The following is a 63,393-nucleotide window of genomic DNA, read 5'->3' on the forward strand; positions in this document are numbered from 1 at the left end:
TTGATGATAAATAAGAAATGTTTTTATTAATGATGAAAATGAAATGTAAAATTTAAAACCAATTGAAAGTAAAACTATTTTCCTATTATTTCTCATTAAATCTCATTCCAAGGTATATTCTCTTATTAAATCCTATATTTAAGATATATTTTTCTCATCATTAAATTGTAGTAATTAAATCCATAACATTAATTTTAATAATATAAAAATAAATATTTTGAAAAATAATTTGAAAACAAAACCATTTTCTTCGCTCTCGGTGGTGGGTAAGCAATTCAACCATTTGGGGTCAAATCCGTTAATGATAATGCCATAATTAAATAATAAAAAAATTAAAATAAATAAAATATTTAATACAAAAAATAAAAAGAACTAGGCATGCCATTAATATTGTATATTCATTATACTGAACAAAAATAAGTATGAAATGTAAGAAGTATTTTTGAAAATGGAATGCCAAAATTAAAAGCAACTTAAAAAGTGAAATGATGTCATAGTCAAATAATAAAATTTTAAAAAATAGAAAATACAAAGAATCACAAAAATAAATATTATACATAAGATATAATGTTATATATTTATAAAAAATAAAATATTGGACACATATATAATATTATACATTCATTATATTGAACAAAAATAAATATTATACATAAGATATAATTTTATTAATAATGGAAATGTAATACAAAAGTTAATGTCAACCTAAAAATCAAACTATTTTTCTTTTTGGGTCGTGTGTTAGTGGTTTGGGTCAAATAGATTAATTGATGATATAATAGTTAAATAATAAATATTTAAAAATAATAAAAAAGTATAAGTGATCAAAAGAATATATAAAAAATTATATATTTATTATGTCAAACAAAAATTAAGTTTGAAAAGTAAAAATTCTGTATATAATGTAGATTAAATGTATAATTTAAAATTGATCTAAAAGAAAAGCTATTTTCTTATTTAAATGGTGTGTCAATGATTTAACTTTTCAAAGAAATTCATGATGTCATAATTGAATAATAAATATTTAAGAAAAGATAGAACACAAAAGATAAAAAAGTATAGTGTTTTGTCAAAGATATTTTGAAACTTTTCTAATGTTATATAATCATCATATTAAATAAAAATTATTTTTATTTAAGACAGAAATGGAATACAAAATTTAGTAGTAGTAGTAGTAGTAGTAGTAGTAATAACAATAATAATAATAATTGTTATTGTAATTTAAAATTTTTGCAGGTGCACATTTAGTATAAGTATTTAAGTTTATTTTAACCATATTGCTACTTTTACTAATTTTCAATTTTTATTCTAACCATGATATATCTAAAATTCAAGTAATTAATATGAAAAAAAATTCATACATGCAACGCACGTGCTTAGTTGTTATTGTAATTTAAAATTTTTGCAGGTGCACATTTAGTATAAGTATTTAAATTTATTTTAACCATATTGCTACTTTTACTAATTTTCAATTTTTATTCTAACCATGATATATCTAAAATTCAAGTAATTAATATGAAAAAAAAATTCATACATGCAACGCACGTGCTTAATTACTAGTATGTACAAATATGTATATATACACATTTGTTAATGAAATTTATACATATTTTCAATCCATTATACTTTTAAATTGGGCTATAAAGTCAAGAAATGAAGACTGCTCTAGAGGGGTGGGTGGGGTGGGTGTATAATTACAATAATGCCACTACATATATTGGACAAATTTCAATTTATATGTTATCTTGGTGGTTAAAGATGTTAGTTAAGTGCTACCCAATTTAGAGTAATGATCGTTTTTTTCTTTCTTTTAAGTAAACCTTTTTCCCAAAGCAAGATTTTAATTAAAAAAAAGAATTGAGGATTCAAGTCCCTTATTGAGAGGAGAACCTATCTCCATTAGGGGTCGAGGATGGAGGTTCATTTTTTTCCCCTAACAAGGATCGGTAGCTGCTTAGAAATCAGGGGTGGGAATTGGGAGTATGGTTCCCACCCGAAACTAACCCTGTTGTCATTCCTATATAAAGCCCAATAAAAGATGGTTGTACATAATAAATTCTTTCAAACCCAGTCAACTCATCCAAGACTAACTAAGCATGGCCTAACCTAACCTGAGGTCAAGCCCAACCTAAGTTGTGTTGTATTAACCTCGGGTGTGGCCCGTGTTGGCAAACTTGAGCTTGACCTCAAGTTAGGCTAGGTTCAAGCCCAAGGAAACCTAAGGTTGGGCCCTTACTGACCATCAACCCAACCCAACCGGCCCGAGTTGCACCCCTACACCTAGACAAGAAGGTGATTTCAAACTTTCAATTTCACATTGGTTTTAAATTTGTATTTCATTCATTTAACTAATAAAAATAATTCTTGTTTATCCCACTTTTTTCATTTAATACAATTAATATATTATATTGTAGATGTGCCAAAATCTTCTATTTTTCTTTTATACTTTCTATTTTTAAATTTTATTATTTAAATATGATCTCGTGGATTGACCCATTGATCAGTCACTCAAGTAGTAAAATGGTCACTATAAATTTGTATTCCATTTACATAATTAATAAAAATATTTCTTATCTATCATACTTATTTATATTTAATATGATGAATATATAATATTATACATATGTCCAAATTTTTCTAAAAAAAATGTAAGGGGACAAACATACAAAAAGTAATAGACCTACTTAACTCGTGAATCAAACCCAAATTGAGCTCTAAAGGTTCTAGAAGTTCATTAGTTAAAGAAGGAAAAGAAAAATAAAATTGTTTAGAAGTTAAGTTAGCATAAGTGGCTAGTTGTTATATACCTAGCAAATGACTGGCCTTTGCATTGGGTTGGCCCAACTTGGCTTGGGTTCATGTCAAGTCAATTGTGTTCATGGACTTTTATAAATCAACTTGGCTTGGGAAAAATTGAATTGACCAATTCTACAAATTAAATTTTCTAGATTCTATTTCTTGGATGCTTGATATCATGAAATTCAAGAAACCTAGGAAAAAAAACCCATGAATATAACATTCTATTAGAATTCGAAATTTCATTTGCACATATCCTTTCCACTTCCAAGATCCAAATGCATCCTTAGAATATATTACCACCATTGTAAGCACAAAAAATAAAGCTAGATTTTCAATTATTTATAACCAATCTATATTTAATTCAGGGCCAGAATAAATTTCGTCGGAAATAATTTTCAATTGAACTCTCTTCTTGATTGCAGTGCACAGTAACGTGGACGGCCTATTTTGTCAACCTCAGCTGTCACCTTTGTTTTTGACAACCACTCCATTCTTGTCTTATTATTGGGTAGGGGAACTATTTTAACCATTGAGTCCATTAATTATAGAAGCCCTACACCTTGACTAAATACATTAATTAGACAGTTAGACGTGCCTTGGATTAACTATAGCAAATTCCATTTGCCAAGGCCTTTATCGAAGTATAGTACATATTGTTTTTTTTTTTTTTTTGTTGTTATCGAAAGACCATTCTCAATTTTAAATAATAATAAATCTAAACTAATGTTAAATTAATCTATGGTTAAAGGAACTCAATCCTTTGAACCATGCATGCTTAGAGAGTTAGAAACATGTACTTTAGAATGATATTTGGGTATGGGGTTAAATGATCCCTCCCAAAATTTTTAATATGATTTATATTATAAATCAAGGTTTTTAAAATTGGATTGAACAGGATCCGTTTCGGGTCTGGTTTCTAGGTCGAACGGTTCGACTATCTGATTGGAATGGACAGCCCATTTTGACAAAAAATAAAAAAAATAAAAAATTTAAAGAAACCCAAAAAACGGCCAAAAACCATTCTTGGGTCAAATGGTTCAACAGTTCGATCACTCGGGTCAGTGGTTTGTTGACCAAATCATCGATTTTTGGCCAAATAGTGGTTTTGGGGTAAAATGGAACCGGTTAAGTGACTTGTTCCTAGTTTTTCCAGTCCGACCATCCAGTCCGGTCTGGTTTTGAAAACATTGTTACAAATTGCTTGAAACATGAACCAACATTAGTTTGTTAAAAAACAAAAATGTATAAAACTTGTTCTTGGTTATGCAGTTTTTTTTTTCAAAACTGAAAGCAGAAATGATTTTTTTTATTTTCTTTTTCTTTTTGTATTATTTCAATGACATGGGTTTCTTAGGAGACGGGTTCGGTTCAATTCAAATCTGACCCAAATCTGATTCATCCTACACAAAGTATGTTTATGCTCATTCAAGGTAAGGGTGAGCAAATGGATAGGTTCCACCCAGAACCGAATGGAATCGACCTTGAACCAGACTTGAATTAACTAATCCTATCCAATCTATTATAGGGTAGAGTTTGCTTCCAAGTTCTTGGAATGGACCGATGAACCTATGAAGATTTGAACCCAAGCACTTGCCTTGAAATAAACCCCAAAAGTATTGGGGGATGTGAAGATTTGAACCCAAGCACTCATGATTACAAAGGCCATGGTCTCACTTGACCATTGAGTTACGTGATTTGAACATTTATTTTCACTTTAATATTTGAATGTGTATAATAAGTAATGTAAAAGTTAATACTTACAAATTTTAAATTATAACGATAAGTTTTGAACCATATATTAATATATCATGATAATCTACATATTAAATTAGTCAATTTAATCAGTAAAGATAATATAAGTTTTAAACCATGTATTATATTTATTGAAAATCAAGTTTTTAAATAACATGTTTCATTTCTTTGAAGGGGGAGAGTAAAGAAAGAACAAGTGCCACAGGTAAACCCTAGAATCGACCTCAAAATTGCTAATGTCAGAATCGACCTTCACAAGATAGGTTCTGGTTCCAAAAACCTGCCATAAAACCAAATTGAAACAACCCATACTCACCCCTAATTTAAGGTTTTATGTACAAGAGTTTCAATTCTATAGTGTCAATAGGTCATGTTCAACAGAGGCTGCCCCCAATCCGGCTTATTACCCAATTAAAACCGACAAACCCTAACCTAGTGTTGGGTCATCAATATGGGTTTACCAATTAACCCAGTCGACTGATGTCCCTATTTTGAATAGTGCTTAAGAGCATGTTTTATATTATGGCCATTTAAACCCGAACTTGCCCCTTTATGATCCTTTGGCCATGATTAATGATTGAAATCCAAGAACCGATGATATCTCAACAAAAACAAGGAGATGCAATAGCTCAATGGCAACTATTTTCCCAAGATATTTGTTCCTTGTAGTAGTGAAAATTTTGGGTTTAAAGATTTTGCTTTTGGATCTTGTAACCATAGGATGGGTATTGGTTGGTGGCGATGGAGGTGGTGGTGATAATTAGGGGTGAGTAAGTGGGTAGGTTTTACCTGGAATCAGCCTTGAACCGACTCTACCTGATCTGTTACAGGGTAGGGTCTAGTTTCAAATTCTTAGAACCGATCCCCACCTAGGTCAGTTCCAGGGTCTAAGGGTTTATCTTACCCGAACTGACCCAATGAACCAGCTTTGGTTGGCCTTGGTGGAATTGGCTTTGGAACCGAACTTGCCTTAAAATAAACCTCAAAATATTATTAAGGATGTGAAGATGTGATCCCAAGCACTCATGGTTACAAGAGCCATGGTCTCACTTAACCATTGATTTACTTAAAGTGATTTGATCATTTGTTTTCATTTTAATATTTGCATGTGTATAATAAATAATGTAAAAGGTAATATTTACAAAATTTGAATTATAATGACAAAAGTTCAACCATATATTAATATATTATGATAATCTACATATTAAATTACTCAATTTAATCAATAAAGATAATATAAGTTTTAAGCTATATATTATCATTATTGAAAATCAAGTTTTTGAAGGACATGTTTATTTTTTTCTTGAAGGATGAGAGCAAAGAAAGAACAGGTTCCATGGGTGGACCCTGAAACCAACCCCGAAACCGCCAAGGCCAAACCCGAACTTTACAGGGCAGATTCCGGTTTCAAAAACCTAGAACTAACCCCTATAGGGTAAATTTCATGTTCTGTCATAAAACCAAACCAAACTAACCCATGCTCACCCTAGTGATAACTGATAATATAGGTGGTGGTGATGAAGGTGGCAACAATGGAGGTGATGTAGCATGTGGTTGTGAGGATGAAGAAGTGATGGAAGGAGAGGTAATGGGGAAGAGGGGGTGCCAGCTTGAAGAGGTGAATATGGTGGAGAGGGTTATGAAGAAAAAGTAGAAACTAACAGGAAAGACACCATGAGAGGTGGTCTTAGAGCAGTTGGGTCTGAAGAAGTGGTGGAAGGTGTACTAGGCATTTGAGACAGGGAAATCATTCTTTTGATCGAACTGAACATGACGGGAGTTATAATTACACCATGATTTCACAGAGTACTTCTACAGCGGAAGAAACCCGTGCGGCGTCCTGCCAAACATAGGCAAAGCTAAGCCTGTGTCAGACCGTAACAATGGGTCATAATCCGAACTTCTATAGCCTTTGAGGTTATCATGATAATCAATAAAAATTCACTGGTTGCCACAGTAATGAATAACTGACACACAAAAAAGAAAAAAATCAACATGCTATATTGTTTTGTAGAGAATTTACCATGGAGATTTGATACCAAGAGAAGGTGATGGAAGTTTGTTGGAAGGAAACACAACTGTGTGAAAGGCTTCCCATCGGTATGTAGGTTGCCAATAAAGTTGAGACCAGTTTCAACAATCTGCTTGTGGCCCCGTTCAAATAAACTATTTTGCTCATTAGTGTGGGGATAGGAGAGCGTGTGGTGAATATCATGGTTTTCGAACCGCTGTAGATTCAGAACGGTTAGACCGTTCGGCATAGGAACCATCTAGGCAACTGGTTCCGTTTTACCCCAAATCTAGTTCACTGTCGACCCATCGACTCGTTTAATGTTTTTGGCTGTTTTTTTTAATTATTATTTTTTATTTTTTTAGCTTTTGTTGTTAGAACCGGCTATCCGTTCGAACTGGACGATCAAACTATCGACCCGCAAACCGGTGGCCATAACGGTTCCATTTTCAGGTCATTTTTTAAAACCGTGGTAAATACCATGCTGTTCAAGAAATTTTGAACATGTGGTATACTCTCTCCCACCATCAGATTGAAATGTCTTAATCTTGCAATCAAAGGCATTTTCAACATAATTTTTAAATTTGACAAAAATAGAGAGTGCCTCCGACTTAGGGTAGATCCACTTAAATTTGGAGAATGCATCAACAAAAAATATATAACAACAAAATCCATTGACCTGGGTTGGTCCCCAAATATCTTAAAACACAAGTTGTAAAGGTGACTCATAAATAGTATTATTATTATCAAAAGGTAGCAAGTCCCTTATTTGAAGACAATGGTAAATTATATACAAGAGGAAGAGGTAGAGGAAGAAGAAGAGGTCGACAGTTTTGAAAAAAGGTTATTCTCTTACCTTTGGCTTTGGCTCTGGTACCATAAAACATTGAATTAAGGGAAGAATTCAATCTAGACAAATTGGTCTAGGTGTGTAAGTAGGGGTGCTTAAGGTTCGGTTAATCTAACCATGGGGCATTTTTTGGAACCGAATCTATACTATCAATTTTTGGAAAATCAGTAACCGGAACCGAATTGAAGTCGGTCAATTAATCGGTTGATCGGTTTGGTTAACTGTCGGTTTTTCAGTTTTTTAGTTTTTATAATATATATATTATAAAAATATAAAAATTATATAATAAAAATTCTAAATATATATATATATTTTTATATATAATACATATTTATTAATTTATAATATAAAAATATAATATATATAATATAATATAATATAATATACATATATATATATATATATATATAAAAATATATGTATACCGGTCGATTCTGTTAACTGCCAGTTTTTTATATTGGTTAACCAAAACCGAACCGATACATTCGATTTTTTAAAAACACCAAACTAAAACCAAAGTGACCAGTTCGATTAACCGAATTTTTGGTTCGGTTTTTTGGTTTTTTTTGCTCACCCCTATGTGTAAGCTTTATATAAAGAATAAAAAATTTACAAAGGTAGTAAGTTGCATAACAAGAATAGAAAGAAATATTTGTACAATAAATATACAAAAAGAGAAAAACAACTATTAGCTAGAATTAGCAATGGACTTCTGAGGAAAGATACTGACTTGATTGAGATTAGTTTTCTCAGTATTCCTGGTTCAGTAAAAAATATGGACGAAACACTTTCCTCAATATGCATGGTTGCCAACTTGGGCGTATCTTGAGCCATATCTCTAATAAACTGCTTTCTCTTAAGCTTTCACAGTGTTGTTGATGGGTCTTTGGGCTACTAGAGCCAAGGGGATTGCCTCGGTTTACATAAACAGTAACTCGATCTTTCCCTCATTCAGAGCTTGAAAGAGGATCAGGGATGTGTTGACAATGATATCTGGTTTTCTTTTCAGAAGATTAAGTTTGAAGTGAGTTGTTTAGATAGCCAGAGAAGTTGGGTGTTTGGTTTGAGTTGATGTCAAAGTGGTTGTCTAGTGTGCTGGCTAACTTTTATTACCCAAACTCTAATACTCTTTATTTTGACTTTTCCGATAGTGATTAACTTCGTTTTTTACAAAAATAAAACCTTTATCTTCTTTTTGTTGGCATGGTGTTTTACATAAAGAAGAAAGACAAAACATTCATACCGAAATGGGGCCCAAATTCTCTCCCCACCATATCATTGAGGCCCTATTCATTTTCTGGATTTTGAAGGAGGGAAATTGGTTAATGGGATTTTGGTTTTAATTGACCAAAATACCTATGTTTCTTTTTCAGATTCACATAGGGCCCATGGAAAAATTATTTTCCCTAGGTATTAGGTAAGTCATGCCCATCTTCCAAGTGGGTAAGTAACTTGCCCACTTAGGGGGAAAGTTGCCAATATATGGTAGATTGATGGTGTGCAATCCGGTCGGTCTTAGCTGTCAATGACCTTGCCTCTGACTGGAGCAACAGGGGGGCCTGAAACAGAGAAGAAAGTGGGGAATCTCCGGGGGGAACCCGATGAGATTGCTTCGAAGCTCAAGTTAGTATTATCTCAAAGGCAAGATAAAACCAGATGGCACAAAGTTCACATACCTTGTTCTTGGGGGGTAGGGAGCCTTTTATAACCACCTCGCGCACTCACTCCTAAGCTTCTGTCAGGTCGGGTATGATTATCTCTGCGCTCCTGCCAGTTCGGGTGTCATCACCTCTGCTGGGACAACTGCCACTGCTCTCTTTGCCGGAGCCGTCTCTACAACTGGAGATGGCGGTGGCAAGTGGCGGTGGCAGGTGGCAGGCCTGGTACGGTTTGTTCAGTTCAGCGTCCTGGAGGCGAAGTGCTGGAGTGGTGAGCGATGTGAAGTCTTGAGTTCAGATAGAGGAGTGTCCCAAACTGCCATGGGGCAGGCCAGTTTGGGTTGTTGCCCTTTGTGTTTCTAAGGCTCGGGGCCTAAGGGAGAGTTCGGGCTCCTTGCGGGGACTTCGAACTCCTTGTAGGGAGTTCGGGCTCCTTGTAGGGATTTCGGACCGCTGGTTCTTCCTTTCGGAGCTCGCGCCTTAGGCGCATTGTTGTACCGAGCTGTTGCCTTTGCCACGTGTTGAGTGATTACGTGGTCAGGCCAAATCTTCCTTCATCAATTGCCCCCCACTCCTTGCGCTAAGGGGCTTGCCCTGGCGGGGGGAGTTTGCAAGGTGGCGGGTGGATTTCTCCCGTACTTCAAACAGGTTTTGACTGATAGCGCGAAGTGTGCGCTCGTCAGCATTTTTCCAGGTTTCTCGAGCGCCAAAGAGACGGGAAACGCGCCAATTTGTCTATGAATGCTGACAGGCGTGATGGCGCACTTTTATTTCAAAATTCAAAACTCAAAAAGCGCGCTGCTAGGAGACGTGCGGTCAACGCGACTACGGGCCATCGGATTGTCTTTTGATATGAGTCATTGATTCTTGGTTACTGTGGGTATAAATAGTGGGGGACCCCAGTGACCGTCACTATCCTACATTTTGTTTCTTGAGCTCGTGTCTCAGTTTTAGTTCGCGTCCCAGCCTCTAGCTCGCGTTCACGTTCCCGTAGTCCATTTGCTTTTTTCCGGGTGAGTACTTTCCTATAATCCTTATTCTCCTTCCAATGTCTAGCTTGGATAGCTCAGACAGTTCTTCAAGGGAGTCAGATGCAGGTTCTACGAACCGAGTTGCAACCCTCGACAGTCCTAGTGAACCTGAGGTAGAACTCGAGGAAGAGTTCGAACCCGTAGGCCAAGTCGCCTCGGGTAGTTTGGCGTCCTCTTCTTGTCGAGGTCGGACGTTGGACAAGTTTGGGCCTTCGACCATGACGCTAGAGGGGCTTCATTCCCTTATCACACAGTTCAACTTGCCTAGGGAGTACACCTACTTCATACCTTCGGGCAGTTTCCCTTGGGAACACGGTCCTGATGAGATCGTGATATTCTGGGAGCAACTCGCTGTTGGGTTACGCCTTCCTTTCCACCCCCTCATTGTCGAGGTAATGAACCACTTTGGTGTTACAGTCGGCCAGCTTCACCCGAACTCCATTCGTAACTTGGTAGGGACAATCTCCCTATTTTGCGAATAGGTCTTGCCTTTAGACTTGGAGATCTTCTCCTCCATTTTAATGTTTAAGAAGCAAGCGGGTCCCCTTCCCGGGCGTAGGCGGGCGTATTACTTGTCTCCTTGCCCGGGTTTTAAGCTTCTACACGAACTTCCCAATAAGGTCCTGGCGTGGAAATGGGACTACTTCGGGGTGCGAAGTGAATTGGGGTGGCCGTTCCAAACCGGGTGGGGGATGGCTGCCCCTGATGCCGGTGTTACACTTGATAAGGAGACGGCGAAGGGCCTTTGGCAATGGGCATGACTTGGGCTAAAATGCCATCATTATCTGACGAAGGCCAAGCTCATTGCGGCTGGTCTGAGTTCGGGTAGGTTCCTTACTCGGAGGTTTTTTGTTCTGCTCCGTTCTTTCATTTTTTCTGATGCCGAGCTCTTTTCGCAAGTGTGATGGACTCAGAAAGGACTCGTGGTGGGCACCTGTTTCACGACAAGAAGAGGAGGAGCGAGTCGCCAAACGAACTCGTGTCAAGCTGCCCCGAGATGCAGAGCCCGAGGTACCAGACTACCCATTAGAGGATCCGCCCAGGGAGCCCGAGATGGCTCCTCCAATGCAAGAAGCGGTAGGGGCCCCTTATGTCGAGGCTACTTACACGGGGGCTCCCGCTTACTCTGGGTCTGCTTATACGCAAGCTGGGCCCTCAGGCTCGGGAGCCCAAGGGAAATTCAGGAGCGTGTTGTCGCCAAACCACGCTCTTCAGAAGAGTAGGGAGGCCATTTACCCCGAGGAGGTCGCGGCGTGGACCGATCTTTCTTTGAACCAGGTGGGTTGTCATGCTACCACTCATGCCATGGTGGTAAGTCAGATTTCTTGTCGGGCTCTTTGCTTTTATCTCCCTTACTGTCGTTCTTTTGATCACTTGTTCTTTCCTTTTGGTAGGTGAATTCTTCTATCCATGCCTTGGCGGCCCAGGTGGAAAGGAGCTCGAGGCAAGCGCGAGCTGCCGAAGAGGCTTTCCATGCTACTGAGGTGGTTGCTCGCGCTTCACAGACCAGGCAGGCGAGGTCTCAGAGAGATGCCGAGGCCATGGGAGTCGTAGTGAAGCACATGGCGGATCTGAAGCTGGATTTGCAGCATCAGGTCGAATACCTTCAGGAGGATATTAGGGAGAGGACGCAGATCTTTTCTCAAGGCATTGAAGATGCCAAGAAGAAGGCCGTCGATGAGTACATCACCTCGCCACGCTTTGATGACTTGATGGTGGACTCGTACAGAAGGGGTTTTAAACTAAGCCGGTGGATGATTCGGAATACGTACCCCGAGCTCGATATTAGTGCCATATCCACTTTCGCATTACTCAGGAGATGGCCAACTTCGCTGATGGTGAGCTGGATTTCGAGGGTGAGGCAGGACCTTCGGGTATCGTGGAAGTGCCTTCTGATGGTGAAGAAGTAGCTCCGGGCCTGTAAAATTTATTTATTATATATATATATATATTTTGAGATGCACACAGTATTTTGCAATGGAATGATTTTCTTTTGATCAAGTGTTGGTCTTTCTTTCCTCCAAACTGGCCGTATTGCTGAACTGACCATATGCCGATGCCCCTATTAGTTCGTTTGCTGGTACTTTGCCTGAGCTTTTAGTTTGCATCTTTTGCCTTTGCTTGCTCATGTCGAGGTCCCTGTTAGTTTGGCATCCTTGCCCCTTGGCTCTGGTAGTGACTTAGTCCACTCTGCTTGGTAATCTATAGGTAGTATCGTCTCAAGTTAACAACGTTCCAAGCTCGAGGCACTTGTTTGCCCTCAAAAGTTTCGAGCTTGTATGCCCCCCCGAGCGTTCTCTTAACTCGGTAGGGCCCTTCCCAATTCGGTCCAAGTTTGCCCACGCCGGTCTCGGGTGCCATGATCTTACAGAGAACCAGGTCGCCGATGCGGAAGTTCCGCTTTTTTACTCTGGTGTTGTAGTACCAAGCTACCTTTTGCTGGTAAGCAGCGGTCCGGATGTATGCGAGGTCTCTTACCTCGTCCAGTAGGTCGAGGTTGGTACGCAACTCATCTCCGTTTGTTTGATCGTCGTATGCTTCTAGTCGTAGTGTAGGTATTTCGATCTCCGCCGGGATTAGGGCTTTAGTGCCGTAGGTGAGGTTAAAGGGGGTTTCTCCTGTGGTGGTTTTTTCCATGGTTCGGTGAGCCCATAAAACACTTAGTAGCTCGTCCGCCCACAACCCTTTATCTCGATCTAGACGTGCTTTCAGTCCGCAGAGGATAGCTCTGTTCATTACTTCTGTCTGACCGTTTGCCTACGGGTGTGCGACTGATGTAAAGTTATGCCGAATTCCCATATCTTGGCACCATTCCTAAAACTTGATATCCTCGAACTGCTTGCCATTGTCGGAGATTAGTACCCAAGGTAACCCGAAGCGACATACTATGTTCTTCCAAAAGAAGTTCTGTACATTTCGGGCTGTAACTGTTGCCAGCGGTTCAACTTCTATCTACTTTGTGAAATAATCTACCGCCACCACTAGGAATTTCCTCCCATCTGTTGCTGGTGGGAATGGCCCCAGGAGGTCGATGCCCCATTGCACAAAGGGCCATGGACTGGTGAAGTACTTGAGGTCGGTGACAGGCTGATGGTGGATATTGGCATGCTTTTGACACTTGTCGCATTTTCTAACGAGCTCGACGGCCTCTGCCTTCATCGTTGGCCAGTAGTATCCTTGTCGAAGTGCCTTTTAGGCGAGGGCTCTGCCCCCCCGGTGTCCTCCGCACAGACCTTCATGAGTGTCGCGGAGTACGAGCTTGGCTTCGGCAGGTCGCAAGCAACGCAGATAGGGGAGCGTGTAGGACTGTCGGTACAGCCGTTCGTCTATTATGACGTATTTGGCTGCCTGGCGTTGCACCGTCCTGGCTGCATTGCGGTTCGCAGGGAGGGTTCCATCTAGCAAGAAGCTCGCGAGTGGGTCAATCCAGCTCGGCTCTGCTTCAAGGATGGGATCGACCTCCTCTGCCCCACTGTGAATGCTAGGCCGAGGTAAGTCCTCTATGTACACGGTTCTCATGGTGTTGTGACTCGTGCTGGCTAACCGGGATAGGGTGTCGGTCTCAGTGTTCTCTGACCTCAGGATTTTCCTGATGAAGTGTGACTGGAAGTTGAGCAAGGCCTCCTTTACTTTTGCCAAGTATGCGATCATAGTGAGCTCGCGTGCTTCGTATTCGCCCGTAACCTGGTTGACCACGAGCTGAGAATCGTTGCTGATAGCTATGTGCTTTGCTTTTACCTTTTGTGCTAGGTTCAGCCCGGCTATCAGTGCCACGTACTCCGCCTCGTTGTTGGATGCCGCGAACTCAAAGCGTAGTGCGTATTCCAATTTCGTGCCACCCGGGCCGCGCAGCACTATTCCAGCCCCGCTGCCCTGCTGGTTCGAGGGGCCATCTACGTGAAGGATCCAGGGCTCCTCATCCCAGTTCGCGTTTGGTCTAACCAGGAGAGATGCCACACTGGCTGCTACTTCACGGGGTTCAAACTCTATTGGCTTGGGAGCTTCAGTCTCACCCGAACTGGGGATCTCGGGCTCAACTAGCACAGGGACCTCGAGGCTGAATGTGCATTTGGCGATAAAATCTGCTAAGGCTTGGGCCTTAATAGCAATTCGTGACTTATACTGGAGGTCGTGCTCACTGAGCTCGATGGCCCACTTCGTCAGCTGACCGGAAACCTCGGGCTTAAGTAAGACTTGCCTCAGAGGTTTGTCAGTCAAGACGATGACAGTGTGGGCCTGGAAATATGTGCGGAGTTTCCGAGCTGCAATTACCAGTGCATATGCTAGCTTTTCTATCTGCGGGTATCTCATCTCTGCTCCCTACAGAATTTTACTAACATAATAGATGGGTCGCTGGACCCGACCTACTTCTTTTATTAGTACCGAACTGACCACCTCGTCGCTTGCCGAGAGGTACAGTTCTAAGACCTCGCCCTCCCCGGGTCTAGCTAAGATTGGCACACTAGCGAGGTAGCTTTTTAGCTCGTCGAACGCGAGCTGGCAGTCTCGGGTCCATTCGAACCCTTTGCCTTTGATTGCCTTAAAGAAAGGCAGATAGCGGTCTGCCGATTTGGACATGAAGCGGCTTAGAGCGGCTATGCGGCCGTTTAGCCTTTGAACCTCTTTTACTTTTCGGGGTGGTCTCATATCTAGGATGGCCTTTATCTTGTCTAGGTTGGCCTCAATGCCGCGCCGATTGACAATGTACCCTAGAAACTTACCCAAGGTGACACCGAAGACACATTTGTTTGGGTTCAGTTTCATGCTAAATTGACGCAGAATTTGGAAGACAGAATCTAAATCTTGTATTAATTCCTGTGAAAACTGCGTCTTGACGACCATGTCGTCTACATAACATTCTACTTTCGTGCCAATTAAGGGCTGAAACATCTTATTCACAAGTCTTTGGAAGGTCGCCCCAGCATTCTTTAGTCCGAAGGGCATGACCTTGTAGTAGTACAGGTCAAACTCGGTAATGAAGCTGGTTTTTTCCCCATCGGACTGGTCCATCCTGGTTTGGTTGTAACCGGAGTAGGCGTCCAAGAAGCTTAGCAGCTCATGTCCCGAGGTCGCGTCCACTAGCCGGTCAATTCTGGGGAGGGGAAACAGTCTTTTGGGCAAGATCGGTTCAGGTCGGTGTAGTCGACGCACATGCACCACTTGCCGTTTTCGTTTTTCACTAGCACTGGGTTGGCTACCCAGCTCGGGTAATGAACTTCCCTTATGAAGTCCGCTGCGATGAGCTTTTCGACCTCCTCGTCGACCGCCCTCCAACGCTCCGGGGCTAAGTTGCGTTTCTTTTGTCTAATGGGTCTAACTACAGGGTCAGTATTGAGTTTGTGAGTTATAAGGCTGGGGTCAATATCGAGCATATCGGCCGTGGACCATGCAAAAATATCTAAATTTTGAAGTAAGAAACTCACTAGTTCGGTTCGTAGAGGCTCCTTGATGGAAGCACCGATCTGTAGCGTTCGAGCCGGGTCCGTAGCCAAAGTGGGGATTGCGACCATTTCCTCCATGGGCAAAGCTCATTCCTTGCCCTGCTCCGTAGGCCGCTCCAGCTCGAGGTCATCGGCCGCCTTGGTTTTTTCCTTCAGGGCGGTAACATAACACTTGCGGGACTCAAGCTGGTCGCCCCGCGCTACCCCCACACCGAAGTCTGTAGGGAGCTTCATTTTCAAATAGTAGGTGGAGACCACTACTCGTAGGACATGCGTAATTGGCCGCCCTATTATGGCATTGTATGGGGAGGGGGTCGCGACCACCAGGAAATCGTGGTTGAGTCTCACCGCACAAGGCCATGTGCCGACTTTCACAGGTACTGTTATTTTCCCAAGGGGTCTGACTTCCTCTCCGTTGAAGCCCACCAGAGGAGTGTTTGCGGGCTTCAACTCGCTTCTCTGCAATTGAAGCTGGTCAAATGCCGACTTGAAGAGGATGTCCGCCGAGCTACCTGAATCCACAAGTACGCATCTGACTTCGAAGTCGCTGATCCTTAGTTTTATGACAAGTGCATCATCGTGAGGGTAGTGGACACCTCGCGCATCATCTTCCGTGAAGAAGATTGGTTCTTCCGTCTTCGGCCTCTTTGGAGGGTTCTGTTCTTCTCGGGCTGCTTCGCAAACTGACGTCCGGGCCTTCGCCGAAGTACAACCTGCTACCACCGAACCTCCCACTATTACGTGGATGGTTCCCCGAATTGGCCTCTCTTCCGGAGGCTGTCTTTGCGATGGTTCGACTGGCCTGCTGCTGGATTCGGGAGCATCCTTACTGTGCTCTCCTAGCTGGCCTGTCTTATTATTATTATTATTATTATTATTATTATTATTATTATTATTATTATTATGCTGTACAAAATTTCTCAAGTACTCGCGATGGATGAGTCCCTCTATCTCGTCCCGGAGATTATTACACTGTTCGGTACTATGACCGTGATCTCTATGGAAACTACAATACAATTTTTTATTTCTCTCGTTTGGGTTCCCCTTTAGGCGAGGTGGCCATTTTACATATGGGGCGTCTTTGATCGTCATCAAGATCTCAATCCGCCTTGTGTTTAAGGGTGTGTAGTCCGTCTGAGCTGCTAAGGGAGCTCGGAACGGCTGGCTTGGCTTCGCCTCTCGGGCCAGGTTTTTTCTGTCACCTGGGTTGGAGGGCTCGCCTTCTTTTTTCCTTTTCTCGACCCCACCTTCGGTCCTTTGGTTGATCTCTTCCTCTGTTCTCATGAACTTGTTTGCGAGCTTGAGGAATTCGGCCACGGACGCGGGCTGAATGGCTACCATGTGCCATTTGAACTCCTTGTGGGTTACTTATCTCTTGGCCGCCGTGAGCTGTACCGCGGGGTCCAGTCGCGGTATCTACAAACACGCGTCATTGAACCGCTTGATGTAGCCCCGAATGGACTCTCCTTCCCTTTGAACCACTTCGAAGATGCTTTCCTCGGTTCTGGGGCACCGCTTGTTGGTAACGAAGTGTGCGGTGAAGACCTGCACGAGTTGGGTCCATCTTCTTATTGACCCGGGGGCCAGGTTCCTGTACCAGGTGCGGGCCACCCCCCTGAAAGTGGTGGTGAAGGCAACGCACATGCACGACTCATTAGCCCTTGCCAGGTGCATTTGGGATTGGAAGGCATCGACGTGGTCGCTGGGGTCGAAGGACCCATCATAATTGTCTAAAGGGGGGAGTTTGAATTCTCTGGGCATGGAGACTGCAAGGTGTTCTGATGAGAGGGGGGAGGAACTGAGAGAATAGGGGCAGCTTTTACCTCGTCCGAGCTTGTCTCTTCTTTACCTCTGAGCTCGGGCAGGACACGGGTGGCAGTTCGACGACTTCGCCGGCGCCTTCGTTGTTGAGTGGGCCTGTTACTGGCGCTGCTGGCCTCTGTGTTGCCGAGCTCGATGGGCCCGGAATGTTGGTAGTCTGCTGCTAGGGTGCTGACTCGGTTCTCGGTGAGTTGGAATCAGGCTTGGAGCACCGAGGTGCTGACTTTGCGGGCGAGGTTCCCGACCCGCCTGCGAGCTGTGAGGCAGGGGTGATTTTTCTTTCCCTTCAGCCCAGGGATGAGGCCTGGCTGTTAGGGGGGTTCTGAAGTTGGGAGGCTTCTCCTCGGTGAGGGCGTCCACCCGAAGGGGAAGCCTTAATCGGCTTCGGAGCAGGGTGCCGAGGTGGAAGCAGTGATTGGTTCAAGGGTAGTTGGGGGAACTGCTGCTGATAGTGATGTTGAGAGAGGTGGTGCAGTACTTGGTGCTGCTGGAGTTGATGCTGCTGGAATTGTTGCATTTGGGCTTGCATTGCCCGCATGCATTGCATCAGGTCGTCAAACTAGTTATGGCTGGTCACCAGGGGGACAACAGTTGATTTAGTAAAGGTTGTTTCGATAGGGAGTGGAAAGGGGACATTCATGGCGGGAAGGTTTACGGGTGCCACTGTTCGCGGCGCGTTTAGGCTGGGGGTCCCATCCATCGGAAGGGGGATGGTGAACTGTCCGATGCACACTTCGGGGACTTGAAGTTGTTCCCTAGCGGTGTTCATCTCCGTGCCACGTCCGACGTTGTTGGAAGAAGCCATGAGTGTTGGGGTTTTCTGGAAAAAGGTGGTTATGAGAGTTTTAGAGGGAGGCTTTTAGAAGCTTTCCCACAGAAGGCGCCAATTGATGGTGCGCAATCCGGCCGGTCCTAACTATCAACGACCTTGCCTTTGACTGGAGCAACAGGGGGGCCTGAAACGGAGAAGAAAGTGGGGAATCTCCGGGGGGAACCCGGTGAAATTGCTCTGAAGCTCAAGTTAGTATTCTCTCAAAGGCAAGATAAAACCAGATGGCGCAAAGTTCACATACCTTGTTCTTGGGGGGTAGGGAGCCTTTTATAACCACCTCGCACACTCACTCCTAAGCTTCTACCAGGTCGGGTATGATTATCTCTGCGCTCTTGCCAGTTCGGGTGTCATCACCTCTGCTGGGACAACCGCCACTTCTCTCTTTGTCGGAGCTGTCTCTGCAACTAGAGATGGCGGTGGCAGGTGGCCGTTGAAGTGCGGCTGTCAAGCGTCAGATCCCAAGTCAGTCAGGTGCGCCGCCCTTGGATACGGACCTCCTCGATGTCAAGCCTGGTACGGTTTGTTCAGTTCAGCGTCCTGGAAGCGAATTGCTGGAGTGGTGAGCGAGGTGAAGTCTTGAGTTCTGATAGAGGAGTGTCCCGAACTACCATGGGGCAGGCCAGTTCGGGTTGTTGCCCTTTGTGTTTGTAAGGCTCGGGGCCTAAGGGAGAGTTTGGGCTCCTTGCGGGGACTTCGAACTCCTTGTAGGGAGTTCGGGCTCCTAGTAGGGTGTTCGGACCGCTGGTTCTTCCTTTCGGAGCTCGCGCCTTGGGCGCGTTGTTGTACCAAGTTGTTGCCTTTGCCACGTGTTGAGTGATTACGAGGTCGGGTCAAATATTCTTTCATCAATATTGCCCATTCTAATTAATAATGGTTTTTTATGACTAAAATGGTCATTGTCTTATTTACATAGGAAACGAAAGAACATGGGTAAATGCACTTAACCAAGTAAGTGTTTTCTAGGTACGTATTTCCTAAGAAACACTAATTTACTTGGATAAGTCCTAGGTTGGCTTAATTTGTTTACCTTTTGTTTTTTTTTTTTTTTTTTTAAATCTTGTAACTTGGGACTAACCTAGTAGTCAATTAGAATTGACCGGCTTTAACAGTATTCTTTTTATCCAAATTTATATCTGAATTCAATCCCTTTATAATTGAATAATTAAATAGAGATCCACCTTTATCCCTTATGATATGATTTAATCTGGTTTGTTTTAAATATGTATGCTTATATATACTTAAAATGGAAAAATCTATGATGCAGAAAAGGTATGGTACGGAAAGAGTTTTGACCAATCAAAACCCATCCATGAATTTTGATAAATAACAAGTTCCCTACCACGTTTATGATTCTGGTTTATTGGTCAGTTGTTTTTTGGATCTCATATCTTTTCCTTATCATGGTCAACTCACTTTAAATTTATATTGATATCAAGTTATTTTCAATTCATTTTATTCATGATATACAATGTTAGTCAGTTTTTGAGTTTATTTTTTTTTACAATATATATATTATACTTCAATTATAGTTTAATTTATTATTGCTATTCAATATTTGATTGCAATCTGAATTTGTTTTAAATCCAATATAAATCCAATGGATAAAGATGATTTGAATTTAAATGTATCTTAGTGAATCAGATTTGGATCTAGGTATATGTGATTCAATCAATCTATTTGCAGTCCAAACAAAGTTAGCCTTTGAGACCAATCAACCGGTATCATAAAGTGGAAGCCAATCAAGAGGTTATTTATCAAATTCATAGGGGGTTTTGATTGGCCAAAGTTCTTTTAATATTATGTCTTTCTAATAGCATAGATTTTGCATTTGTATAATACTAGAAGAGACCCATACGATGCATGGGCTGGTATTAAAAGGATGCCCATGTGATATTCAGCTTCTTAACTGAAATGGTTGTGGGTGAATTTAAATAACCCTATATTTATCTTTTTTATTGAAAAAAACCACAAAATTATAGTAGGATTAGGAAGCAATATGAGGAGTCTGACGTGGATAACTGCATTTTAGAATAAATATAATAGATTTATATATGCAAAAATAAATATCTGGGGTTGGTTAGATTAATGGCCTCAAGTTGAAGTTAAGTTAGCTTCATAATCCTTGAAAATAACTAGTCTCCTCTACTAACTGGTAGTTGAATATAGTGTAAATAAAAGAAAAACAACAAAAAAAGGGGAAATTCCCGATTAGTACCTTGTACTTTGGGCCTAGTGCCACTTTGGTCCCCGAACTTTAAAATGTGACAATTCAGTACTCGAACTTTCAAAACATGGCAATCTAGTACTTATCATTAACCAACTATTAACCAGTGATATAGTGGCATTTGAAAAAGACACAAATGCCCTTCGAATGTCATCTAATTTTCTTTATCAACCATCCAAACATTGACAAAAATTTAGTAGTCTTAAATCCTTGCCTCTTTTATTCAAGAAAGTTGGGTTCCAGAATGCCCACTAAGACAACCACAATTTTATGAATAGAAGAAGCAAGGATTTGAGATTGTTAATTTTTTGTCAACATTCGAATGGTTGATAAAGAAAATTAAATGACACTCAAAGGGCATTTGTGTCTTTTTCAAATGCCACTTAACGGCTGTTTAACGATAGATACCGGATTGACATGTTTTGAAAGTTCAAATACTAAATTGTTGCATTTTAAAGTTCGGGGACCGAAGTGACACTAGGCCCAAAGTATAAGGTATTAATCGGGAATTCCCCGCCTTTTAAAATAAAAGCCAAAATGATTAAAATGCCAAATAAAAAAAAAATGTTGTTTGAGGGTGAAAAAGCTCATCAATACTTATTGTAATTGTGAAAAAGAATATTACTTGGAAACTGACATTACACATAAAGTACTTGTTGATAACCATATTTGGCCTAGTCAGTAGTCAATGTTTGATGAGGTCGGACCCACACAGTCGTTGTTGTACATGAGACATGCGCCTAGTGGTTGAGATGCTCATATGGCATGCACATTTCCCTTTGTGGAGACATTGATTTTTTGAGTTCAAATTCACTACTAAGTTCAAGAATTGATAACCAATGTTGTCCACTCACACTCACACTCAACCAAACATAAAAGAAAGAAAAAAAAGAAAGAAAGAAAATGCACACTAGGTCTGGCCGGTTAGACCATTCTAACTTGCAAAAACCAATGTTTGAAACAAACGTTGAACAATTTGTTTTTGGGGCTAAGTTTGGAAGAAGTACAAATGAAAATATATATAGTATAAATGCAAACAAAATAACAAATTCAAGGTGCAAAAGTATACCGATAACATTTTACGTGAAAGTGACCGTTGCTTTTTGAAAAATGCGATGGGTGAATAATGTAATTTTATATCGATAAAATTGATATAGTATTTACATTGATAATTGATGTAAACTTCACGTTTGATAGGTTTTACATCGACTATCGACGTAAAACTCCACTTCATCCAAGCATACGCAAAATTGAACCGAAGTGGAGTTTTACATCGATCATGATTACACTCTCTTTTCAAACACTGACAAAATTGAACCGGTGTAAAGTTTTACACCATTCTTGATTTACACCGATTCCGAACACAGCCTTAGAGATTAATAGGTCAACGGTTCAACCATCGAAGTTGATGGATCAACCTATGGCATTGTCTTAAAAAAGAAAAAACAGTAACTAGTTGAATGCGTCAAATTGATCAACGGTTGAATAAAAATTGTTCAAAGTATTGATACATTCTATTCTCAATAATGTTTCATCGGATCAATACTTTTCTCAAAAATATTTCAATTCTAAATTGAACTTTTTCAAATACGTGACTACCTATCAAAGCAACATACCCACTTCAAAAGACACGGGACCCATACTAATAATGTGTTTTGATTCAATTTCCTAATTCAAATAAAAGTTTCATATAAAACTTTCAATGGTGTGTCCTATTCTTTTAAATGAAATAGATATTCACATACACATTAAATATAATTTATTTACTTTTTCTATTTAAGTCTAACTAAGAAATTAAAATTAAATATCATATAAATAGTAAATCTCAAACACGTACAAAATGATAAATGGGTGTGGTTGCCATGTACTTAATATAAGGGGCCATTCATTAGTATTTGTATTAAAAGGGTAAATTGTAGATTGGTACCTATACTTAGAAGGTGGTCTCACTTTAGAGTTTGAACCTTTAAATGTAGCACTTTAGTATTTCAATTTACATAAATATGCATTTAAGCACAATTACATTAAACAAATGTTACTGAGGGGTAAAATTACAAAAGTGCTCATATTATGACTCTCTTTTTCCACAAGTCATCTTTCTTCTAACTTTGGCACTTCAGACAAACAAACAATGACAAAGTAAGCATCTAAAAATGTAAGACTACCCCCTTTGAACAGATTAGGATGAAGTTATTTTGCCGTTGCTGGTTTGCATCTGAAGTGCAAAGGTGGGGGAAAGATGAACAGTAAAAATGAGAGTTAGGACATAGGCGTTTTTATAATTTTACCCATGACTGTAATGTTAGTTTAATGGAGTTGGAATTATATGTATATTTCTGAAAATTCGAGTAATAAAGTGACACGTTTGAAAGTTCAATCTCTAAAGTGAGATTACCCCCAAAGTACAGGGTACCTTTATGTACTTTATTCATATTAAAACAAAACCTTTACACTAGACAACTTTTCCTTCACACAAGTGGCATTTTATTTTCTCAAGAAACAACATCTTAGAAACGGATTGCTCCTACTCTAAAAAGATGTGGGACCTATACTACTGTATTTGATTCAATTTTCTAGTTCAAATAAAAGATTCATTACAAAGATTTTCATCATTCTTTTAGATGAAATGAATTATCAATTACGAATTAAAAGCTCATTTACTTTTTTAGATAAGAACTCAAATTAAATGTACCATATAAATAATAAATCTCAAACACAAAATGATATATAAGTGTAATTGCTCTATATTTAGTACAAGGTCCCATTCTATGAATTAAAGGAAAGTCCTAAGATTAGAGAGTTTATCTTTCACACACATGGCATTCTATTTTTTTAAGAAACATTATTAAGAAATGGGTATTCTCTATTCTCAAATAGAAGCTTTCTTCTTCAAACAACTGTCTATCCACCTTGAAAATAAGTGAAATTTGTTAACTTCACTCTTAGAAAAAAGGTTCTAATTTTAGATACATGGCTACTTACATAAAAAAAAATCCACTCTAAACTAACCTTGGACATATGGCTACCCATAAAAAGTGCCCACTCTAAAAAGTGCAAAACCCATATTAATCTTTGTAACCTAATTTCCTAATTGAAACAAAAGACCTTTAAATTATAAATTAAACCTGATTTAATTATTTTAATTTAATAATAAATTCAAATTAGATATAATTACCAAATAAATAGTGAATTTCAAACAAAATAATATTATTACAAAAAAAATAAAAACATAAACAAGCAAAATGATATATATATATATATATATATATATATATATATATATATATATATAGATGTGTGTGTGTGTAGTTGCCCCATACTTGATAATTTGAACCTTGAGTTCAACAATCTAGGTTAATGAATCATTGGTTAAGACAAGTTGATGGGCTTTTGTAGGCGGCATTTAGCAAGTCTTTCCATGTGGTCTTTTGAGATTTGACAGGCTTGGAAGACTAAAAATTGATCCTTTTCTGTTTGATAACCAAAAGCTAGTAAGACCAAAAGACGTGTGCACAAAAAGATGCGAAAGACCAAAAACATTGAATTTTTGAAAGTTTTAAATGGAAGCTTTCTGGCCTTTCCAGGTGATAAATAGCCTCTAAACATGTTTTTAAAAGCTTGGTAGACCGAGCCACTTTCCAAACAGTATTAGCCTTTGAAATCAAGACTCCAAAAAGTTCAATACATCTTTTAGCCATATTGACTATTAAAAGAACTTTTTAAAAAGACTTGCCAAACAACACTGTAATATAGAGGGTGTTTGGTTCTATGGGTGTTTATTCAATAAACACCACCACATAGGCGCCACTTCAGCAGTTCCCCTCTCTTGCTCTTATGTACGCATTGAAAATGGCAAAAGTGGACTTCGGTTTTTGTACACGCTTATCGTTTGGGGAAATTATCTTTTAAAGCTTTCACAAACGGTTAGGCGTTCTTTTTTCACTATTACGCTAATGTGGTCCCTAATGGCGCCTAGTTGTCATAAATAGTTGTAATTATTACCTTTCTTGGTTTTGCAAGCAAATAAAGTACAAACGTTGAATGAAAAACATAAACAAAACCAAACACATACATAATGAATTCGAGGTTGACCTAAAGGTCATCGGTCTGGCCAGCCTAGCCCACTAACCAAGAGTTGGAAAGCTAGGTAGGCCATCAGGTTACTGGTTCAGCCATTTGGTCCAATCGAAGTCTAACGAAGCTATTATTGTGACAATGGGTTGAGTGCCCGTTCAGGTCCCATTTGGGAGGATTGGAGCTTTAAACTGAACTACTTTCATTAAGCCAGAGAAGCCACTAAACAAACTTCATGGGAAAGCCAGTTTTTAGGATGAATCGCATCGTATTTAAGCTAGCTTTTGGGTGTTTCACCAGGGCCCACTTTTGTAAAGCCACAAAAGCTGCTTTGTGAAAACCCTCCCAAATGGACTCTCAATTAAAAGCTTAAGCCCTCCCAAACAGACCCTAAACCTTGCAAGAAGCCAAGAAGAAGGGCTTCATGGAATCATGCTACAGCTGAAGTGGCTGAAAGCCATTCAATTCAGCCACTTCAGCTGTTATGAAATGGCCCCGGAGTGTTGGGCGCTGCACCCTTCATCTGCTTCCAGGTTGCTCTCCGTCTCGTTTTTTCAAACCTAAAAATTGGGTCTCTCTGAACTAAACAAAGCCTAAAATTAGAATATGGTTATCAAAATAGAGCTAAGATTAGTAGCTGATAATTATAGAACCACTCATCGATCAAAGGTGGAGGCCATAAGGACATTATTGTCATTGTAACAAATTCAGTTATTCCAAAAATTGGGGAAATTATTATATATTAAAAGCGCCAGTTTCATAAAAGGAAAGGGTAAATTAGTAACTTCACAATTTTATATTTGAGAATGTGAATTCCCCGGATAGGTCGAGCATTCGATGCCCTTGATGCCTCCGTCCATATAAAACCCTAATTGTCCGGAGAGGAGACAGGCTGAGCCAGCGATTTGGTCTTCTCTCGCTCTGGTTTTTTTTTGGTAGATCTCTCTCTCTCTCCCCCTGTTTGATCTCCTCTGCTCTTCAATCTCGAAACCGAAACCGAAACCGAAACCATGGCGGATCAGCTCACAGACTATCAGATCTCTGCTTTTCAAGTTTCTGCTTTCAATAACCACTTCAGCCCGCTGATTGAGAAGTGAGGATTTGAGAAGATTAGTAGAAGAAAACCCTAATCGCCGTCCGCCGTTGTGAAGGACTGACCCTTCAGGCTTGATCCTTTCTTGTGGGCGGCAAGTGTCTTAAAATTTGGAATCAGGTACCATTGCTTCTTATTTCTTCTTTCCTCCATGACCTAAAATTAACTAAGAGAATTAGGAGTCAGAATGGGTTATAAAGGTTTCTATTCTTATTCAGACAGGAGGGGATAGAGGCCTTCACCGTCGGGACATGGCAATGGTGTTCTGTTTCTAGTCTTGCTTTCTTTGTTTAATGTTAAGCTTGACTGGCTTGGTTATCATTTACTAAATGAGTTGCTTTCCTTATGTAATGTTTTGTTGGTGGTAGGGATATTGGTATTTATTTCTTTTCATTACTATTACCAAATTACTATCTAGTATCTATTACCTGAACCAAAGTGGAAAACCCTAATTGATCTCTTTTTGTTGCGAATCTTTAGACATGTTTTTCGTCCATACTCTATATGTGTTTATCCATGTGGTGTACCTATAATTGTTAAATAATTGCTCCGTAGTTTAGATGGATTTGTAAATTGTAATGGTTTTTGTAAGGCTAACTTTGTCAAGGTGGATGGTATCTGATTTTGCATATATTATATGAAATGCAGATTGCAGATATTGATCTTTTATTTGGTTGTGGAATAGAGGGTTTGGAGGAGAGTTGGTGCCTTTAAAGAGGAGAGAGGTAACAAATTCACGTGGATGATTCTGTGATCTTATCCCTTGCTGCTTGGGAAGGAAAAATAAAATGTTGGGCGCATTGCCAATCTTGCCTCTGCCGGCACCTCCTTTAGATGGAAATCTTGGTCCCCTCCCACCTTCACAAGTCTCAGATAAGACACAGAATGAGGCACCGACTGCTGATGAACAGAACAAGGCAAACTCAGCTCCTGTTTCTGTTGCCACTCACACGAGAACTATAGGGATTATCCATCCTCCTCCTGATATTAGGACTATTGTTGACAAAACTGCACAGTTTGTTGCTAAAAATGGGCCTGAATTTGAGAAAAGGATTATAGCAAATAATGCAGGTAATGCAAAGTTCAACTTCTTGAACAGCTCTGATCCTTACCATGCATATTACCAGCATCGTCTCTCAGAGTTCAGAACCCAGATTCAAGCTTCTTCCCAACAGCAACCACCTTCACAGCCTGCAGATTCAGCTGCTCCTGAAGCTGCTCCGGTTGCTCCACCTTCTGAAGGCAGTGAACCAGCTGCTAAGCCTGATCTATTGGCCCAATTTAAACCTGTACGTAAAGTGCTTGAGCCACCTGAGGCTGAGCAGTATACTGTTAGGCTTCCAGAAGGGATTACAGGTGAGGAGCTGGATATTATAAAGCTTACTGCCCAGTTTGTAGCTCGAAATGGGAAATCATTCTTGACTGGGTTAACTAGTAGAGAGATTAACAACCCCCAGTTTCATTTCCTGAAGCCAACTCATAGTATGTTCATGTTCTTTACTGCACTTGCGGATGCCTATTCAAAAGTTTTGATGCCTCCAAAGGGATTGACAGAGAAGCTGAGGAATAGTGTTACCAATATGACTACTGTTCTTGAACGTTGCTTGCATCGGCTAGAGTGGGAACGGTCACAAGAACAGGCAAGGCAGAAAGCTGAAGATGAGATTGAGCAGGAGCGAATACAGATGGCAATGATTGATTGGCATGACTTTGTTGTTGTGGAGACTATAGAATTTGCAGATGATGAGGATGAGGAGTTACCCCCTCCTATGACCTTGGAGGAAGTTATAAGGAGGAGCAAGATGTCAGCCATGGAAGAGGAAGTAGAGGTTGCTGAGCCTGTTAAGGATGAAGAAATGGAAATGGATGAAGTAGAAATGCATCTTGTTGAAGAAGGAATGAAAGCTGCTAGTATTGAAGAGAATGAAGATGAGAAGAAAAATGATGCTAAAGCAGCTCCTGAGGAACCAGAACCACCCATGAGGATTGTGAAGAACTGGAAGAGACCTGAGGAGAGGATTCCTGCAGAAAGAGACCCAACAAAGTTTGTCATCTCTCCAATCACAGGGGAACTGGTTCCCATTAATGAGATGGCAGAACATATGCGAATTTCCCTTATTGATCCCAAGTACAAGGAGCAAAAAGAGAGGATGATGGCCAAGATTCGAGAGACAACCCTTGCTCAGGATGATGAGATATCAAGAAATATTGTAGGTCTTGCACGAACACGTCCTGATATCTTTGGGACTACAGAAGAAGAAGTTTCTAATGCTGTTAAGGCAGAGATAGAAAAGAAGAAAGAGGAACAACCAAAGCAGGTCATATGGGATGGCCATACTGGAAGCATCGGGCGTACTGCAAACCAGGCTATGTCTCAGAATCTTTCAGGAGATGATCAAAGTGATACAATTAATAACGAGTCAAGGCCCCTTCCTGGTCCTGCTGCCCCACCTCCTAAGCCTGGTCTACCATCAGTTCGTCCTCTTCCTCCTCCACCTGGACTATTACTAAATATTCCTCGTCCACCAAATGCTGTCCAATATTCTGCGCCAACTAGTAGTGGGATACTTGCCCCTCCACTAAGGCCTCATGTGATCCCAATGATTCCATCAGTTAGGCCGCCTCCTATGCACATGACATCTGGAGGACAACCAATTATGGTGAGACCACCCCCTCCTCCCCCATCAGTTTCTTTGAACCCTCCCAGTATTCCTGTACCACCTCCGCCTGGGTCGCAGTTCACTCCTTTGGCTGTTCCTCGGCCTTATGTCCCTCTTCCTATTCCACCACCTGCTATGCCTATTATCCCACCACCCCCCTTGCCGCAAGGAATGCCTCCACCGCCACCACCTGAGGAAGCTCCTCCACCACTTCCTGATGAACCGGAGCCAAAAAGGCAGAAGGTTGATGATTCTCTGCTTATTCCCGAGGACCAGTTCTTGGCTCAACATCCGGTATTTGATCTTTTTCTATTTTTTTAATTAACATTGTTTAATGAGGATGATTGTTTGTTTGTTCTTCACAGTTTATTTTTAAAATATCCTTGTATCTGTTTGTCTGATTGGAGTCTTACCTTTCCTGTAGGGACCTGTCCACATTACTGTATCTGTTCCTAATATTGATGAAGGGAATCTTAAAGGGCAGCTTTTGGAGATCACCATCCAGTCTTTATCTGAAACTGTCTCCAGTCTGAAGGAGAAGATTGCAGGAGAGGTTCAGTTACCTGCAAACAAACAGAAACTGAGTGGAAGAGCTGGGTTTCTTAAGGACAACTTGTCACTTGCATATTACAACATTGGAGCAGGAGAAACACTAGCACTCTCATTAAGGGAACGTGGTGGCAGAAAGAGATAAAATCATTTCCATTGGATAGGCATGAAAAGTTGAGCTTGCAACTTTGTTGTTACAACGAAAGTTCTCCATTAGAATATTGGTGGATTATGACTTTATGATTTTGATGTTCTATCGAAAATTAAGTTTACCTTTATTTCTAGGATATCTCCTTTGTCACTATTTTATGTTCTAGGCAGTGTTTTAAAAGGCCTAGGAGGCGTATGCTTGTGTGTTGACGCGCAGGCCAGAGGAGAGGCATCGACACATTTGAGATGTACACCTATAAGTCGTGCTTGAGGTGTATGCCTCGTGTGCCTCACGCACATCTCATAAAAAGACAAAAAAAAAAGAAAAAGAAAAATAGAAAGAGAAGGGAAAGAAAAGAAAAGAATGAAAGTTTAGTTTTACGTGTCTATTTTCACATTTATTTTTGGAGTAAAGTTTATATTGAAAATCGATGTAAACCTTCCCATTGGTTTCCCCCCATTAATTCATGTGAATCATATATCAATTTTAACAATGTACATTTACATTGATTATTACACAAAAAAAGGTCTAACATTCCACTAAAATTTTAAATCCATCGATTGAGTTTTATATTGATGAATTATCCATTGAAACAAACACAGCCTAAGAACTCCTCTTATATTTTTGTTTCATTAAGGCCATGTTTGGGAGTGCTTAAAAATAAGTGCTTATTTAGGTCATTAAGCATTTATTGGTATTTGGGAAATAAGTCCAAAATAAGTTTTTATTTTAAAAATAAGGGCTTATTTTTTAAGCTCAAAATTTCAGCTTGTTTTAAGTGCTTATATTATTCAATTTTTTTCTTCCAAATTATCTCTACTTAAATTTTAAAATACCACTTGTAAAATTATTCCTAGTTGAATTTTATGAAACTACTTTCATGAAAGCACTTTTATGAAGGCACTTTTAAGAAAGTATTTTTACGACTTTTGCAAAAGTACTTTTATAAAGTGCTTTCATAAAAATATTTTTAATAAAAGTGTTTATAAAAATGCTTTTGTAAAAGTACTTTTATAAAAATAATTGTAAAAGTACTTCCATAAAAGTGCTTTTGTAAAAGTGTTTTCATAAAAGTATTTTTATAAAAATATTTTCATAAAAGTGCTTTTATAAAGTGTTTTTATAAAAATACTTTCATAAAATTGTTTTTATAAAAGTAATTTAATAAAAGTGCTTTCCATGCAGAGCTGAGCCAAGAAAGGAACAAACTGGGCTTTTCCTTTGATAAACCAAAAGTCAATCATCTTGAAAGCCTGCCTACTAGATAAGGAGCTTAAAAGAGAGGAAATTTTGTGGGCTCAAAAATCAAGACAAAATTGGCTGAAGCTAGGATATAAAAATATAAGGTTCTTTCATCAGGCAACCTTAAGAAGAAGAGCTAGAAACAAAATTATCTCCTTAAAGGATGAATGTGGAACTTGGATGACAAGATCAGGTAAGCAATTTGCTAGTAAACCATTATGAAGAACTTTTTAAATCCTCAATGCCAGAAGAAGATCGGGAGATTCTCAATTATGTTAAAAGGGTAGTAAACAGTGAGGACAACCTGGGACAGTAGAGGGACATAGTGGAAGAAGTAAAATAAGCACTATTTCAAATGTACCCCTACAAAGCCCCGGGACCAGATGGTTTCCCCAACTCCTTTTTTCAAAAATACTGGGATGTGGAGGGCCCAGATTTCACAAAAGCAGTTCTAGATTTCTTTCAGACAGGGATACTTCAAAAGGAAATTAACAAAACTTTTATAACCCTAATCCCCAACTGTAAAAGGCCTAAAGATGCAACCCTAGTCCAAATCAAAATGCTTTTGTTCCTGGGAGGCTGATATTTGATAATGTGTTGATCTCTCATGAATTAATTCATTTTATGAAAACCACAAAAAAAAAAGCAGAAATTCATGACAGTAAAGCTGGATAAGAACAAAGCTTATGATAGGGTGAAATGGGTTTTTGTTTCATAAATTGGGTGATACAAAGCATTTCTTCAACATCCTTTCAAGTCCTTGTAAATGAAAGCCTCAGTAAAACTTTCAATCCTTCTGGCTAAGACAGGGGGATCCCCTATCTTTTATTTGTTTTTAATTGTCTCTGAAGTCCTATCTCAGGCTCTGACTCATGCCCACTCTACTAGGCAACTCTTAAGAATTAAAATTAATCATAATAGTCCTGCTATTACCTTTTTCTTTTTCTTTTTTTTTTTTTGCAGATGACTCCTATATTTTCTCAAGAGCAAACATTTCAGAGGGAGGAATGATAATGGAGGTCAAGAAGAACAATGGGAAAGTTTCCATGCAGAAGGTGAATCTTTCTAAATCCGAACTTTTTTTTTTCTCTCCAGGATTGCATCCAAAACTGCAAAAAATAATTACAAGAGTTATGGGTATTAAAAAGGTTGCCAATCCATCAAAGCACTTAGAACTCCCTTTTTGGTAGATCAAATAAGAGTTTGTTCAATTATCTCGGGGAGAGAATGGAAAGTAAGATAAATGGATGGAAGGTCTCATTCCTCTCTTCTACAGGGAAAGAAGTGTTGATAAAGGCAGTCCTAACTGCAATCCCCTCCTATGTAATGTCCTGTTTCTTGGTACCAAAATCCATATGTAGTCAGTTAAAGAAAAACCAAAGAGCTTTCATGTGGGATTGTGGGGGGAAACAAAAAATCAGAAGAAAATTAGATGGGTTAGCTGGACAAAGATCTGCAAAAGTAAATCTCATGGTGGTCTTGGCTACAGAGATCCATACTTGTTTAATCTTGCTCTTCTAGCAAAATTAGCATCGAGGTTCTGCACAAAAAAAAAAAAGAAATTTATGGGTAAATTTGGTAAAAGGGAAGAATTTAAATGGGAAAAGTTTCTGGAATGTGTCTGCCCCTCGAAATTGTTCTAGGGGCTTCAAGAGTTTGCTAGCAGGAAGGGACCTCATTAGATAAGGGGCGTGCTAGTGTGTAGCAAAAGGTGAGGGTCTAGGGATTTGGGATGATCCGTGGATTCAGGAGGTTCCCCATTTCAAACCTATGGGTCCAAGACCAAGAAATGTCTAAATCAAGTGTGTCAGTGATCTTATTGACCCACAAAACAACTATGGGAAAGAAAGAATTGTTCACTCCATGTTTGACCAGGCCACTGCAAATTTAATTTGTAACAAGGACCTTCCAAGAGCTAGAGGGGAAGATAAGCTGATCTGGATGCAAGACTCAGAAGGAAATTTTTCTATGAAATTGGCTTACCACCTAGCAGTAAGCTTAAACAAAGATCAATGTGGAGTAAACAATCCAAATCCTATGACCCCAAACCTGTGGAAGAAGACCTGGGCCTCAAAAATTCCTCAAAAGATGAAACATTTCATTTGGAAATGTTGTCATAATAGCATAACAGTGAAGAAAGTGCTTAGAAAGAGAAACATGTGCTAGGATTCCCTCTGCCCAATTTGCGAGAGAGAAGAGGAAAGCATCCTCCTCTTTGCCTATGACCATGCTAGAGCAACATGGTTTGGAAGCCCCCTAGGCCTTACTGGTTTAAATCTGGCTTCTCTTAATCACTTTGATGATTGGTGGACTTGGTGGTTGCAACAAGAAAATCTATCATTGAGTTGTCTGCTGTAATTCTTTGGTCTATTTGGAATTCAAAAAACAGATTTGTTTTTGAAGAAGTAAATCCTAATCCTTATATATCTTTGTTTCTTGCAAACAGGACGACGAGGGAAGCGCGGAAAGCTTCCCGTCAAGAATTAATAGATTCTTTGCAGGATAAAGTAATTGAAGAAAGCATCAGTTCATCTCCTCAGCAGAATTCTAGCCTTTGTTTTGCTATAACTGATGGCAGTTTTAATAGTATTGGGTTGAGTGGTTTTGGTTTCTGGATAGCGAACAATGATGGTTCTTTTTTGATGGCTTCGTGTTTTTCTGAGAAAATTTCATCAACTTCTCTGGTGTTAAAAAATAGGTTGAATCTTGAAACATAGCAGAAGAATGGAGGCCACACGTGCTTGGCTTTTTAGTTTATACAAATTCATGAGAAGAGATTCCAAAAAGCTGAAATCTCGACTTATATGAAACGAAAAAGTATATGTATATGAAAACATGGAGTTTCTTTTACCAAATTTAATGAGATTATTCAGAGAATTATATAATTTTTATTTTTGTAGAAATATCGATCACATCGGAAACATTTGCTAGCATGGGAGGCTGAGGCTGAGGCTGAGGCTGAGGCGAGGAGCTGGAGCCAAAGACGACAAATGTACGTACGGTGGCGTCGGAGGAGGGAGTAAGAGAGATATGAACCCTCCTAGGACTAGTCCTAGTTTTGTGTGGTGTGTGTTTCGATTGCAAACAAAAACTTAGGCTGCGTTTCCAAACGATGCAAATGGAGTTTAGGATAAATTTGTACTCTGCTTCACTTTTGTTTGGTTTGTCTTTGGTAATATTACATTTATGTATTATTGATAAGTGACAGTCCAGTGTATATTTATATTGATAATAAGATGTAAAAGTACATTAATAAAAAAGAAGTAAATTTGTATTCAAGGGGATTTTTGATAAAATAAAAGTATATGTTTTATTGGAATTCGTGTTTGCATCCATTACAATTAAAAGCCTGTTTAGAAGGAAGATAAAGTTTTCAACCCAAAATTAACTCAACTTTACAATTTATATAGACCATTTTACACTCTACATATTTGCATTGTTTTCAAACGCAGCCTAATAAGCTTTGAGCCAGATCTGCAATGGCAGCCGTATACTTTGTTGCAAAACATGATGGAAGATAAGAGGAAGAGGAAGAGCAAGAGCAAATTGGGTTTGAGTTTGAATAATTGAATTAAACCTGAAAAAAAAAAAAGAGAGTTGTAACAGAGTCGGTGTTCCCAGGGTCAGCAAATTTCATGTAGAAGATAAGGCTCAATCCGGGGGCCAAAGAAAATCAATACGGGAACTCCTTCAGTGGGTGTTTCATGTGTCGTGGAACATAGAATAGTTTTTCGACTGAAGAAGATCATGACATAGTCTGTTGTGGAACACAGTATACTCAACCTTCTTGCCCACAAAAGGTTAATGTTAAGTTTCATTAATGAACGGGTAGAGCAAGTTAATTGTCAAGAAATTTAAGGGTACTTTAAGACTATGTAAACATTAGGGTAAAGTTAATCAATTTCCTAAATTATAGGGATACTTTAAGACATTTGCCCTAATAACCACAACAACAACAACAACATAGTTCAAAACTTATTATTGTAATTTAAATTTTGTAAATGTTTGCTTTTAAGCTATTTATTGTACACATTCAAATATTAAATTGAAGAAAATAATGAAATCATTTAAGTGACTCAATGATCAAGTGATGCCATGGCTTTTGTAACCATGAGGTCTTGGGCTCAAATCTTCACATCCTCAATGCATTGTAGAATTTATTTTATGAAAAATTTGATTTCAAGGCTGGTTCCACCAAGGCCAACCAAGGCTGCTGGTTCTTTGGATCGGATTGGGTAGGGCAAACCCCTAGACCCTAGAATTGGCCTGTGGGGGTTGGTTCCAAGCAATGTTTTAAAAACTAGCCAAGAAATGGAGCCACTTCTTCTAGGTCCTGGTTCAACGGTTCAACTGTCTAGTCAAAGGATTTAACATGTGGAATAATAATAATAATAATAATAATAATAATAATAATAATAATAATAATAATAATAATAATAGCAACAACAATCATGGTTTTTAAAAAATGAACTGGTGACCGAAGCGGTCAGGAGTCCGGTTATCGGTTCGAATGGTCCGATCGTTCGACCCGAACGACCATCCCGTTCTGACAAAAAAGAATTTAAAAAAATTGGAAAATGGTCAAAACTGTTCAAATGGTTAAGCGATCGGTTCAGCGGTTTGTTGACCAAAATCAACGGTTTTGAGGAAAAAAGCGATTTTGGGGGTAAACGGAACTGGTCAGCTGGTTTTTTCAGTTTGACCGTCTGGTTCGGTCCAATTTTGAAAACAACAACAACAACAACAACAACAACAACAACAACAACAATAATAATAATAATAATAATAATAATAATAATAATAATAAATGGTTAAAATGCAGAAAACATGAAAAAGTAAAAAAGTTGCAGAAGCCCTTTGTTGTTGCAAAAATTAACTCTTAAAATCTAAGTTTTGATGTCAATGGTTAAAATGCCCTTCATCGTTAAACTATAGAACCAATAGTGCAAAAACCTTTTTGTCTTTTCTAAACAATCAGATCTGAAAACCTGGTTTTTGACAACAATAGTTAAAATTAAAGAAACCTAATGAGGGATAATTTGGCCCGTCCAATGACGCAATGATATGGTGACACTTTAGCAATCTTGGACACCTCAATAGTCCTAGTTACCTTGGGCACCTCGGGTCACTCAACCAAGACCAGGGCCTAAGGAGCTCGCCACACTCACCGACTTGCCGAGGTGCCATGTATCCTCCTTCTAGAAACAAGCTAACTATCTCTAATCTCCTCGGGATCACAACACATGTCAGCGGATCTTATCTCTACCCTGCCCAAATTGGACGGGCCTGGATGACACTTATCAACTTACTTAGAGTCCATCTTCGGGTGCGGAATTGACTCCAGGTTAAACGGTCCAGTGATCTCGGACACGCATTGTAAGGCCCACAGTAGCTTCCCTATATAAAGGCTTTGCCTCCAACCTCACAAGGTACGGGCGATTTAGCTCTCGCAATCTATTATTCTAAAACTATCAGCTCTCTCAAACCTCCTTTGCTAAGTTAAGCATCAGAGTGCTCACACTAGGTAAAGCACCCCGGATCACTTTGATCTTCTTGCCTTGTAGTTCGACTTGGTCACGTAGCTAGTCTGATGTCCGAGCTACCTTCTAGCAGGGAGCGACCAGATCGCGCACTATCACCCTTCATCGTTAAAGTGCATAAAAACCCTTTGTCTTTTCTAAAGAAGCAAATCTCAAAATCTGGTTTCTAATAGAAAAAGAAAGGAAAGAAGAAGAAGATGATGAAATCCCTTTAACATTCAGCCATTGACCCCACTCTCTCTCATTTATTTCTCTTTCAAGTTGAGAAAAAACATGAAATATAAAAGGAGGAAAGAACCCCTTTGTTGTATCTCTAGTTGTTGAGAGAGAAAAAAAGAAACAAATGTAAATGGGAGATGTAAGGACTATTCTTATAAAAGTTCTGACACCAATGCTCATTTTAGATCTATTGAGAAAGATTCCACAACTTAGCTGAAGATATTGTTCTCTTCTTGTTATACTTTTTTTCTCGTATGGCATTGTTCATACATCAGTAGACCTTTTATTTCTTCACAATTGCTTTCCTTCAACAAGGCATAAGAAATTAGAGCTCTAATAAAACCATTAATTGTATTATTAGCTACACCAAAGGTAAAAAAAAAAAACAAAAGAAAGAAAGAAAGTGCACAAAAAGTTATCTAGAAACCCAATACTTTTGTTAGGGAAATCTACTAATAACACGAGAGAGACATCATGTAGCAGTTCTAGGTATCTAATAGGTTATAATCAGACCACTCCAATTACACATATGTGCTTCCACTCTTCAAGTTAGTTGATTAATTAGTAATCCAATTCCAGTTTTAGTCGTCCAGCCAAGTTAATTGATCATTAATTCCAAAACGTAATTCCAAAAACAAAAGCATTCATATGCAGGCGTTCTGTATCCAGCATTACTAAAGCCTAATTCCAAAAACCCAACACAGAAACACAACCTAACCATATAATATAAGTCAGAAATGCAAAGACATGCTTGAGATAAAAAATGAGATGGGAAAAAATAACGAATTTATAGACATACAAACACTAGGAGAACCGAGGCAAGAACGCAAATAGCAGTAATAGAAAAACACAGGCAACAACCAGAAGAACCTAGCACAAAAAAAAGTCAACACATAGTTCAATATCAGTACAGAAAAAACTTGGTTTGAAGTAAATAAAGCAAAAACATACAAACACCAGAAGAACACTAGGCAAGAACCCAAACGACAATACGAGAAGAACCCCCAAGAGATAATAATGAAAACCAAAAGAAAATAGAACGAGAAGTTCATATAAGAAGAATATATTTAGAGATCAACATGCAAATACATCTGCCAAGGAGAAGAAATGATTATGGCTATAAATTATTATTATATCTATTTACCCAGTCAATCAAACATTGAGCATGCAAGTGATGGCCTATCAAATTAATCCTACAAGTGACGGGCTATCAAATTAATCCTACAAGTGACGTGCTATCAAATTAATACCAGTCGAGTACTATTAGATTAATCAAACATTGATGAAGAGACAGATTAATCCTCAAGCATGCAAGTGACAGATAAATCCCAGTCGAGCGGTGATGATAGGTTATTAGATTAAAGAGTCAGCATGTATTACACGTGTAATACATGCTAGCCAGGGTCGTCGTTCATCGTTCGTTTGTTCTCTAGAGAATGCAAGGTAGCTTTCCTTCGTTGTTCGTTCTCCCATGCAAGGACCGTTGGATGGAAAACAGTGCCAGGATCGTCGGAGGGCAAATCCTTGAAGGTCGCCGGAAATGGCCAGGGTTGCCGTTCGTCATTCATTCGTTCTCCAAAGCATGCAAGTTAGCTTTCCTTCGTCGTTCATTCTCTCGTGCAAGGATCACTGGAGGGCAAAACAGAGAGGGAAAATCCTCAAAGGTCGACAGAAACGACAAGGAAACTCGAAAGTCGCCTTTCTCTGGCAACCTTTGCCCTCAAAGAGAGTCTGGTGATGCTTAAAAGTGAAATCGAGGAAGAAGGTCATCGGAGGGCAAAAGTGAAATTGATGCTCTACTCTATTTTACACATATAAAATGCTTGCACATGAGACCCTTAATCGACTCGCACGAGTAGATTCTGTTTTTTGAATGAGGAAAGTACCGATATATATATATATATATATATATTAAATAAAAAGCCAAGAAATGGAAAAATTAATAAAATAAAAACATGACAAATACATAAGCAGGGGTAAGTAAACACAAAAAATCCTGATTAAGCAAAATCCTCAAGATTAAACGGTTATACCCAAATAAAACAAAAACAAATGTGAGTCATGGTGGCTCAATTAGTTGTTATCAGCAGCTTCAAACTCCTTCACTTTAGTACCATGCTTCGTAGATGAATAGACTCCTCCTTCGAACTGAAACCCCTCACAGATGCATCCAATCGAGAGTGCGAAGTGAACCATGCGATCCTTTCCACCCTCAATGCCCTAGCAATAGACTCGAAACCCAAACACTTCCAAAGATAAGCAGGTGAGAGAGAAAGAACATAAAAGATAAAGGAAGTTGGGAGAAATAGAGAAGAAGTAAAGGTTGAAGAGACGAGAGAGAGTTAGAGAGAGTTTTATAGAATATAGAGATAGCACAAAAGGGAAGTAGGGTTCTAGAGAGGGAACAGGAGAGGTGACTGGCATTACCCCTATCTGATGAGAGCATCATCACAAATGTTAGTCCTTCAAGCGTCTGGTGGCTGACAACTCAGCTACCATAAACATAGGGTACTTCAAAGCTCGAGCTGGCCTTTCATAGTGGCTTCTCCCAGCTGCCCATCGCATGTTTAAAACTTGTCCTCTAGCGAAGCCTGGATTTGTTCCTCACAAAGTGTGCCTCACACCAACATCACAACATGTACTAGATGCACATCTAGAACATCTCTCGTACTTGAATTTGTTATCCACGGGGATATGTTCCTAATACAGGGTGGAATGCGGCTTTGAGGTTGGTGTGAGGCACATTCTGTAAGGAGTTAATCCTAATTACTTCGAACATCCATTGGCTGATAACGCAGTTACCCTAAACATAGGGTAGTTCAAAGCTTGAACTTGCTTCTAGCAGTTGGCCCTTGCATGTTTAATACTTCGCATGCTCACTCTTTAAGTTGCTTATGTAGATTGCTTTTGTTGAAAGCAAAGATTATTCCATTTGATGAACGGAGGTACTGCACGTACACATTGTTGTTGTTATATATATATATATTATTCATTTATATATTGGTGAATGTAATACTCGAAACATAAAACATACTTAAAATAACAAATATAAGTTATGTAATAATTATTATAAGTAATTAGCTTATTTATCTTATTATTGAATAATTATGATAATATAAGATTTTTATTCTTAACATTATTTCGAGATGCCATAACTAACTTGATATGAAGTGTATTGACACATATAGCACCAAATGGCTTAGTTATAATGTTAACCCATGCAAAACTAAATCAAACATTAAACAATCATTTGCTAATATGGTCTCAAACAAAATAAAATAAATACCATTGCACCAAAGCATGAAAATGAGAGTAATACTATAAATCCAACATTATAAAATAAAGATCTCCAATAATTCAAAAGTATTAACAACAATGTAAAAATAAATTAAACATCAATTTTGTCGTGCATTATATAAACATTAAATGCCAAGTTGATGGTAACATATTGCCTTAATACAATAATACAACAATAAAAAAAAACCAATTTCATAAAATAAGGATAAAAGCTATAATAACTTAAAGGTTATAACAACAAATCAACAATGGTATAATAGTTTACTACTTGACTTATTGAGTATTTAACATTTTTTTTCTTGGACTATTAAGAAAAATAACATCCATTTGTCATGATGATTCAGCATGATTAATACACGTTTTATGCTAGTGAGTTTTTCAAAAAAAAGTCAAACATATTGTTTAAATTAAAAGACTTGGTGATAGAGACTAAAATTCTAGTGTTGTTTTTTTTAAAAAGCTTTCCACAATTTTAGTTAATATTGACTTACATCTACATGATAGCTAATAGATAATCACCAATTTTTATTAATTAAATTATGTAACCAGGGATTGAGCTCCCACAACTACAATAATTATCTGTGACATGATGTATAACCATTAAACTTCTCTCGTTTATGTGATCATTCATATTTTTTTTTGTTTTTTTCAACAAATTTTCCATTTAATTAATAAAATAACAATTATGTAATGTAACTAGGTCCCATTCAAAAACACCCACAATCATTGAATTGAATCGAATTGTCCCATGCACGTCATTAAGGGTCATGTATGCTACTCCCATTCAATACATAATTTGGTCTGATTGAGTATTTAAAGGTTGTTTATGGAAAAGCAAACCAAGAGGTCAAATACTAAATACGTGGGCCTATACCCTTAAACGTTGGCAAGTGGACATGAAGGCCCATGACAGACATCACCATCCACGTTTTTGCTGTAATTAGAATAAAAACGTAGTGGTTAGATTCTGTTATCTATCTCACTCAAGGCTCACCGGTATAACATTTTACTTTTTTGTTATACAAGAGGGTCAAGGACATTGAGATCCGATACTCTGATTGAGATTGGTAGAGTATCCATGTGGTTGAAATTGGCACAAAACAATTGACAGAATACCCCTGAGATCGGTAGAGTATCCTACTTGTGCTAAAATCGATACAGAATGAAGTCATATTGACAAAAAATGCCCCTTCCTCATATATAATTGATAAATGTGTTGTCTTAACCTTTCTTTTGCTAATTGTTATTTTTGTTTGTTCTTTAACATGTCTTGCCTTTAACATCAGTGAAGACAAAAATGCAATCAAAATCAGAGAATAATTTATCATAGTAATCCAATAGAATTATTATTTTTTTAATAAACTTGAATATAAATATTTGCCGATGTTTCAAAACATGGGAATAGTACATCACAAATTAGTTGTTGATGTGAAAAAAAGCTATTATTAAATATTCAATGAAGTTTTAATGTTTTTATATATTTTAATAATTATTTTATCTTTCATTTCAATCGTATATGTTCTGATTAAATCCACAAAAATTGTAATTTAGAAACAGTTGAAGGCAGATGCACCAAAAGTCTCCATTATCTTAACGAGTTCGGTGCATAATTGAAAAAGATGGATTGAGGTGCCTAATTTGGAAACAGTTATACTATTTAAGGAAATATTTCGATAACAATGCTATAAAAAGGAGAAATATTACATTCAAATTAAAACTAATGTTGTATCTAAATAAAAAACAAAATAGATACATTTAAGAATCTCATAAGTATAAAATGTAAAAAAAAAATGTTAAGAATACATGAATGTATAAAATATATAAAAAATTTACAATAACAATTTGAGCACGTTTCTAATATTATATATTCAGCAATCATCGTATTAAACAAAAATAAGTGTGACAAATAAGAATGATTTTTATAAATATAAAAAATAAAAAATTTAAAACATTTAGAAAACATATTAGTTATTATCATAATCATCATTATAAAAAAAGAATGTACACATTTACTAATAAAATATAAAAATATTCACTTTCCTCATTTATAAATGATAAGCATGTTACATTAACATTTTTGTTGTAATTTTTGTTTTCAACAAATTCAAAATGTGATCAAAATTAAGAATAATTTATCGCAATAATCTAGTAGTAATTGAAAAAATTTATTATAAACTTGAATGTGAGTATTTGCCGATTTTTCAATTGATAGAATGTGAGTATCATAATAATTCAGTCGTATATGTCATTGTTGGAATTATGAAAATTGTAATTTGGAAACAATTGAAAGAATAAGCACAAAATGTTGCTATTATCTCGATGAGTTTGTTGCCTATTTGATAAGAATGAACTGAGGTGGGGAGTTTGGTGGTTGTTTATGAAACTATATGGATCATAATGTGCTTAGGTGCTTTTTTTTTCTACTATTTTTATTCTATTGTTTTTTTTTGTAGTGTGTTCGGTTGCTTTGTATTTTGTTTTACAACCTTGTGCTATTTGCCAATATTCTTTGTCTTTATGATTCTCATCTGTCATTAATTGAAAAAAAATATATAACTTGTTAATGTACATGATTCATCTAAAACTATGTTCCTCCTTACCCTATTGTGAGTGTTGGGAAACAACCCATTTAGGCTAAATTGGAGTCACTTCACATCAATTAATGAAATGGAGGTGATGGGACCTCCGAGAAGTACATCAAAAACCATTTTACATTTGTAATGACTCTAAAGCCCAAAGCGGTGGTTTAACCAATTCGGTAATACTCGGATGGGAGTGGGAAGGGGTGTTAGGCGCACATCTCTCGGCTCCAATAGGTAAGGCCCACATGGAAGTCCAAACAAGCATAATTACAAACACGCAAATAAACAATAATTCAACTAACTATAACACAATAAAGCAACAAAATAAAGAACAATGTCATTTGTGAATCAATCTATTGAGAAAGATTCCATAACAGATGTAAGGACTGTTCCTCCTTGTGAATCAATCGGTTGAGCAATATCTTCATGTCTTCCTCGAATCCAACTACATCCTTTTCCATAACATGTGAATAACTCCATCTAAATAATTGCAACTGCATCTCATTCGAATAGCTCGTCCTTCTCCTACTTCATCTATATTTATAATTCCATAATCCCTCGACTCTCAGAGATCCTCCTAATCTTCTAATCTTCTTGTTGATATTTTCGAATTGATTTCTGAGACTGTAGATATCCATGCCCTCTTTCACGATGCAAGAGAAGCTTTTTATACTTCCTTTCCATCGTTTTCTCCCTCGTTCTCGTGCCGCTTTTTGGTAGATGTATGCGTCAATGACGTCTTCTGCCTAATGACAAACATCTCTGATTTCTGTAACCCAGTTGCGGACTCGTTCATCTTGTTCTTGTTTTGCCTCCGCATCTGTTAAGAAGCCTCGCATCCACTGCAGTTCAATTTGCAGCCCTTCAACTTGACTTCTCTTTTCCAGCTCCTCTCAATCTATCATATTCAACTATATTTTTTAAAATATTAATAGATAAATGTATGTTTAAATATATTATAACGTATATGCATATATATTAGTAGGGATCCCGTGAAGCGAGGATTGGGGTCCCCGTGGGGCGGTGAGTGCTTTCTCCATTCCCGCTAACGGGGATGAAAATTTCTCCATCCCCATCCCCACGGGGGGAAATCATCTCCATCCTTGCCCCATTCGGAGAAAAACACTATTCGTTTTCCCCGACCTCATGATACACGAACAGCAGCAGCGGGCTTCCAAAATCCTCCCTCTCTCTCCCCCGATCTCTCTTCTTTCCCTTCCCCTTTCTTCTTCTCGATTTCCTCTGTTTTCCTTTCCTTGCAGGTGAAACAGAAAATTGTTGTTTTTCTGTTTGTGTTTCGGAAACGTTTCCTTCTGAACGTATACATCGATAGCCACTGTATTGCTTTCACTAAGAATATTCTCACAAGCATAAATCTGTTCCCACTGTTGCTCAAGTGTTACCTCGTAAAACATTGATCTCTTTATTTGATCTTTCCCCACAATCACAGTCCTAGAAATCTTGGTCTCTGGTGTGAAGTCCAAATCTGGAAGATGCGCTCGAAGAGATGCATCAAGGCCTTGAGCTTCACCTAACTGGTAATGCTTTGGAGTTGAGGCATAAATCTCCCATCCTTTTCTCCTCAGGAATTGTGGAGGAATCCCATCTGGAGCTACAGATTTAGCAGTAAAACCACCTCTACTGGGGCCACAGAAACCCTGCCAAAGTGTAATCTCGAATTGTTGGTATATGTCTTGATGATCCAAAGCTTTTGGTTTTACATCACTAACGCACCTACAGAAATGACTGAAGCACAAATCAAAAAGAAAAAAAAAGCAGTACTGATCCAAGATGAACAAATTTAAATCCTTTAGAACCTTAAAAGAGGAAAAGAGGAAGATATAACAAGTAGTAAGGGATAAAAGGCCAAACTCTTTGTGCCTCCCGTGTGCTTTTATGACATAGTATGGATTGGAAGACAGCGGCTAGTTAAGAACTGGGATGAAGTAGGCATCATCATGGCTCTCCGAGCTGTACTCCCCAGCCCCTGTTACATGTCGGACTGTAAGCATCTTGTTCTGAAGGAATGGCAGATCTCGAAGTTTGTAGTCCTTACACAATCCGATACAACATGTATCCACAGACTCCTCATCTTGAATAACAATGTAACTCGAATTGGGCCCTTCAGGTGGAGGCAGAGAGAGGGAACTGTGAGGCTGTCTGTATAGTGAAAGAGGCCTAGTCACATACATTATGTCTTCAATCCAATGATCTCCTTCTAACCTTTTAGGAATTGTCTCATGGGAGTACTTAGCATATATAAGAAGTAGAGGATAAGGCAATCTGATTAAGTGAATGATAGCAAATTTGACAAGTAACCCATTATCTCCTAGCCAACGTTGGTGTCTCTGCAACTACGAAACTCAGATCATTCACCTGCAAGGAACGGAAAACAGAGGAAAACAGGAAGAAGAAAGGGGAGGAGAGAAAGGGGAAGGGGAAGGGGAAAAAGAGAGATCGGAGGAGAGAAAGAGAGGGACGACTTCGGAAGTCCGCCGTCGCTGCAACAGCTACCGTCACTGCTGTTCATGTATCATGAGATTAGGGAAGATTAACAGTGTTTTTCTCCAAATAGTTATTACAGGGGTAGTATGGGTATTAAAAAATATTACAATGCGGATTTCAATGGAAGGGAATCTTTGTCTCACTGTCATAGTATGGGGGTCTTTGTCATAGACCCCATAGTACAGGGGGGTCTTTGTCACAAAACAAAGTACAGGGGGTCTTTGTCATAGATCCCATAGTATAGGGGGTCTTTGTAATTTACCCTTTAATTAATTATAATGAAGGCGATGACAATCAAGCACCAGACCACTTGGTTAAATAAGCTTTGTACCATTTCAAGGAACCATCTGACCTAAAAGCTTAAACTGTTACGTGAGGTCCATAGGTTTTTCTTCTCTCACAAAGGTGAAGTTTCATTTCCTTAAGAAGGTAATTAGATTGGAAAAAAAAATAAAAACACTTAACCTAGGAGTGGAGCTAGGGGGGACCCATGGGAGCCATGGCCCCCCCTATGGTCCAGAAATTTACACACTCAATACAGTTTTTCTATGTAAGTTTTTTCCCTCCCCTCACTTATTTGAATAAAGAGATTTAGAAAACTAATTGGACATGGGCTTTCCTAGGCACTATTTGAAACAAAGCTTCTTTGATTTCTTTATTGGACACATCTCTTTTCAGTCACTCCTCATGATCATCCAATATCAATAAATATGTTCTTAAGGTTGTATTTGGTTGCAATGCAAATAAATTTGCACTGATGCAAACTATAACAGTGCAAATGATTTGAATGTAAATTATGACCTATTTTGTTTCAAAGTTTAGCTTACTTTGTTTGGTTGCAGTACAAATAAAGAAAAGTAAGACAATAAGCAAAATATAGTAAAATTCAAAACAAAATTAAATGAGGATTTACATTTTTTTTCATTTACACACTCATGCATTTGTACTAATACAAATAAAATTGTACTACAACCAAGTTAGATTACTCGATTCATAAATCTTGTTCTTCTCTTTAATATAAAACTTTCATAATCTCCTTTTGACCCTCTACCCATTCTCCCCTTCCATTTTTAATTCTCACTTTGGTTTTTGCCCTTCTGATAGTGAAGTCATGAAAAATAATTTGTATTTTCATCTCATAGTGAGTCAAGTCACTCTAAACTTTCTAGACAACATAATCGATCTCTCTAAACCACCAAGTTACCTACCAAATCCAGTAATTCATTTCTCACCCTTCCCAATCCTATAGTCCTCACTGTAGAATTAAGAACCCTCAGTGATTGTTGCATGACAAGTGACAACCACCACAACGCACTTATTAATAATTTATTATTATCTTCTTTTTAAATTATTAATAGGAGGACAGCCACTCTTCCCAATTTGATCCTCACAGGGATCCCAATTTACTTGTTTTACTTAGGGATTACACTTTTACCATCCTCATTAAATTCTTTTCAGCACGTAATTGCCATCAATTTTCTTTTGACCAAAAAGACTAGTAAGGGATTGAATGGTAGTGTTTTCGAACTGTCGTTGATCTAGATGGTCAGACTGTTTGGCTTGAAAACCATCCTGGCAACTGGTTCTGTTTCACCTTTAATCTAGTCTTTGACAAAAAATCATTGACTTAGTAAGCGACCTGATTACCTGGGTGATTGAACTGTCGATTCGTTCAAAACTCGGATAATGACTTTTGACCCTTTTTATTTTAATTATTTTTTATTTTTTAAAGTTGAAACGACACATTTGTTCAAACTGCTGGCCCAGAAACCAGTGGCCAAAGCGGTTCTGGTTCTGAGCCGATTTTTTAAAACCTTATTGAATGGATTGACATGTCATGCTCATAAACATTCCTGCTGTTGCTCTCCATCAGCCAAAGTTTTCCTCATGACTCACAAGGCGGTTTTAGTCTCATGGGGGCAAGGTATTGTATGCAAAACTGGCTTCAGTCAGTGCAAAGCCTGTTCGAACAATATTTACAATCTTACATTCAGAATATCTTCGTACTTATGTGCTATATTTTATGAGAGATATTCCTAATACAAGATTGCAAGAGGCTATTTAAACGGTATGAGCATGGACTTGTACTGACCAAAGCCAAACTCATTGTATGCTAGACCTATTTAATTAGTAATTAGTGGGTTTAGTGACAAGGTGTAACCGGTACGAGTCCAAATCTCATCCCAACAAGGTTCCCAACAATGGGTCGAAATCTGATGCACGGTTGCAATGGATGTTGGGACCTCAATACAAGGTATGCTTTACCAGGAGCTTGACGATTTTCATGTCAAGTGTCTTTGAGGTAGGAGTTCGCACCTCTGAGCACATGAAACGCTGTCCGTCCACAAGTACATACATATACTTGTTATTTAATGGAGATGTTACTGATGATGTACAGCTGTAGTGTTTTTGTGGCCATTATATTATTATTGTCAATCATACTTGAAACTCCACCATCTCATTCGACATCTCATCTGACTATCCTACTTTCCGAGGTAATTGTATTGGATCGATGTTGATTTTGTAATTTGCATTGGATCAATAATTGGATCGGATTTTGATTTCACTTCATCTGATTGAGTAAAATTTGAATTTAATTATATTATAATATTTATTGAATTTAATATAAAGTTTATATAATTATTTTTAAAATTATATATATAATAAACTCAGTAAATTATATTTACATTAAAAAATTAATACAGAGTTGGATTGAATTCAAATCCGATTTGAGTTCATTTGGACTCGAATCTGAATATGAAGTCCTCAAATCGAATCAGATTTTGGGTCAAATTTGGATGCAAGTTTTTTAATAATCAGATTAAGATTTTATTTAACTAAATCTGTTTAATGCTTTACTTTCAAGTAGCTCTTTTGGTTGTCAGCAGCTTAAACACTTGTCTTTTTTCTTTTTCTATTTTTTTTTTCAGCTATACCTTTAGCGTGAACCGTTCAATCTTTTGTACTGGTACCATTCAAATTCATTCTTAATTATTAGTTGGTTTTATAATATAGGACATTTTGTTAATTTTTTTTTAAATATTTTAGCACTATTTGATATTCATTTGTAATCCAAACCTATTGGAATCCGATATAATCTGATGGATAAGATTCAATTCGAAACCAAATATGATGGATCTGGGTAATATCAATCCAATCCTCAGATCTACACCTCACACAACACTTCTCACATCGATCTCACAAACACATCCCACCATCTATCAGGAACATTTCATGTACTTAGGGGTGTGAATGGTATTCGAAAATTCGACATTGAATTCGAGATTTGACATAATTGAATCGAATTCGAATAATTTGAATATTTAATCGATCGAATTTAGATATTATTTGATTCGATTCAATAAATATCCGAATCCAACTGATTATTTAATTCTTATATATTAATTATATAAATAATATATATTTATATACTTTATATAAATAAAATATTTATTTTATATATTTATTAATTACTTAAAACAATTAATTGGGTGAATTTGAATCAAAACGAATATTCGAACATTTAATTGAATTTGAATTTGAATATTAATTTTCAATATCCGTCAAACATTGAATCAAATTCAAATATCGGATCTTTCAATCAGATTCAAATTCAGATATTACCTAATTCGATTCGAATTCAATCCATTTATTCCCCTATCTATACATGGGATGTGCCTGTAAAGTCAGTGTGAGGTGCACTCTATGATGTGCATATTCGAAATCGCTCTACAGGCAAGTGTTGAAATGATTAAACGTCATAGCATTCCCATCCTCCTTTCACCTCATGATGGGAATGCTAGGATGACTTATGAGTGATCATCATAGCCCTAAGCAAAGGAATCAATTTTGAACCTCCTATTGCTTCCAACTTCTCTTTCTTAATTATGTTTTTTCATTTTTGAAACTAGCCCATAAGCTTGATCCATTGCAACTATCAAAACAACAGACAATCACAAAAGTAGCAATGGAACAAAGACTATGGATTGTCTCAAAAAAGATAGAGAGAGTAACTATAATAAGCCATATGATAATGGTTGAAATTGTTGAATTGAAAGACTTATTTCTTTGCCTTTTAACTGTTAAAATAATTAAATAATAAAATTTTTAAATAAGGGTATAGTGTGATCTATCCAATTTTAGTTTTAGCAATTAAGAAACTCACAACTAGGGTTGTATAATTTTTTTAATCAAACCTACCTACACAGGTTGATATTTTTGATATTTTTAGAATCCAAAACGGGCACAAGTTAGTGAAATGGGAGGGAGAGAAGTAGATACAAAGTGGGTTTAAATGCTTGATCAAAAGGAGGAAAGAGATTTAAATGGGCAAAACGATGTATGGTCAACTTTCTTCTGTATCTTTTTCAATCTTCAAACAACATTTTCTTTCTATTCTTTACAACTCTCAATTGAATATTTAATTTCAGAATCTACTCCACTCCCACTGTTCCACAGAAGCTACAATTTGAAAGATCTAACCATCAGTTTATTATCTCTATTATTGGATAAAAATTAAGGGAAATGCCATTTCAAATTGACTTAGATGGCTAGACGCCATGTCCAGTTTTGTTCTGCCATCCCAGCTAGTGTCATGGTTGGGTCAGTTATTTTCAGTTTACAAAATTGTAAATTGAAACTGAACAAGCCAGTCGAATTCTCCATTTTAAGGAATTGAAACTGATCAACAATTTTTAAAAACTGACTATTTCGGATCAAATCGGGCCGGTTTGATGAATTTGGTTTTCTTTTTGAACACCCCTAAAGACAACTCAATAAGATTTTCAATTCAGCATCTTCAGCTGTTATAACTAAGGGTGTAACTTTATTCTTTTCTCCTTTTAAGCTTTAATTTTCTTCCGGGTAAATTCTGGTTTTAAGCTAAGTTAGAAAATTTTTTGGGTATAATTGCATAAGAATTAGGATTCAATCAATATTACAGAATTCTATGATCTATTAAAAAAAATGAATAAGGCTGAGTTTGGAAACGATGCAAATAAGTGTGAATGCAAATATGCAGAATTTAAAACAATTCATATAAATTATAAAGTTGGGTTAGTTTTACACCGACAAATTTACTTTCTTATCAAACGGACTTTTAGCTTTAATGGATGCAAACCAAATTCCAATAAAGCATACGCATTTTTTTCATCAAAAGCCCACTTGAATGCAAATTTACTTCTTTTTTATTGATGTATTTTTACATCTTATTATCAATGTAAATATGTATTGGTCTGTCATTTGTCAATGCAAAAATGTAATGTTGCAAAACACAGACAAAAGTGAACCAGAGTGTAAATTTACCCTGAACTGGAATTTACACTCTATTTGCATGGTTTCCAAATGCAGCCTAAAGGAAAAGCAAGGCGACTTTGCAAGAGTAGAAAGTCTTTTCTGTCCTTTTTTTTAGCCCCAAACTTTACTCCCAGTGTAGTGCAGGGTGGCTATCCAAATCTTATTAATAAATAAAAATAAAAAAGCCTAGGAGGGGAAGACTTAGCCCTCTTAAAATTGGGGTGGAATCTACTCACAACAAAAATTGTTCCAATATGATCGCATTACAAACATGGTGGTCTCATTCTCATGTGGGATCTGCTCACAACAAAAATTGGTACCGGGTTGTTACAATTTTTGTTTGTGATTTTTGGACTGCATTCTGTCTCAAAAATCTTTTTTCTTTTTGGCATCAAACCACATCCTACAATTTGGCATCAAACTACGGGCAGGATTCAATCCACTCCTAAATGGAGCTAGGATTTCCTAGGGGTGGACTGAATCATAAAAACCCCTTTTGTTTTTTTTTTTCTAATACACGTTGATAGAATATTTGCTGTGAGTTGATCCCGATCCCATAAAATTTAGTGAAATTTAGAGTTCAATCCACTTCACAAAATTTTATTAGAACGTCGTTTGATAATTGAGCTTTTATGGGGTATTATTGTCTTTAAAGATAAAGACCGTTTGATAAGTGGTTTGATCTACTAAACTTTTAAAAACACGTTTAGAGGCAATCTATCACATGACCATAAAGCTTCATTTGAAGCTTCCTAAAATTTGCCATTTTCGATCTTTTCATACATGTCTTCTCACCTTTCCAACTTTTGATTATCAAATAGACTCTTTGGAACTTGTCAAAAGACTCAAAATCCAAAAAAGATGAAAATCCCATTTTTTAGCTGATTTCAAGAAACGTCAAATGAAACTTTTCGTATTTTATTTTCGCATAGAAAGACAGAAAAAGATGCACACTAATTTCAAACTCCTCACATCTTCATACAAAAGCTCGGTGCCTCTTTTTATTATGAGCTACCAGAACATATTTCAAAAAGACTTGACAAACGGTCTCCTACAAAACCGCACAGAACTAATTTTTTATATTTTATTTACCAATAACCCCACTCACTATCCCTTGTTAATAATTAAATATATGTACGTACCATGAAAACGTGTCTAATGCGTCTATTCTGTTCCATTGAATGACTTGGCATATCCTGCCGCCGTGTATTGGGAATATCTCAAGGCTCCCATCTCAAGAAAACTACAGTGTCATCGTTGACCATTTAATAAATTAAAGTTGAGTGAATGAATGACCTATACCCAGAGGGCGAGGGCGAGGGCGTGGGAGCATAATAGAGTGTGGGTATCGGTACATTTGAATGTTTATGGCCCTGCAGTCTAAATCAGAAATCATAATTGGACAAATCCGTACTTTTCCGACTAAAATTTCCCAACCTTGCTGATTTTTTATAAAACTTAGTTGTGAATTGTGATCTCTGCTACATTACATTGATATAATGGATGGTTCTGCTACCTCTCCATTGTTGAATGCCGATGATCATGAAGAAGACATGGAGGCCAATGAGCAACAAGAATCATCCAAGGGAGGATGGAGATCATCCATTTACATCATTGGTAAGCCTGCTTTTCTGACACCGACTAAATCTCTAATACTTCTCCCAACCTTCATTACCTATTTCTCAAGGATTATTGGCTCAACAGGAGTCGAAGCGGCTGAGCGATTTGCTTACTATGGCATGTCGGCAAACCTTATAACTTATCTTACTGACGTCCTTCTCGAGCCTACAGCCACAGCGGCCATGAACGTCAACATCTGGTCTGGAGTAGCGACTGTCCTACCTCTACTTGGAGCTTTCATGGCTGATTCCTACTTGGGTCGTTTTAAGACCATAATCATCTCGTCCGCAATTTATCTCATGGTGGGTTGGCCGGATTTCATCAACTTATTTCAGTATTCTCAGCTTTCATCTTTGAACAGAGTTTTCAAATATTGTCACAGGGATTAGTGATGTTAGTGTTATCGGTGTCGGTGATTCCATTGCGATTTCAGAAAGTTGTGTTTTTCTTCTCTCTTTACATGGTGGCCGTCGGGGAAGGCGGGCACAAACCCTGTATACAGACTTTCGGAGCAGATCAATTCGATGAAGATAAACCAGATGAGAAGACAGCCAAGAGCTCCTTCTTTAACTGGTGGTACTTTGGGATCTGTACAGGAAATTCAACAGCACTTTGCCTAGTAGTTTACATTCAAGATAATGTGAGTTGGGCAATTGGGTTTGGAGTGCCAGCCATTGCAATGGCCATTGCTCTAGCTCTGTTTCTGTTTGGTTGGAGATCATATAGACGACAGTCCTTGACGGGCAGTCCCCTTACCAGAGTGGTGCAGGTGTTTGTTGCAGCTGCTCGTAAGCGGCATTTGTCTTTCTCAGATGATGGCCATGGAGATTGTAGTGGAGAAGAAAGCATTACTTTGGCCATTGACTCTCATTCTACTGGTCGCCAGACCCTCCCACGCATCCATCAATTCAAGTAAGTTGGGATTTGCCCATTGGCTTTGTCTCAAGGCTGGATTGATCCCTGCAGGTTCCAAAAGCTTGGTAGAAATAGAATCTTATGGAAAACTTTTATTAGCCCAATTTCAAAACCTGAATCTGTGATCAACCCCAATTTTGTAGATGTTGTGATAGATAGTATCAATTGGCTGGTTTTTGGTAAACATTGGTTGGGTTGACCCAACTCAATTTCTGAGCTTGCCACTGATCAGGCCAATTGGGGAGATCACACTGAGAAATGAAATTTGGAACTCACAGTTGTTCAAAATCAATAGGGGAATTATTAGTCCCTACACAGATTTTCATGTTTAGAGGTTATTCTTGAAGCTGAGTGAGATAACTTCTAGTGTTCTTTTTCTTCTCTGTTTTTGGAGAAATTGATGGTTTCCCAAATGCGTCAAAATTTGATCACTTCGTAAGCATTATTTGTTACATTAATTCCTGCAGATTTTTGGACAAAGCTACGATCATTGACGATTTAGATTTATCGAGCAAGAACAGAAACGGTTGGAGGCTTTGCACGTTGACCCAAGTAGAAGAAGTTAAACTTCTACTTCGTCTACTTCCAATATGGTTTAGTTGCTTGATATATGGAATTATGTTTTCTCAAGGAGGGACCTTCTTCACCAAGCAGGGCAGTACAATGTACAAAAGGATCAGTTCCAACTTCTCTGTCCCTCCGGCAAGCCTTCAAGTGGCTATTGGTGTAGTAACTATCATCGGCATGCCGATATATGATCTTGTTTTCGTCCCAACTGCAAGAAACTGTACCGGATTCCCCTCCGGCATCACAATCCTCCAAAGAATTGGAGTAGGAATTTTTCTTTCAGCAGTGGCCATGGTAATAGCAGCTCTTGTAGAGGGTAGAAGACTTAAGATTGCAAGAGAATATGGGCTGATAGAGAAACCAAAGGAAACCATTCCCATGAGCATTTTCTGGTTGCTGCCACAGTATATGATGATGGGAGCTTCAAATTTATTTGCAATCGTTGGGCTGCAAGAACTCTTCTATGATCAGATGCCAGAGGGAATGAGAAGCATGGGCTCAGCTGCTTACCTCAGTGTGCTTGGTGCTGGAAGCTTATTGAGCAGTGCTCTTATATCTATGGTGCAATTCGCTAGCTCAAGATGGGGAGATGAATGGTTGGGTGAAAATCTCAATCTTGCACATCTTGACTATTATTGCTGGTTGTTGGCTGGGTTGAGTGGCTTTGGGCTTGGTTGTTTTATCTTGGTGGCCAAGTGTTTCATTTACAAGAAAACTCAGTGTTGAAACGAATCCAAATATTGGAGGCTCTAAACAAAAGGTTAGTCGTAGAGAATTACACTGCAACAATTTGGTTTAGTACTGATTCTAAACACAAGGAGTTTGTAAGAATAGCATCAATATGAAAACAATGAAAGAGCATAATATTATACTATTAATAAGAAATCATATAGGTCTTATGAACAATTAATTCTTCCTTAGTGGTTAACTTTTTGGGCCCTTCTCTTTCTGTTTCTATCAGGTGGGTTTTGGAAGACTTTGGTTGGATCAGGCATATTAGGGCTGCAAATGGATCGAATTGGATGGATAAAAGGATATAGGCGCACAGATCTAAATTTGATATATTTATATATTCAAATTGAAATCTGATTATCCATCAGATTTATGTTGATTGAGTTTGGATTGCAATTGGATATTGAGTAGTATAAATAAATTAAATTAAAAAATGACCTAAGGATTAATAGAATGAGCTAAAAATGACTTTGATATTATATTTTATGATTGAAAATTACTTGTGGAAATTGAAGCTTTGGAAATTTAATAAGAAAACAATATTCAATTCAAGCTTATGTCAGGATGAATTGGAATTTCATTTTTGGTGTCCTAGAAATTTGGATTTAACAGTATATAACCGGATTGATATGATTCAGATTTGATTTTGCAATTTTTAGGCCCCGTGTGGTTCGTAGGAATAGGGGTCTGGAATTGGAATTGGAATGGGCTATTCCGATTACAACTGTTTGGTTGGGTGGAATCGGAATCCCATTCCCATTCCTGTTGGAATGGCATTCTCCCATTTGAGAGAATGGTCATACCCTGCCCCTCCTTTGGGAATGAAATCTCATTTCTGGTGATTCCAATTCTCATTCCCATTTCTGTCTGAACCAAACAGATTATGAGAATAGACCATTCTGATTCTGATTCCGAAAAATTTCAGTTTCAATTCCAATTCCGATTCCAATTCCAACTACAAACCAAACGGACCCTAATTTTCAATTATTGTCAATGGATCTCCTTGTGACCTACCATCTCCCAATTCTTTCATTCTTGTAGAGGAATTACTTACCTAAGGTTTGTCTATTATTCTTAATAATGGTTACGCCCCTTGCTATGCTTTCCCCTTATAGTTGTAATCCCATTTCACATATATTTCTATTTTATGAACAAGCCTCTGATAAAAAAATTAACAAGGATAAGTTCTATTTTATTGTGCATTGCAAGTGAATATTTCGACTTATAATAAAAGGTTATAAGTTTTACTGTTGTCATCTCTAGATTTGAGGAGATGATGTAGTGAGATAAGATTGAGTTGTTGAGGGATGCAAAATAAAGAAAAAAAAGAAAAGCAGAAAATTAAAAAATTAAAACCCTAAATCCCAAACCTCATAACTTGTTTCACATGAAACAGGGACATGAGTGTCATTTTTGTATACCTTTTCCTTATTTCTTACTTATTCATCAATGAAAAAAAAGATTGCATTTCAGAAAGCAAATTTTATTTAATCCCTACTATTTTATTTAAGTGGGGGCAGTTGAAAACAAAATTTAAATTTATTCATAAGTTTCATAATTATTTAAAATTTTCAAATCTTAAAAATTATAGCATTTCCATTCCCCTATCACCTCATGGAGGGGGAGGACGACGCTATAATGGACCCACTCAACATCAATTTTGATATTCCTCACTTTCGTGTGCCTCATACAGGTTTGGATGGATTTATAACAACTTTGCCTAACAAGAAAAACTCCTCCTATCTAAAGCAGGTTCGGGTTTAGTTTTTTATCAAAATTTTAATAGGTTTAATTCGAAAATTGAACCTGAGATAATGCAAAGTTGGACCTAAAGCCCGGCCCGTGAACAAGCCTAGAGTGGCATGGGCCTCTCTATTTACTGTTGTCACCGTTTGGGTCTTTGACCAGTCAAGAGCTCCTTTAACTGGTGGTACTTTGGGATCTGTAGTGGTGAAAAATAAAATGCTTAAAATCGATTTAGTAATGGTGAGGACAAAATTAAATTCAAAGTTTTTGCAGTTCTCTACTTTCAAAACTGCTAAAATCCTTAAACATGAATGTTTCAGACCTTGAACTATAAAATTATGAATATGTTATCTGATGTGATGTAATGGTGAGAAGCAAGAACTCAGCTGCTTACCTCAGTGTGCTTGGTGGTGGAAGCTTATTGAGCAGTTCTCTCATATCTGTGGTACAATCAACCTGTTCAAGATGGGGAGATGAATATGGTTGGGTGAAAATCTCAATCTAGCACATCTTGATTATTACTATTATTGGTTAAGGTTCGAAATATCAATATGTCCAATGAATCGATACCTTTTGATTTTATTTATTTTAAAACCGATTTAGAAGGGTCAGTTTAGAGTTCCTCCACCCCCTGAACCAGTTAGACCCCCGATACACCCAATGTAGGGGCATATTGGAGGGGTCCTAAAACAATACGTATCAACTAATATATATCGATACTTTGAACCTTGCTACTAGTTATTGGCTGGGTTGAGTAGCTCTGGGCTTGGTTTGTATATATTAGCAGCCAAGTGTTTCATTACAAGAAAATCAATCATTATTGCAAAACCCAATAAAAAAAGAGAAGCTAATCAAGAAGATTGGCTGTAGAGAATTACAGTGCATCAGATTGGTTCATGCTCTCCGCTGATTCGGAAAACAAGGGTTTTTTTTTTTTTTTTTTTCTTTTAAACATCAATATGAAAAGCATGGAAGAGAACTTCATGGTTTTTTCTTCAAATTCCAGTGCATCCATACGTTGGGATTATTGAGTCTGAGGGGTTTAACAATATAAGGATTAGCTTTGATAATTTTGGGGCGGAAAATGGATCAGATCCAATTCAATTTTATTAGAATCTGAGAGATTCAAATGCAATTCAATATCTGATGAAAACATAGATTTAAATTCCAATCATTTAGGCTGCGTTTGGTTTAAAAGAAAAGGTGAGGAAAGAAAGGGAAAGGTTGGGAAACCTACCTTTTCTTTCAAACCAAACACAGCCTTTTATAGTCTCTCGTGTCCGATTGGTTCAAATATCAGTAAATCTGTATAAAATTAGTGCGCATTTACAAAATCAAATACAAAAAAAAAAAACAGTTATCTAAATCATAAACCCAACTTAATTATGAAAAACTTTAAATTAATAAAAGTTCTATTATACGGAAAAGACATGATACCGGAAGATCTTTAAGCAATGAAAATTCATGAAAAATCAAAATTCTAAAGGGAAAGCTATGAAAACATCTCCTGTGTTTTCTAACGATCCTATATATAAACCTCCATTCTAATCTGACTCTAACATAAACTTGTGATTTTGGAAAAAAAATGCAAATACCTTCCTTCAATTAGCTTTCCAGATGGAAAAAGCTGTTATAATGCATTGAATTTTCAGAATACCAGATTTATCCCTGACCAACTTTATCTTTGTATATAACTTATACATTAACTAACAAAACAAAGAAAATAGAAACTGTTCAAGCCATATCCTGGTGGCTGGTTCCACCAATAACGTTCATCATCGAAAAAGGGTTGTTTGGCAAGCATTTGTAGATAAATCTTTGGATAAGTTACAAAGACCCCCTTTGTACTATGGGGCCAGATGTCCAAACTACCCTTTTTATATTGTTCATTGTCTTCTCTATTGAAGTTAGGTGAAATGGCATAAAAACAACGCTGATTTTATAAATGGAGAACATTAATGGAATAAAGGGGACCCCTTTTATGATGAAGATGGGAAAAAGGATGAATTAGAAGACTTAACTAGAGACAACATCAAGCCCATAATCATGATATATGAAGTGAAACTCAAAAAGAAGAAAAACAATTACTGACCCACCAGACCAGATTTATATATTTAACCGTTTCTTCTTCTCACATCGCTGATTTTATAAAAATTATTAATTTACGAGTTTGACGGAGTTTTTCCTGAATTTGAACATATAATTCTGAGAACCAGCGCTCATGCTGGATTAGTTCTGTTTGAGATGGCCTATCATCAAGCTGGCTCTTTGGCAATTGGCACTAAAGTTGGCCTCAGTTTGGTTCCAAGTTCACTCTTTGCTAAATTCAGTTTTTCCAGTTAGTTGCATAAAGACTGATCAATGTCGCCAAGGAGATCGAACCCCCTGGGAAAACGATATGATGTTGAACTAATGGGTTTAAGCTCAAACAGTCTAGCCAATCCGGGTTTTGGCTGCCTCTGCACCTCTGGCTTTGATTCTCGGATACAACAACAACATCATCATCATCATTATCATTTTCGACGTTGTGGAACTGGTCATTCTCCATGTAGAATCTAATGTGTTTGAATCCCTTTTTGAGCCAGTGATTCTTCATGATTTCTGGAATTGTTATTTTGGTCAAGGGGTTTGTGTTGAAAAGATGAGAAAGGAGTTAAATAAGCTCCGGGTCCGGGGTGAACCAGCAATGGCATCTGAATCTTCTTGTACATCGCCATGATGTTTTGATCATGGAAGGAAAAATAACCAACAACCAAAACAAACAAAATCACTCTGCACGTAGTTTAGCATTTTCTGTCATCTGACTTAACGGCCAAGGGGTCTTTGTCTAAGGTTAAAGTTCAGGAGGGGTTTTTGTCACAAAAAAAGTATAAGGGGGACTTTGTCACTGACCCCATAGTACAAGGGGAGGTCTTTGTAATTTACCCTAAATCTTTCAAGGGCACACTACTAAATGAGGAGATGCACCAAACTTTTGAGGTATCTGTCTTTAAAGATGTTTGGTTTTCCACCAAGTGTTCTGAGCTGCTAAAAGCAGCTGAAAAATCTATTTTCAGCATCAAAAGTAGGGGTGTCAATGGACTGATTTTGGATTAGATCCTGTCCAAACCTAAATCAATTTAGATGGATTGGACGGATCAACAAGACATATTGAATTGGACCAATCCAGAATTAATGGTCCAAAGTATTTAATAAATTTATATTAGATTGGGTTGGATTGAGCCAATATGTAATTCATTGATAGAAGATAAAAACATAGGTGTCAATGGACCAGGTTTGGGTTAGAACCAATTTAAATTAAAACAAATTTGAACAGATTGAATGGTCCAAAATATTCATTGGATTGGATTGGACGTGATCCATTTGTAATGGATTCAAATTGAACTGGATTGGATTGGACCAAATCAACTCCAGTTGACACCCCTAACTAAAAGTTCAAACATTTCATTTGAAGCTTTCCGATTTTTTTGGCATTTTTTATCTTTCCACACGCTTTTCTTCGGGTCTTTAGGTCTATACGATACCAAACAGGAAAAGACAATTTTTCGTCTTTTAATCTTCCCACAAATCGAAAAACACACCGTACACCACCCTAATCTTTTGGGCTGGAGTACAAACCCTTGACCAACTTCATTTGAATGTACATTTATTAAAATACTATGAAAATATAAAACAGGTTTATTTCTCTTGATTTCACTTCAGCCTTCAGACTTTTAAAATTGAACAAACTACAAAGGCTACAACAGTGAGTTAGCCCACCCAGTAAAGTAGGGAAGGCCTCCACTGTGGAGAAATGGAAACTGGCAGGCAGGTAAACGGAAAAAATGACAATAAAGTTAAAACTAAAAGCAGCAAACTGATTGGTTTAGGGCCGCAAATTGTATCCAAATTATGAAGGGGGATGCTAAAATGGCACACGAGAAAGGAAAGAAAAAGAAATTGCTATTTTCCTACTTGGGCCTTATCAGCTTATGGAACAAACACTGCCTAAGCCAATTGAATCAGGGATGCAAGAAGAGATCTACGGGTTAATGAATGAAGCTGTTTAATTGGTTCTTAGAATTTTCTATTTCAACTAAACAAGGCAACAGTCTTGGGTGAAAGTCATCAGTAGAGCCCCCTTAGAAAAGGCATCGAATTTGAGAGAAAACTTTGGCTGTTGAGAGAGTTTTTGGAAATGCCAGTTACCATGAGAATGAGAATGGGTAAATTAAAAATTGCCCCCTAATTTATTTTGACCAAAAAAAAAAAGGACATGCGTGTGAATAGGTGAACGTGCCCAGCCCAAAAACTCTCTCAAACAGTATAGGCTGTTGGCCCCCAACAGTCAAAGTTACCTGGTGGCTACCTGCCCCTACCCTCCCAGCGTGGGTTTTTCACTTGAAGGATGGGTTTTGGGGTGAGAATGGGCTTTGGGATTCTACAATTTATATGGGTATAGTATTAGGCTAAACTCAACCCTCCCCAACTTGCATATTGTTAGAAAGCATATAAACTTCATGTACTACGTGTTGAATTTAATAATATTTTGATTTATTTTGTGAATGATAATTGATAGTTTATATGTTTTTTATTACATGTCTTAATCAAATAATTGGAATTTTTGTTGTTTATTTGTGTTATTTTACTTATTTATTGTTTATATATGAAAAGAAATAATAGAAAATTAGATGCAGGTTCTAAACCTTACCCTTGAACGCAGGGAGGATAGGGTTTTGCATTTTCATATACAAGAAGACTTTAAATTCTCAAAATCCAACCTGCTATGGGTTTTAAGGCAAGTACGGGTTAAGATGTTTAGGGAGATGGATGAGTTCTAAAATTTACAAAACCCACCCTGTTACCATCCTACTGATTGGTGTTAGAGATTATTCACCCAGTCATTGCATAAAATGGGTTGTATCTGCAGGTTTCAACAAATCCAGATCTGCATCAAAATGAGGTAAATGGATTTGGATCCTCGCCAGATAATCACGGTTATTGGATTTGGGTCAGGTTTATTTTAAAATTAGGGTCGAAGTTCCAAACCCAATAACACGGTTCCTGAACAGAATTGGATGTCTGTCAGAGCTCAGAATACATTACACTTGGACTCAAAGGAAATGGATGCAACTTGGGTTGGGCTTGGTTTTGAAATTTTGTTAATTTTAAATGGGCCAAATCCTAATCCGAGCTCAATGTAGTTGGAATCTTCAACTTGGGCAATCAGATTTGCAGCCTTATCTGTTGGAGTCACCACCAACTCTACTAATGGCCTTAGAGTCCAGCAGGGTCAGGATTAATGTTATTGGTTAGTGATGATATTGCTCAGTTTGGAATAAACTACTTTCTAGTAGTATCAGCTTTGGTTTTGGTCTACAATTAAATATTCCTATTTATTAACTCTTTGTTAATTAGTTTAAGGTTTGTCGGAATTGTTATTCCCATAAATTGGAATTGAAATTGAAATTGCACCTCATTCCATCCAATCAAATGATTGAAATCGGAATGAATCATTTTCATTTTTATTTTGATTTTGCCCTATTTTCGTAAATGAAATGAACCTTAGGCTATGTTTGGTTTGAAGGCAAAATCATATTGCATTTGCATATATGTGCAATGCAATAATTTAGAGACTTTTGTTAATTGGGATTTAGCTAAACGCCATGACTGTTCAAAACCAATGATAATATTTGATGCCAGTTATAAATTTATGGCCCCACTATGAGAAGTATGGATCCCATGTATTTTATTACTAGCGTGGAAAATTATCATTAATTCCACTGTTGGGTGCAATGCAATAGCTGAACATCATAGCCGTTCAGCAGGCTGTAGAGTGAAGGATATACTCCATGCATAATTTCATGGGTCCCACTGTGAGAAGTCCGGGTCCCATATGTTTTATTACTGGCGTGAAAATTATCATTGGTTCGACAGTCCGCTGAATAGTCATTGCCTTCAGCCAATAAACCGTTCAGGGGTCTGGTTCCCATATTGAACGGTCCGACTGTTCGAACCGAATGGACAGCCCGTTTTGACAATAAATAAATAAATAAATAAAAATAAAAACAGCCAAAAAATTGCTAGACGGTTTGAATGATTTGACTGCCCAAATCAGCGATTTGTTGAACAAATCAACAGTTTTTTTGTTAAAATGACTGTTCTAGGATAAAACAGACCGGTTCCCAGTTTTTCCGGTTCGACCATCCAGTCTGATCCGATTTTAAAAATCATGCTCAACATATTTGCATTTACATTCTTCCCAAAATGAGCCTTGTGAAGCATGAGCCATCAAAATTAGTTTTCACAACCCCTTCATTTGGAGGGGTTCATTTAACCCAATTATTCTGTGTGTCATTGCTTTTCTTTCCAAAAATATATTTTCTTGAGTGAAATCTATGAAGGCCTCCTGTTTTTCCATATAAACCGTAATATATAACTTTGATTATCTCCTAGAAATTTGGCCAGTATCATGGTTTTTAAAACCAAACCGGTAAAGGGTTCGGTTATTGGGTCAAACAGTCTGATCGTTCAAACCGAATGCTCGATCTGTTCTGATAAAAAAATCAAAAAACAGTCAAAATCATTTGAACAGTTAACCGCTTGGTTCAGCGGTTCGTTGACCAAAATCAACGATTTTGAGAAAAAATCCGGTTTTTAGGGAAAACGGAACCGATCACCTGACCGATTCCCAATTTTTCCGATCTGACCATCCGGTTCGATCTAATTTTGAAAACCATGGCCAGCATTTATGAATTTCTCATTTTTATTATTTTTAAGAATATCTTAGTTATATTTACCAACCTTAGATGTATGTGCATTTGCAAACGCCATTCCACTCAAGATTTAAAATATCAATACAGGTGGATGTGTCCTCGGTTGGGGCGTATCGAGAGGCCACTGATACGGCCTAATACATATCGAAATTTTGAATCTTGATTCCACTAATTTTACTAATACATGGAAATGATGATAGTTTTTCATTGGACAAGTAAAACACCTCAGCCTCTAACTTTATAAGACCCAACGGGACCCGGTGCATAATCACAAACACATGCCAAACTGTGATCCCAACATTCTTCTAATTACTTCCGCTTGCTTTGCACCCGAAAAAAAGTAATCACTTTATGTATGGTACCAGAAAGGCTTTGATCAATCAAATCCCGATGTAAAGCCGCCTAATTGCTTACCTATAAATATTGATATCTTTACGTTTTTTTTTTTTTTTTTTTGTTAGTTTCTTTAAGAATTTAAAGACTTGGCATTTTGTAGCAAAACCTAAAAACCCACAAGTTGTGGATGGTTAAATACATACTAGCACTTCACAAGCAAAATTGATGTTTCAAGAGGAAATCAACCAGCATTTAATGGGTGAAACCAACGTTTTAAAAACCGACCTAGAACCGGAACCGGTTTTTAGGTCAACGGTTCAACCGCCCGGTTTGAATGGACAGTGCATTCCAACTTAAAAAATAAAAAATATCCAAAAACCATTGTTTGTGTTGAATGGGTTGATGATTCGACCGCCCAAGTTAATGAGTTGCTGATTAAATAGTTAACAGTTTTTGGCCAAAGACCAGGTTAAGGGTGAAACGGAACAAGTTGCCTGAACGGTTCCCAGGCCAAGCGGTCCGACTGTCCAAGTTAACGACAGTTTGAAAACATTGGATGAAAGCCTAAGACATAGATGGTTTGGTTCGGTTCGAACCGGACAGTCAGTTCGGTTCAATTCACCTAGTGTTTTCAAACCCTAAGACATAGATGGTTTGGTTCAGTTCAAATCGATGACCTAACCGACTATTCGATTTGGTCATATCCCTCAATCGAACCGAAAACCGAACCAAACCGAAATTAATTTGGTTTTCGGTTCGGTTGAGAGAGAAATTCCGCCTTAACTGGATAGTTGGATTAAGGACAGAGAAACTGTGAACTAACTGGATAGTTGGATTAACTGTGAAACTGTGAAATAAAAAACTGATAAAAAAATAAAGCATAAAGATAAAGGCCAGAGAAGAGTGAAAAGGAGAAGAACAACTTACTTGGATAGTTGGATTAACTGGTGCAGCCGTGCAAGTCTGAAATCTGTTCTTAGTCCGAGTCTCCGAGATTTATCTGTTCTCTTCTCTAAACTAAAAGTCTGAAATCTGTAGTCTGTATATAGTCTATCACAGTCTCAAGAGTCTTTTTTTTTTTTTTTTTTTGGGTGAT

The 63,393-nt window shown here is 37.9% G+C and overlaps 2 protein-coding genes, 1 long non-coding RNA gene and 1 pseudogene across 5 annotated transcripts; 3 read left to right on the forward strand and 1 right to left on the reverse strand.

Annotated features, from left to right (window-relative positions):
* The first annotated feature begins 25,326 nt into the window (after positions 1-25,326).
* LOC104593542 (putative splicing factor 3A subunit 1) lies at positions 25,327-29,082 on the forward strand. 2 transcript variants are annotated; one of them, XM_010253438.3, is made up of 3 exons: positions 25,327-25,706; positions 26,235-28,540; positions 28,671-29,082. In XM_010253438.3, the coding sequence occupies exons 2-3, from the start codon at positions 26,375-26,377 to the stop codon at positions 28,938-28,940; spliced, it is 2,436 nt and encodes an 811-aa protein (XP_010251740.1). In that variant the 5' UTR covers positions 25,327-25,706; positions 26,235-26,374; the 3' UTR covers positions 28,941-29,082. The 2 variants fall into 2 exon arrangements, with proteins under 2 accessions (XP_010251740.1, XP_010251741.1); XM_010253439.3 differs by having other exon boundaries at positions 25,347-25,706; positions 26,272-28,540.
* Positions 29,083-29,232: 150 nt separating this feature from the next.
* On the forward strand, positions 29,233-33,462 carry LOC148790267 (uncharacterized). Its single transcript, XR_016078903.1, has 3 exons — positions 29,233-30,381; positions 31,152-31,243; positions 33,089-33,462. It is a non-coding gene; the product is annotated as an uncharacterized LOC148790267 (long non-coding RNA).
* Positions 33,463-42,089: 8,627 nt separating this feature from the next.
* Positions 42,090-44,361, reverse strand: LOC104593702 (uncharacterized; annotated as a pseudogene).
* Positions 44,362-50,961: 6,600 nt separating this feature from the next.
* Positions 50,962-54,273, forward strand: LOC104593541 (protein NRT1/ PTR FAMILY 5.4-like). 2 transcript variants are annotated; one of them, XM_010253437.3, is made up of 5 exons: positions 50,962-51,243; positions 51,331-51,548; positions 51,629-52,158; positions 52,629-53,488; positions 53,690-54,273. In XM_010253437.3, exons 1-4 carry the CDS (start codon positions 51,126-51,128, stop codon positions 53,452-53,454), a joined length of 1,692 nt encoding a protein of 563 aa, XP_010251739.1. In that variant the 5' UTR covers positions 50,962-51,125; the 3' UTR covers positions 53,455-53,488; positions 53,690-54,273. The 2 variants fall into 2 exon arrangements, with proteins under 2 accessions (XP_010251739.1, XP_088748090.1); XM_088891964.1 differs by lacking the exon at positions 53,690-54,273 and having other exon boundaries at positions 52,629-53,627.
* Positions 54,274-63,393: the final 9,120 nt, after the last annotated feature.

The sequence above is a fragment of the Nelumbo nucifera genome, chromosome 7 (genome assembly GCF_055504915.1).
Source record: "Nelumbo nucifera cultivar China Antique chromosome 7, China Antique-T2T, whole genome shotgun sequence".
Lineage (NCBI taxonomy): Eukaryota > Viridiplantae > Streptophyta > Magnoliopsida > Proteales > Nelumbonaceae > Nelumbo > Nelumbo nucifera.

What these genes read in the sequence shown, in the direction of transcription:
- LOC104593541 (XM_010253437.3), top strand. Translation starts at nt 51,126, where the DNA reads ATGGATGGTTCTGCTACCTCTCCATTGTTGAATGCCGATGATCATGAA. An exon ending in CGTCCGCAATTTATCTCATG is followed by an intron (nt 51,549 to 51,628) that starts GTGGGTTGGCCG and finishes ATATTGTCACAG; the next exon opens with GGATTAGTGATGTTAGTGTT. An exon ending in CCACGCATCCATCAATTCAA is followed by an intron (nt 52,159 to 52,628) that starts GTAAGTTGGGAT and finishes TAATTCCTGCAG; the next exon opens with ATTTTTGGACAAAGCTACGA.
- LOC104593542 (XM_010253438.3), top strand. Translation starts at nt 26,375, where the DNA reads ATGTTGGGCGCATTGCCAATCTTGCCTCTGCCGGCACCTCCTTTAGAT. An exon ending in AGTTCTTGGCTCAACATCCG is followed by an intron (nt 28,541 to 28,670) that starts GTATTTGATCTT and finishes CCTTTCCTGTAG; the next exon opens with GGACCTGTCCACATTACTGT.